This window comes from Pelobates fuscus, chromosome 12 (genome assembly GCF_036172605.1).
Source record: "Pelobates fuscus isolate aPelFus1 chromosome 12, aPelFus1.pri, whole genome shotgun sequence".
Lineage (NCBI taxonomy): Eukaryota > Metazoa > Chordata > Amphibia > Anura > Pelobatidae > Pelobates > Pelobates fuscus.
In genome coordinates, this window is record NC_086328.1 from 21,641,977 (window position 1) to 21,709,845 (window position 67,869).

The following is a 67,869-nucleotide window of genomic DNA, read 5'->3' on the forward strand; positions in this document are numbered from 1 at the left end:
TGGTCTAGTGCAGACAAATGGTGAACTTTAACCCTTTCACCATTACAACTACATCACGCACACTCTTTAAGTAGAGTGCGTTCGTGACAATGAGAATAGTTAAAAAGGTAGTGGGTAGTCTCTGAAGCTTGACTGGGATCGCTGAGGACTTCTTCCGTTAGACCAGGCTGCAGCGAAGACACCCTTCCTCCTGTAGAGCAGTGATTAAAGATCTACAATTGCCTTTAACCTACAAATTGGGCTGAATGTAAGCGGTAGAATGAGTGTTTATTACACAGCTATTTATATGTAACACTGTGTTTAATCATCCTGCACAATTGTCCCTCCCTGACACCACTCTGTCTGGGGCCTTAATTACATTATCCCCAGCTAACTCAATCGGCTCCCTGTTGTGCACTTGCAGTCCCTTTTCTCTGGATCGTACACCCGCAATATATATAGATAGATAGATAGATAGGTGTGTGTTATGGTGGGGAAAAATTGTGATTGAAAACCCCTTCCACCTGAAGTCTGTGGATACTTAATACAATGTTAAACAAAAATCTGCACACCAGTCAAGTCATAAGACTTGCTTTTCCCATAGAAATCCCAAAACTGCAGCGATGTTGCAACCGCAAAGGAATCCATGTTTAAAATGGAATGAGGCAAAAATGTGATTCTTTGTTGAACTAATTTGCAAATGCCCACCCAGAATCCTTTGCGGTTGCAACATCGCTGCAGTTTTGGGATTTCTGTGGGAAAAGCAAGTCTTATGGCTTGACTGGTGTGCAGATTTTTGTTTAACATTGTGTGTGTGTGTGTGTGTGTGTGTGTGTGTGTGTGTGTGTGTGTGTGTGTGTGTGTGTGTGTCAAAAAAATAAAGGGAACACTTAAACAGCACAATGTAACTCCAAGTCACTCACACTGTGAAATCAAACTGTACACTTAGGAAGCAACACTGAGTGACAATCAATTTCACATGCTGTTGTGCAAATGGAATAAACAGGTGGAAATTATAGGCAATTAGCAAGACACCCCCAATAAAGGAGTGGTTCTGCAGACCACTTCTCAGTTCCTATGCTTCCTGGCTGATGTTTTGGTCACTTTTGAATGCTGGTGGTGCTTTCACTCTAGTTGTAGCATGAGATGGTGTCTACAACCCACACAAGTGGCTCCGGTAGTGCATCTCATCCAGGATGGCACATCAATGCAAGCTGTGCCAAGAAGGTTTGCTGTGTCTGTCAGTGTAGTGTCCAGAGCATGGAGGTGCTATCAGGAGACAGGCCAGTACATCAGGAGACGTGGAGGAGGGCAACAACCCAGCAGCAGGACCGCTACCTCCGCCTTTGTGCAAGGAGGAACAGGAGGAGCACTGCCAGAGCCCTGCAAAATGACCTCCAGCAGGCCGTGAATGTGTCTGCTCAGTCAGTCAGAAACAGACTCCATGAGGGTGGTATGAGCGCCCGACGTCCACAGGTGGGGGTTGTGCTTACAGCCCAACACCGTGCAGGACGTTTGACATTTGCCAGAGAACACCAAGATTGGCAAATTCGCCACTGGCGCCCTTCACAGATGAAAGCAGGTGCACACTGAGCGCATGTGACAGACGTGACCGTCTGGAGACGCTGTGGAGAACGTTCTGCTGCCTGCAACATCCTCCAGCATGACCGGTTTGGCCATGGGATCTGTAATGGTGTGGGTGGCATTTCTTTGGCGGGCCGCAAAGCCCTCCATGTGTTCGCCAGAGGTAACCTGACTGCCATTAGGTACCGAGATGAGATCCTCAGACCCCTTGTGAGACCATATGCTGGTGCGGTTGGCCCTGGGTTCCTCCTAATGCAAGACAATGCTAGACCTCATGTGGCTGGAGTGTGTCAGCAGTTCCTGCAAGATAAATGCATTGATGCTATGGACTGGCCCGCCCGTTCCCCAGACCTGAATCCAATTGAGCACATCTGGGACATAATGTCTCGCTCCATCCACCGTCACGTTGCACCACAGACTGTCCAGGAGTTGGCAGATGCTTTAGTCCAGGTCTGGGAGAAGATTCCATCAGGAGACCATCCACCACCTCATCAGGAGCATGCACAGGCGCTGTAGGGAGGTCATACTGGCACGTGGAGGCCACACACTACTGAGCCTCATTTTGACTTGTTTTAAGGACATTACATCAAAGTTGGATCAGCCTGTAGTGTGTTTTTCCACTTTAATTTTGAGTGTGACTCCAAATCCAGACCTCCATGGGTTGAAAAATTTGATTTCCATTTTTTAATTTTTGTGTGATTTTTGTTGTCAGCACATTCAACTATGTAAAGAACAAAGTATTTCAGAATAATATTTAATTCATTCAGATCTAGGATGTGTTATTTTTGTGTTCCCTTTATTTGTTTTGAGCAGTGTGTATATATATATATGTATATATATATATATATATATATATCTCTCTGGAAAGCTGGTCACCAAGCGCCCTCGTTGAGAGTCCGCACCCAAGATATGGTGTGTTAAAGTTTTAGCAGGTTACAGCTATTGATCCAGTAATAAGTTGCATGCTACGGTTTAGTTCCGGTCTCCAAAGAGAGGTTCCCAGACCTCTTAGGAGGGGAGCGCTGTCAGGCCCCAAATATCCTCCTATACCTCCCTGAGCTCCCCTCTAAAAATGATTCTATTTGGAGGTCTGGGGACTGAGCAAAAAACCCACTTAAGATTGACCGGAACTTTGCACAGTCCCTATACGAGGAACCGTTCCAGGGTATATCCTGGTCAGGCTCTCGAGTTGTAAAATGAGTCCAGGCGATTCACCAGAGTTTAAGTCTAGCTGTGAAGCCCAGCAAGCATCGAGGGCTCCCACAATGACAATAGTCCCCTTTAGTAATGTTCCTTTGTCTGTTTGGTGCCAGGTGCGTTGGCTATCTTGTGTGCCCAAACAAATGTGGGGGATTTTTAGCATTTTCCTTTTAATCCCAAATTACTCAAAAATGGTTTGACAAAACTGGAACAGACTAGATAGAATAAGCTGTGGTTGGAGTGTCCCATTTAAGTACAGATTTACTTTGCAAGAATAGACATTTTGTTATGCAAAAAACATTTATTGTTTTTCAGTAGCGCTTTTCAAAGGCCAGTACAAGCAGTCAAACATACGCTACACATCTATCTCTTTCTGCAAGTGAAATGACCTCTAGATATTATGTGATCTACAGCCACAAGTACACTATCCAAATTCCAGTATGGCAACATCTCAATAAGCTAGATAATTCTGATATCCCTCGTCCCCATAAGGGATACTGACACAATGAACACTGACTGCTCACTGTTAGATGTAATCTACTTCTTTTGTTAGTGTGAGAGATTCTGTAAGAATTGTTCTCTTAAGTTATTCTATTTATTTTGATTGATTTCTGATTTATTTTTTTCTGCGTCTTGTAGTTCAAATTCCCATTGTCCTCTGCTATTCGTTCCAGGAACAAAACCATTTCTTAATTCTGTGATCAAAGCCACTTCAGCTGAGTACAATAGAGGTTTACTTGCTCATTGACCTGTTACAGATATCTCATTAGACTGTTGTGCATACTTCAACTCAAAGCTCCTCAACCTGTCAAGTTTTCTGATAATGGGGCATAACTGTTGTGAAATCTGGGACTATCACCTTTTCTGTAATGCTGCCATCATCCACAAGGGGTGCTCCTTCACCTGTACTGATTGCTTTGCACATGCTTACCAGATTCTAAGCACACGCTTACGCTTAGCATTTATTTCAGTATATCTGTTTTATTTAACAAATTACAATCTTCATTCTGTTGAAAATTTATATTTTATTGCTTAGATAAGGAAACAAAGAATAGGAAACATAGCACAAAAGCACATGTGCACCACCTGTGATGTTTGCCCACCAACCTTAAAGGAACACTATTGCATTAGGAGTATTCGTAACTCTATAGTGCTCTACTGTCTAGATCAGAGGGGCCCCTAAATAAAAAAATAAATTAAAAAAATCCCCCTTTTTATAAGGGAGGTTTACTTACTTTTTTTCCCAGTGCCGAGGCTCACTCTATGCAGCCACCCAGTCCACCTCCAGTGACATAGTCCCACAGCGTCACTTTTTAGTCTTCTCCAATCCAGTGTTTCTCACATAGAAACCATGGGGTACAAGAAGAGCATGCACATCAATGATCAAGCACCTCATTCCTCCAATGAAATTCTTCTCATAGGGAAGCGTTGAATCCATTAGAGAATGTTTAGTTTCCACATGCAATGCGTGAGAATGTTCATTTTCACATAAGAGTCTGACTCCTTTTTAGCAGCAGAAGTGCCCCTAGTGGCTGTCAGGAAGACGGCCACTAGATGTGTTTAGCCCTACAATGAACACATTATAGAAATTTATTTCATATGATTTACGTTGCAGGACTAAAATCACATGGGCGCTACACCCAGACCACTTCATTTAGATGGTCTGGTCTGGGTGCCTAAAATGCCCATTTAAAAAAAAAAAGTTATTATATCTAGAAAATGCACATCCCATAAATATTTCCCTTAAACAATAAAATGTCACATGCAAATAAGGATGCTGTGTGTGTTGTATAATGCAAATTATGGGAGAAAAATCACTAGAACAGAGATTATATCCCATGGAGTATTGCCTTCATTGTTGCTGTTCTGATATCCAAATGTATAATGATAATGCCTGTGTGCGCATTAGCAACTTTTATTCTTTAGGATTAGACTGTGAAAATAATTATTGCATCCTATGTACCGACATGTTGATACACTAATTTGTATTGATAAAGATTGCCACAGCACTCTATTGAAAATAATATACTGTGCATTAACAAAATGGAACATTAGTCCACAATAAATGTTTGCTACTTAGCTGTTTATTCACTAAATGCCAAATTGCAAAATTCAAGCTAAACATTTTTCCATGTCCGCTATCTTTGGCCATATTTTGCAGTTCAGTTTACTGTTTATTGAATACGCCATTGTAATCCCCCTTGGAGCAGGCCATAATACAATCCTAATGCAATAATGTATGTGTTATATTGTACAACTGGGTCGCTGTAGGTTGTCTTTCTGTACAATGTCAGGGATATGGGAGCGTCTTTTAAGAAAATACACAGAATTACACAAAATTGATCTAGGTAAGATGTCTGAATGGATCTAAGAGAATGCTAAAGACTAGTAAGGGTATACAAAGTTATTGTCACTTTAACTCTGGACTTTATATCACTATTCTAATTTAAAATGTTTAAAAAAAAAAAAAAAATATTCACAATGGATACCTTTTTAAATTATATTGTTCACTAGTAAACAATGGACACAAATTCACTTTTATAATCACAAGTTTGAAATCTACATAAACCAACATAGGAGCTTTATCGCAAGGCTTACAGTATGTAACATACACAGGCTCTAGGGATCATCTGAACAGGAGCTAAAAACTGTTACACTCTCTCCCTAAACTTTATATTGATAGTTACCATTTTGTTTAAGATTGGCTCTCTACCTTAGTGTGCCTGTGCAGTGAATATACATCGTCTCCTGAGATATTGGTGAATAACTTTGTAAAACACAGGGTGTGTGTGTCGCAGTGTATCCCACCATGGTCTTGTAGAGTAGTCTTCTTAAATCAGATGATGTGGTGGTTGAGAAAATATACTCTAAGGGGATAAGTCTAGATTGTATGTACATAAAACTTTGAAAATAATTCCAGATCTGATAGTGGTCTGCACTTTCACTCCAGGTAATGCAGTGCAGACCATTCTAAGAGCAGAGTTCAGAGCATTGACAAGCTCAACTTTCTATAGATATCCAGTCAGGGGTGTTGTCTATGATGGTTTGAGGGACAGAAGCTGGAACTTCTTGAGACGATTGGCTGCTGCCACCACATAAAAATGTTTCTAGGAAAAAGAACATAAAAAGACCATTATTGGCATCAGATATAGTTGTTATAAGTCACATTGGCTATATTAATTTTATATAGCAAAGGATGCCTACAATCCAAACTTTTGAAATATTCTGTAATGTATCAGGATTCTAAACACTTACAAGTTTGTGGATGTACACAGGGCCGTCTTTAACGCGGGGCAAAAGGGGCAGCTGCCCTGGGCCCAGTTGCTCCTGGGGGGCCCAAGGCAGCTGCCTCTTGAGCCCCGCTGGCCACTGCCCACAAATTCCTTTCCCCCGATCTAATTCTTCACCTTCACTATGCGAGCGAGCGGCATTGCTGCATAGTGAAGGACTTACTTGTTGCTCTGCCTCCCGACCTCCCCTGCCCTTTGCGTGCGCCGCGCACTGTGATGTCACGCGAAGGCGGAGTCATGGCAACGCTAGGGTGAGCGTTGCCGTGACTCCGCCTCCTTCCCAAACTGCAGCGCGGCGCCTTCCGGAAGTGCAGAGCGGCACCATCCTGAACGGCAGAGCGTGGCACCCACTCTAGCCTTGAGCCCAGCTGCCCAACTGATCCTGAGCCTGCTGGAGTCTTCAGAACTGTAAGTATTAAGTTACAGTAATATATATTGTTTTATGGGAGTAAGGGTGGTTAGAGGGGAGGGGGAGGGGTGGTGAGGGGTGTTTAGAGGGGAGGGGGAGGGGTGGTGAGGGGTGTTTAGAGGGGAGGGGGGAGGGGTGGCGAGGGATGTTTAGAGGGGAGGGGGGAGGGGTGGCGAGGGATGTTTAGGGGGGAGGGGTGGTGAGGGATGTTTAGAGGGGAGGGGGGAGGGGTGGCGAGGGATGTTTAGAGGGGAGGGGGGAGGGGTGGTGAGGGATGTTTAGAGGGGAGGGGGGAGGGGTGGTGAGGGATGTTTAGAGGGGAGGGGGGAGGGGTGGTGAGGGATGTTTAAAGGGGAGGGGGAGGGGTGGTGAGGGGTGTTTAGAGGGGAGGGGGAGGGGTGGATGGAGGGGTTAGTTAATAGTACAGTACAATCACATTGTTAAAAATAAAGTAATCTTTTAAATACTAAATATTTGTGTCAAGTTGTGCTTTTTTAATTTTTATAATAATGATACAGCCATTTTATTTAATACTTTTGTGCTGATCCTTTTTTTTCTCTCTATATTCAAGGGACACTATAGTCACCAGAACCACAACAGCTAAACGTAGTAGTTCTGGTGTCTATAGCATGTCTCTGCAGGCTTTTTAATGTAAACACTGCCTTTTCAGAAAAAAAGGCAGTATTTACATTACTGCTGAGGAATACCTCTAGTGGCCACTCATCCGACGGCCACTAGAGGTGCTTCCTAATCCAATGTTGCACAACGTGCAAAACTGGCATTCGCGCTAAACACTCCTCATAGAAATGCATTGATTCAAAGCATCTCTATGAGGCCACGCATGCGCAATAGCCTCCCAATGCTTCTCTATGGGAAAGCAGTGGGTCGGGTATGATATACATGTGCATATATGTGACATGTGACATTCATGTGCATTGTATTAAAAAGGTGATCTGTAATACACTCACAAATTGTACGTTCCTGTGAGTTATATTGCTTTGGAGCTTGTGATACTCACACACTCCACTTTTCTATGCATTTTATTCTGAGGTGATCTGTGATGTACTTGCACATCGCACATTACTGTGAGTTGTATTGCTGTGGAGCCTTGCGATACACTGACACACTTCACATTACTGTGAGTTGTATTAAAGGACCACTATAATGCTAGGAAAACAAACTCATTTTCCCAGCACTATAGCATCTTTAGGTCCCCTCCACCCTAAGGGTGAAAGATATTGTCATTATGCTTGTTCTTCCAACAACATATAACTGTTAAAATAAAAATATACTATAAGACCGAGGTTAAAAGAAGCTACAGGTGGCAAGTAGGTCAAGCTAAGGACTTATTTGTGAACCAGTTCTTTATGTTTACATTATTAAAGTTTACTACTCTACGAGTTGTGTGTGTTTTTTTGGTATGTGTGTGTGTGGAGGGTGTGATTGCATGCTAGGGTGTGGGAAGGCGGGATCCAGGGGGCCCAAGTAAATTCTTGCCCAGGGTCCAATCAATATTAAAGACGGCCCTGGATGTACAAGCCATCTTGCTGTTACATCATGCATTTAACATGGCCTATTACATTCTTAATGTAATAACAATTCATAATGATTTAGGACAACACAAATTAAATACAGAATAAAGCGTACAGGTTGTGCCTCATGAAACAAACCTCTTCGATGAACATATTCTTCTAGAATTCAAAAGCGGGGATCATCCTGTTTTATGTTATTACTACTGGAGCTTGTATGAAGCTCTCTGACATGTGAGTGGACATTTTTGCATCTAGTGTTTGTCACCAGTCTTTTTGCAATATACTACATCATTAGTTATGATGCCTCCACTTTTTTCAATGCAAGATAAGGATCAAGATAATCTGATGAATATCTGCACTTTGTTTTTGCTCTTTCTAGTCTAGAAGAATATTCTTATTGAAGAGGTCTGTTTTATGGCAGAACCTCTATGCTAAATTCTCTATGGCTATCTTATTCTAGGATTAAGATGGGTCCCTTGTTTCAGTGTTTGCTACTTGTGTTTTTCTACTGTAGATTTCTAGTGCTGATTAATTTTGTATATTTATTGTGTGAACATAAATTACATACTTGAAAAGATGCAATTTATTTAAAGGAGTGCTCTGGTGCCACCCAAACCATAAGTGGTCACAGCTCTGTTCGAACTGTTGTACTTGTTACTTGGGATACACTGGGCGCTGCTACCTGCCTCCACTACGAACGCCTGAGAGCTAGAGACTAATTAGCAGAAGCTTCCGTTAGCTCTCCTGAGCTAAGCCGTGCAGGGCGTAGCTTATTGGCTGTGAATGGTCAGCGGACCCCAGGTCAAGAAGTGAATATATTCAAAAACAGGTTGACTACTTACGAGGGGGAGCCAAGGCATTCTTGGAACTATAACCAGTACACCAAGCTGTAGTGGTATGGTACTTGGAGTATTCCTTTAAATAAATAACATTATTTGTGAATATAATCGATTCAGTTATGTAATTTGTGTTGCCATAAATCATTATACAGTGCCTTCCACTAATATTGACAAACTAGGTAAATATGAGCAAAGAAGGCTGTGAAAAAATTCTAATAGTGGAGGGCACTGCATATATTTCTATAATAATTATGAGCAGTATTTCAAAATATCCAGAAATAACTAATCTAGGAAAAGTCCACCAATGTAAAAATATTTGGAAGGGCAAGTTTCAATGAAAAAAGTAATTACTTGATTATAAAGTTCTATAATAAATTTCAAGGGAACATTTTCAAGCAGTACTTCAAATGGCAGACATCAGCTGTAAACATCTCCCTCGGTGGGCAAGTGCATATAAAAAAAATCCATGATGACTTAAATTCTCCACAAGGCAAAACCCAAAAGTAATAACGAACCTACCGACCTTAATCATAGAAGAATCTGTCCTATAGTCCAGCTTTTTTCACCCTTGGCCCCCCAAAACGTATTGGTGCACGTTTGACACTGAATCAATTACTTATAATACCCAAGGTAACACCATTCCCAGGATTTACAAATTGAGGGTGACGCTAGTATCCATACAGCGCCCCTATCTACAAAAAAACTCTTGAGGAATTGAGGAGAAGTTTCAAGATAGATTGTACTGTTACGTATCCCTGAGGTCTGGAGCAGTGTCAGAGGAGGACATGTTGAGGTACAGAGAGATTGCCAGAACCAGGTTGTGGGACGAAGCCCTAGAGAAAGTACAGTATTCGCGAGGGGATCGGCGCCGCAGCAGAAGGCAGCGAATCCTGGCTCGAATGGCAGAGCGGCTGCTCCTCCTGAGAAAACAGACCGAAGAAGCGTGGGTGACTAGACTCGAGATTCTACTATATGCAGAACTGGCACTCGACACAAACTAGGCGATACAGTGGTACGCAGCTCAGTGTGTCCCCGAGATGGCAGAGTATGAGTTCCCAGAGGGCAGAGATTACGCTGGCCCTGGCCTATTTTGGGATAATATTGACGATGAGGACTTTGTGAAAGCTACCGACTCTCGTTTTTGGGACCTGTGTTACGACCGAGAAGACATGCTGGGCCTCCCTAGCGCTGTTGATCTCGAGGCAGACCTACGGTATCTGGTCGCCAAGGAATGTGACCTGGAGTGGGATTACCTGCGACTCATCAATGAGGCCCGGGAAGAGAATCCTCTTCCCCAACAGCAACCAGCGGTACCCGAGGTAGCGGACCTCCTAGACTGGTCCTGCGAGGATCCCCAGCGGCAGTATGTATCCCAGGGAGCTGAAGGTGCCATCCTTCCTCCCCAGCGGCAGTGTGTGTCCTTAGGAGAGGAGACAGTTGGTCCCTCTCCCCAGCGGTCAAGTGAGTCCCAGGGAGCCAAAGGTGGCGTCCTTCCTCTCCAGCGGCAGTATGTATCCCAGGGAGCTGAAGGTGTTGTCCTTCCTCCCCAGCGGCAGTGTGTGTTCTTAGGAGAGGAGACAGGTGGTCCCTCTCCCCAGCAGCAAGTGAGTCCCAGGGAGCCGAAGGTGCCGTCCTTCCTCCCCAGCAGCAGTGTGTCCGGCAGGGAGCAGAGACAGTCGTTCTCGCTCCCCAGCAGCGGGACAATATATTGAAAGGGGAGACAGTCGGTCCCCCTCTCCACCAGCATAGAGTGTGTAAGGGAGAGGAGCTTGTTACCCTCTCTCCCCAGCGGCAGCGTACCCCACCAAGGGGAGACACTACGTTCCCCACCGGCGCAGATGGGACCGTGGTCTCTGCGCCCAAGCTACAGTGAGTACGGACAGTCTGTCCTGCTCCCCAGCGGCAGATTATTCTACCGGGAGGGGAGAGCCTCGTTCCCCCTCCCCAGCGGCAGCCTAGCCCACCAAGGGGAGATGATAAGCCCCACACAGGTGCAGATGGGACCGTGGTCTCTGTGCCCAAACCACAGGGGGTAGGGATGGTCGGTCCTGTCCCCCAGCAGCAGGGCTGTTTATCCAAAGGGGAGACAGCCTGTCTTCCTCTCCAGCAGCAACACCAGGTCCAGAGCGAGGAGCCTACTACCCTTTCTCCTCAGTTGGGCTCCAACCAGGCTACTCCCGTGGTAGCGCTGGCACCAGGGCAGAGTACCGCAGAGTACCGCTGGTCTCTGCCCACTCAGCAACCCACCATTCAAACACAGCCCTGGCCAATCAGCATCTCCTCATAGATATGAATTGAATCAATGAATCTCTATGAGGAAAGTTCAGTGTCTGCATGCAGAGGGAGGAGACACTGAATGTTTGGATGCATTTAAGGTAGCCATGACCCAGGAAGGATCTCTAACAGCCATCTGAGGAGTGGCCAGTGAAGTTATCACTAGGCTGTAATGTAAACACTGCATTTTCTCTGAAAAGACTGTTTACAGCAAAAAGCCTGAAGGAAATGATTCTACTCACCAGAACACATTCAATAAGCTGTAGTTGTTCTTGTGACTATAGTGTCCCTTTAACCATTACTTGACTTGTGGTGCACACAATTGAATATTGCTTTGGATCAATACACAAAGGGAAGAATATGAGCTTATGGCCAACTTGAGATATTTTAATTTTTTTTAGATGACATGTGACCAAGACTTACTTTCCATTTCTTCTGTGCCAGGTACCTCTGGAGCAGGAGTTGGGACTTCAGACGGACTTTATATTTTTTAGCTTTTGAAGGTAAACTCACTAACCACTCATGTTTCAGACACTGGGCAGCACTTAGACGGCAGCTAGGAGAGAACAACCCACAGATTACATTAAAATTGTGACTTCTGCTTACAATATATCAGGTAATAAAACTGTGATTATAGCGTGGGTGATGCTATAAAAGATGTGCCTTTGTCATTGGGGGGAAAGATAAACAGGTATACTTTTGTTGGAGGTGGTCACATATGCTGTGTAGATACAGAGCTATAGTGTAGGAGCAGCGTGTGTCTGTATTTTACTTTATTTATTTAGGAATCAATATGCTTCTTTTAGGTACTTTTACGAATCTAAGAATGTATCCATAGAGTTTGTTAATCAATATGAGCCACCATCAGTTAAATGTCTAGGTGTAGTTCCTTTTATATTGGTATACGTTTTCCCCTGCCACAGTGTACTATAGTCTTATAGTAGTAGTAAATTTATAGTAGTTTTTTTTATTTATCAGACTGTTTGCTGATAGGAGGAAGTGATGTGGGGTGGGGGAAAACATAACGTACCTCTTTTCTTTTAACAAAAGTCTGGATATAAAATCTTTTGACTCGTCTGATACTTGCTCAAACATTTCCGAGTCAAAGTCCCAGTTGCAGTTGACGATATAATTCATAGTTTCTGCATCACTTTCGCCCAAAAATGGGGATAAACCACTGAGTCTAAAAAACAGAAAGTTAAATTTTTTGTAAGTTTTTATTTTATTTTATTTTTTTATTAGAAATAATTCTATAAGATGCACCTTACCCTGAAGTGCACTTCCCTTTAGTGCCCATAGTATAAGATGGCCAATGTATTCATGGTATAAAAAGCCATGTGTGTGTATAACTTACAGCTGGCAAAGCACCATGGGAATCTTAGTTTTACAGCTGGCAAAGCACCATGGGAATCTTAGTTTTACAGCTGGTGATCTACCATTTTTGGCCAACCCTGCTGTAAACCTCTAGACTTCCTATCATGGGACCAATCCTATTATCAGGGATAGACAGTATGGATAGAGATGGTTAAGGCCAATCGGCATGTGAATTATTTTGTGATTACTAACCCTTAAACGACAAATTACAGATTGAGTTATTACATCCATGGCCTCAAGCTTTTTATGCTATAATATCACTTATTTTCACTTACGCTCAGTTTGGAGCTAAGTGAATTAATCTGTACATGTAAATTACTGTTATATTACAGTCGGTCCTGAATTATGCTCCAGAAGCGACTATTTTGTAGGCAGCAAGTCTTTTGTTGAATTGTATTTCTGGGCTTGTCTTTGGTTAAGCATTGACTTACATAGTTTATTGTCCTGTGGCTGAATGAACACCCAGCGATCGTAATCGTGATTTATTCATCATGTGCCAGGGAACAATGCAGCAACATTCTGACTTGGATAGATCATTGTCAAATTCAAGGGCTTAAAGGATAATCTACATACCCCCAACCCAGGTAAAATGAAAACCGTATTTTATTGTAAGCTGCCACTAACTCACAGCATGTAGGTGATCACTCCCACGCTCCACATGTCTGTCGGGAAGGACACAAAGTCATAGTTCACAACTTCAGGGGCCAAAAACTCCGGCGTCCCAAAATTCACCCTTAGCTTCTCCCGCGGCTTGTACCTGAACATCACAAGTTCATGACACATTTTAGCAATTAAAGATGGCCAGTACTCCAAGAAGGAACATGAGTTAATAGCACTCACCTTCTCGCTAAACCAAAGTCAATAATTTTGATTTGATTTCCAGTACGGCTGACGCACAGAATATTTTCTGGCTGAAGTAGAGACAAAAAAAAGACAGGTTTTACCCAGGTAACATAGGATCACACTTTCTACAATCAGGTATATTCATTCATAACCAAACTGACCTTTAGGTCCAAGTGTAGAATATACTGTTGGTGTAGATAGTATACTCCTTCACAAATCTGCTTTGTGAACATTATGGCATCCAGCTCTGTTAGATTGTAGTTTTCATCTGTAATACGGTCAAATAATTCTCCACCATCAAGACTGAAATGCGACAAGAAATGAAAGTAATGAATATTCTTTACACAACTGGATAGAATCTCAGCAATAAAATGTATTGTGTGTGTAGGCGTAAAGTGGTTTTTATACATGTTAAACAGGTGACCAAGGGGTACATTATAACCCAGCATCAGTAACCAGTCAATAATGTTCTCAAACTGTAGGTTGGAATTGCAAGCTTTCAATATGAGAAAAAATACTAAATTCACCGTCCATTCTGCTGCCAATAATGGCACCATAGTCAAAAATTGTTATTGAGATAAGTGGTCCTAAATAGTCCTTTACATGTTAATTTCATGATGTCGAGTTCGATGACACTTAAGCACAGTAAGTTACATTGGTGATGCTAATATATGTGTATATATATATATATATATATATATATAATCAGGTTTGTCATTAACCCATTGTGTTCTTTATGAAAATCACAGTGTGTGACTGTTTCTCCCCTCCTCCCCCTGGATCAAATCTGGCCTGTGAATGCGTGCACTTTTGCAACTAAAGAAAAAGAACTCAAAATGCATCCACATATCAGTCCTGATACACCTACATAACTTGTACTGTAGACTATACCTAATCTGGTATTACCCTACTCTAACCCTGATTTTAAACACAGTCCTAATCCTAACTCAGAGGAACTTTCTCTGCTGACGTCAGTACTGATGTCAGTTGATAGATTTCCCGGCTCACACAGTACAGAGTTCTTTGTGAGCGCTCTGTACTAAGTGATTGCAGCATGAGAGGGTGATCTCCCTCTAATGCTTCAGTTCCTGCTTGCTGTCCCTGTCAGTCACACAGTAATAGATACTCGGCAGCTGGCAAAGCCCAGTGCGGATCATTAGGCAGGGGGACATGCAGAGAGACCCTATCAGGCCTCGTGGTCTCATTCAGTGTGGGGCATGCTGAGAATCACCGCGACCATGCGCAATCTCTCGACAGGGGTGATTTTAAAGGGCTATATGCAGAGCTCACCAGATGACCGAGCGTAGTAGCCCAGGTATCAATTGATACCCGGGTCTCTTCAGTGTGAGCAGAATGGCCAGTGATTTACCTTGCTTACACCAAAACTGCAGGACGTTAATGCCAACCTGACTGCTTTAAAGCCCACTATTTTTTAGGATAGCATGAAATGTCTTAATGTTGTGAATGGGCTAAGATAGTTAAAAATAGCATTTTGTGTATTTTGCACATGTGCTTATGTTATTGATTTTGCGAAGTTATATTTTAGTTACAGTACTTATTAGTCCTCTAACTAGTATAACAAGAACTAAAGGACCACTATAGGCACCCAGACCACTTCCGCTCAATGAAGTGGTCTGGGTGCCAGGTCCATCTAGTGTTAACCCTGCAGCTGAAAACATAGCAGTTACAGAGAAACTGCTATGTTTACAATAGGGTTAATCCAGCCTCTAGTGGCTGTCTCCCTGACAGCCACTAGAGGCCTCTTCCGTGATTTACACGAAGTAAATCGCACTTATTTGACGCTGGACATCCTCACGGAGCCCAGCGTCAAAAAAGATCCCTATAGGAAAGCATTGAGTAATGCTTTCCTATGGGCGGGTTTGAATGCGCATGCGCATTCGGCTCCTCTCGGATGCTGACGTTGGAGGAGGAGAGGTCACCAGTGCCGAGGGAGCCCAGCGCTGGATTAAGGTAAGCAAATAAATGGTTAATTACCCATTTATTCGCCGCGGAACATATTTGCATTCCTAACGCTATATGTTCCTTTAAAGGAAAAGTTGCATCATATTTTATTATTTCAAATAAGAAACATGTAATGTATCCACTGGGTAGTAGAGTACGTATTTTTAGTGTATCTCCTGAATTATCTTTAATTTATGTGAAGTTCATTTTTTACTTTTTTTTTTGCCATTCCATGCTCCTGGTCTTTGTTCATATAAGTGGTGCTTCAAACCAAAGATGATAAAGCTGACCACTTGCATGGATCAAGGATAAGCCAAAAAATGCTCTAAAACCAGATATTTGCTATATTTGAATTACAATAAAACCTGCAGAGGCTAATACGTGTAGTCTTTCATTTTAAAAGATTAAATAAATGACAATAGTTTTCCTTTAATAGGAATCTTCATAAAGATTTTATTTCAGACATAACACAACTTGTAAAGTGCATAGTATCCAAACGCAAGCTAAGATTATCTGCTTGACTACAATATGAATAGATCAGACCACTGACAGGTACACAATGACCGTATTTCAGTTCCAGCATGTCATAGTTGACGGACTGAGGCCGGTGGCCAGGCACTAATCACTGGATGTCCCCAGATCTTAGCTGAGAAAATGTCACTCACATTTTCACCCAATTTAAAGATTCCAAACCTGCACGATGCAGCCAATACAGCAAGTTACATCCATGGGGACAAAATGAATCACAACTTACTATTCCATTATCAAGGTCAAGTCATTCTTGCACTCAAATGCATCATACAGTTGTATCAGATTCACATGATTGAGCTGGTTCATGACATTTATTTCATTTTTTACTTCATCCTGTGGAAATCAAACAGAACAACAGTTTTACAATTCAAGGGGAATTCAAACCTTTATTTATAAAACAAACACAAACAAACGCAGCCCCTTATACGCAAATATTTCTGTTAATTTCACCTGCATCCCAGCTGACACACATTTTTAAGTGCCCATCTCGTCTTCTTTTTTTATTCATGGAGAGAGGCGATAGGTTGCTATAGAGTACAAAGGGTTCTGATTTAAAAAAAAAAAAAAAAAACTCTACAAGTAGCATATTTAAAAATAAAAATGATAGAGGGGAAAATGTTCGTTATCAGCAGGCTCATAAATATACAATTATGGTGGGTAGTCTGCATCATGGGAAATGTTCAGAAATTCTCGTAGTGCCAAGATTAACCAATACAGCTCAAGAGGAGACTTTATAAAGAGATAACATATTGTTAAAAGGAAACAAAACCATTCTTCTCAACACACATGCTCTACTTAGGCATCTCATGCAACGTTTACCCTGTCTTTAGATCCTTTGACCTTGACGATTTTGGCTGCAAGCCGAAGGCCAGTTGTAATTTCTACACACTTGTGAACTTGACCAAAGCGCCCCCTGTTAAGGAACATATTTTCACACAAGTATACATGTAAATTAATGTTCTGCATTTAAAATGTTAAAAATCCAAAGATTCAAATAATAAGGAAGCCACAGGAAAGAAAATACATCTAACATTTTATGAAACTAATTATTAGTGATTTCTGCACTATTCCCAAGTAGAACTCATTCCATAGACATATAAGTATATTGACACAAAACACAAGAGGCATTTGATTGGACACTGCTCCGTACGAACAAGGAAGTTAGTGCTGGGCAAAAAGGGGAGGGATCAGCTTAGCTTCAGACATTTAAGAAGATGTAGGATTTAAATGACTTGGAAAATTAATTTTGAAGAACCAGTATATACATATTTTTGGGGGGTTTTTTAAGTGCCTTAGTCAAGTGTAAAATAGGATTTCCCTTAAAATAAAGCAGTGACAGACAGTATCATTCACTAATTATAAGGAATGATGGGGAATTCAAACTCAATTTTACTCAAAAACAAAACTATGAACAAATGCATGAAAGGCAGACGTGGATGGACTGATGAAAATTATTTCAACTTGAAATACTATGTTACTAAGAGCTGGGCTGAATGGGTAGTTATCTTTGGGCATTTTAGCTCTAATTTACATTTCTGCATTTAACAATTTCCATTGCCCTTGTGCCTACTCCCAGCCAGGCTAGAGAATCACATCTCCTCGTGGTTGTGAGATGTTTTGTGTTTGTGAAAGCACTGGCCTTATCGCTGATTAAAAATAGCCTGGCACATGGGGAGATACAAATCTCCACTTTCTAATAGTTTGAAAAGGATTAGTTCAGCAATTCATCCAGCTGTTCCAAAATGGCAAATCTACAATATGTTACATCCCTTGAGGATATTCACAGCCAAGTGTATATGCAATGATGCACACGGCTTTCATAACCATAACTTCAGGGGATGGATAGACTACAGGTGTGGTACCAATGTAGATTTTGCCAAATGTTATATTGTATGAATCATAACTAACGACAGTTTACATTTATATATAGGATAGGGGACGTCTGTTTAAACATGGTCTTTTAATAATGCCAATGGCTTGTAGGCAAAAGCTTTTGTTTACAAAATGATCCATCCAAGAAACATCATATAACATTCTAACAGTAGCATGAGATTCTTGCTGGACAAATCTAATGATCTGATAGGAAAACAGATTTTACATCCTGTTAAAACCATCTGGATACTGCAGGCATATTATTATTATTATTGCCATTTATATATAGTAGATTGTATGTAAATCAAGGGTTCAACTCTTTCAATAATTAAAGGGATACTATCAAAATCAAAACAGCTTTAGCTTTTTTGGGCTATTTGATTTACAGGCGGGAGGGGGGGGGGATTTCATTAATTATTCATAAAAGTGCAAATTTCTAATAGAAATCTGTACTTTTATAAACTGGCATTATTATGGAGCACTCCTCTGCCATAAAGCACTTCAGCAAGCTGAAGGAACAAAAGCGATTTAACTCCTAAATGGCAGAGATTTGAGCAGTGAGACTGCAGGGGCATTATCCATACATCAAAACTGCTTCATTAAGCTAAAGTTGCAGTATCCCTTTAATTAAAGGCATGTTATTAAAAAAAAAAAATTATAAGGGATTTCTATAGAAGACCCAGATCTAGAGCCAATGTCTAAAAGGGTTGCAATCAGCAGGAACATCCTTTTGATTTCCACTGTGATTGTGTCCGCTGTGGAGCAATCAGCAGAAAAGTTCCATTTGAGTGTTTTAGCTGTAGAGCAGTCACCAGGAGAATTTGGTTGACGTTCATGATGACTATTTGAACTGTAGAGCAATCAGTATGAGCATTCTATTTATTTACAGGGTGACTATATCTCCGCTATGGAGCAATCTGCAGAAACATTCCATTGGTTCCCACGGTGACTCCACGTCTCATTATAAATATGATTATTATTATTTTATTATTTATATAGCGCCATCAGATTCCGTAGCGCTGAACGATAGATCTGCTTATATAGCTCCTTCGGTCCATGTTGGAGTACCAGGCATTGTTCAGTAGCAAGCATAATACTATCATTGCTCATTATGTGTAACCCCTACACTTACATGATATGAAGCCTGGATTCTTCGGTCAGGAAAATGAATAGTGTGTGTGGGAAAGTGCTGTGCTTGATTCTCTTTGGTTGACATTTAAAATGCATCCTACTCAGAACATTTTGTAGGTGTTATTTAATATTGTCTTTTAAACAGATCCCTTAGTAAGAAGAAAAAAAATCTTTTAGATATTTTTTCTCAGACGAATGAACAATGTCACCTAGGTTTAAGTAATTATTCTGCACTGAGTAAAAGAACACTGCTTTTTATTCTGGAATGGGTGGTTTACATGTCTGTCTCCTAGGGGATGCAACAGGTGCCTGGTAGCATATTGCATATCTTTGTGACATTCTCACACTTGGCTAATTCACATGAGAGCAATCAGGAGACTGGATGGAGGGGGGGGGGTGTACATCCTTCTGTATGTTTAGTAAAGTCAGCAAATGCAAAATGTAAGGCATCTAGCCAGTGATTTTCTTGAAAGTTAGCAGTTTTGAATAATTAAGGACACAGCTTTAGAAATGAAATGTCCTTAAGGGGTTAACACTGTTTCTTTGACCACCGTCTTGGTCAGGTGTATGAAATTCGGTGTAAGAACTGGGTATGTAGTTAAGTACCAGATTTGGGTATAGGGTATACGTACACCTTTTAGGCTGTCTAAGCACCATAGGAAACGCAGTCCCAAAAAGCTGCAGTGCTGTGGTTACTCATGTCTGTTTTAGAGGAAGTAAGGGTTGCATTGGTCTTATTTGATGTCTATGCTGTTACATCAGCATCTCTGTTATGGAATCAGCACAGTTGCACTACTTAATGATGGCGTATTCTAGCTTACATCCATGCTGCTGACTATTGGTCACCTGATGGCTAGCATAAGTAGGATCTGCAAGCCGTAACTTACCCTCCTAAGACTTCATGCTGGCACACTGTGTAACAAGATGTCAGGATGGCTTGTTTGAGGCTAACTATACGGTGGTTGAAAGGTGCTGGAGGTGGAGGACCATCATCTAAACAAAAATAGCCGTTCAGTTAGACAATGCTCATAGTAAGCAAGAAAAATATATTCTTTGGTTACAAATTTTCAATGATCGGGACAATTCATTTTTGATTTGTTCACCTTTTTTTGTGTGACTCATTACTAATTCACAGCTGATTGCATTTTGATTTCATTCCCACTGAACGTGCAGTCTTACAACACTTTGACAACAAATCTCATAGCCTTCAATGACACCAGTTCCACACCTGTTTTTAAACCAGCTCGCTTCTAGTCTTACTCAAGTTCCAAATGAGAATCCAGTCTTCCTATTAGCTAACACAATGTCCATACCAGAGTTTAGATTTCCTATTGGCTAACACCATTTCCACAACAGAATCCAAATTCTATATTGGCTAACACCAGTTCCATACCATAATCCAAATTTAATATTGCCTAACAATCCAGATTATCTTCTGGCTAACACCAGTCTCACAGCAGATTTAGCTAAGACTACTTTTTCACTATGTCTCTCACATATTTGCCAGTTTCGAACCAGATGTACCTGTACCATGTTTCTCCCCATGCTATAGCATACTCACCAATGACATGTAAAGATGGGGCTTCTACTGACAGAGTCGGTAATGTGCATCCTTCTGCTTGGGTTGTGCCTGGTTCTTTGTCCACCAATTCTGCTTTCTTTATTTTCATTACTTCGTTCACATCTTGGGTTGGACTTTGATCTTCAATGTGGACATGTTTCATGTTGTCTTTTTCTCTCCAGCCAGTATCACTAGTTGTCTGTTGTGTAGATGGCATCTTTTCAGAACTCTCTTTGCTCTTGCCGCGTTTTGTTTTTTTGATGGTCGATGCCTGGACCTTACTTGTTGTTAATGTCTGGGATGGTAATTTTTCCTCAGTTATGATATTGTCTGTTTTCTGAAGGATTGATTTGGCTTTACTGTTGTCGTGTGGCTTTCCTAATGTTGAGCAGTCTTCAGTATTGCTACCCGGACTCGGCTGAGTCATTTCAGAGATGGGAATCTGTGTACAAGTACTGTCGCTGCAAAGAATGTAAAAATGTATACATTAAATTCAGAGTGTCTTGTAGCACTTTAGAACACAGTTGAAAATATTTGACTACACATTTTCAAGGAATTTTCCCATAGCTGATCAATAATTATCACACGTGAATCATACATAATATATAAAATGTGCATATTTACCAAACTCTGAATTTCAACCAAATTAACTCTGAACTAATAGATCGTAAATTCGTAAAATAAATTGTTGCTTTTGCAGGCAATAGTTGCCCACTGGCATTGCAAAGACCCAGCAGTTAGATGCTTAAAATAATATTAATAAATGAATAAAATGTAAATGTAAGAATACAATTGCATTGATAAACTAAATAAATGTTTAATTATTGAAGTATATTGAAGGTTTCTTGTGAAACTCTACTCGTTTTAAGATGTAAGTTTGTCTAAGGAACGGCCATTCTAACTCCTAACTCCTCTTCATGTAAGTCAAAACTATAATGCTGAATTTACTTGAATGTATTGTCCACCCACTGTACAGTTGGTTTATGAATAACCTGTCAGCCTAATTCCTTCGTAATTTGAGAGCATTTTTCTATATGTTTGTAAATAGTTGTGTGTGGTTTAAACACTTGATTCACCACATTTGTACCAGCCTAGTGAATGGGCTATTTTTACATCAATGGCATCACTTCTACAGCCAGACAGAAATCCTGCTATAGTAAGCTCTAACGCGTAATTGCTGTGAATACAAGGATGTTTTTAGTACCTTACTAGCTGCACTGGCCCAGCTGACTGGGGTTCTGGAGATGTCAGGGACCTGGGATCATGGCTGAATGCAGGGCTCCAACTTTCTTCAGATACTGCACCTTGTATACATTGTTCCTCTTGCCTTGTGCTTTGATCTGTGGCTTGGTTGGAAACTGCCTGTCCATGCTGGTCTCTTGGAGCAGAACATGTACCTTTTTCTGCAGACCTTTCTGTTACCACATTCAACACATCCGTTTCCGAGCCAAGTTTGGACGCTTCTCGTGCTGACCCTCGATCTCTGGACTCCACTTTGGTTTGAAGCCTCCCACACTGGTCTGTCTTCTGACTCCTTTCTTTGTCTTTTAAAGCATTGGGCTTTGTGGCATCTGTAAAATAGAATACACAGTACAATAATACCAGGAAGAAACAAAGGAAAAAATCCAATTTATGGAAAAGTCTTTATGATTCCGTAATCCATCAGGGTTATTTGCTAAAGTGAGAATTGTCAGGATATTTAAAGGAACACTGTAAGCGCCCAGACGACATCATCTTATTGAAATGGTTTGGATGAATGCCCTGTCCATTTAAGAGAAACTGCATTGTTGCCATTGAAGGATTAAGACTGCCTCTTGTGGCTGTCTACCAGACAACCACTAGAGGCGCTTCCTGGCATTTCACGTTTGTTTAACTCCAACAAACGACACTGAACGCCCTCACGGTTTGCAGAACTCCCCAAAATTCTCATTGTTGTGAATAACTGCATATATTTATACGATAAATTTTATATATTTGGAGTTGCAGGAAATACATGTAATTAAAATGATCCTTAGGGTATATTGGCTCAGGCTACAGTAAAATGCTTGTATAATAGTTATTAAAGGGATAACGTGTATCCATCAGTAACAGGCACGGTACAAGTTTTTAGATGGAGTTTAATTATAAAATACGTTTTAAGCTTAATGATGTAGCAGTTACTGTGTTTATTTCAGTTATCATTAACATAACCTACGGAACTTTATAGACCCTTCTTATGTAAATAAATGCACACGTGGGCAAGACATTGCCTTTTCAACAAACCACTGATTTGTGACTGACCTCCAGCAGGCACTTTATGGACAAGCACATGCTTGGTTTTTGCCTCTCTCTCGCCAGTACTGTCTTTCGCCTTTTGGGATAAAAAAATAAAAATACAAGAATATAGATATTACATAAAAAAAAAACAATTCATTCAGATAAATCTTACAGAAAATATAACATACAGCTATTAATGTCCCTGCCGACAGTGCACATTCATTTATGCAAGCAATAGTCATTGCAGTGTTCCAAGGAGTGAAAACACATGGTTGCAACCAGGTGCACTGATTTCCTTTAGTGACAAGACTATTTATACAACTATTTTGGTATTTATTGGTACCCACTTAAAGGACCACTATAGTGCCAGGAAAACTAGTCCGTAGGTCCCCCACACCCTCAGGGTCCCCCTCCCGCTGGGCTGAAGGGGTTAAACTCCTTCAGCCACTTACCTTAATCTGGCGCCGGGCTCCCTCGGTGCTGGTGACCTCTCCTCCCCCTCCAACTTCAGCGCCCAAGTGGAGCAGCATGCGTGGCCAGAGCCGCGCGCACATTACTCAATGCTTTCCTATGGACGTTCTGCATGCTCAATGCGAAAATCGCATTGAGCGTTGAGGAAGCGCCTCTAGCGGCTGTCGGGAAGAAGGCCACTAGAGGCTGGATTAAGCCTCAGTGTAAACATAGCAGTTTCTATGAAACTGCTGTGTTTACAGCCGCAGGGTTAAAACCTGGGGGACCTGGCACCCAGACCACTTAATTAAGCTGAAGTGGTCTGGGTGACTATATTGGTCCTTTAAACATTTTACTGCCAGTTATAAGCCCTCATTGACCGCTAAAATGGACATCGATTTAAAAAAAAAAAAAAAAAACACAAACCTATATGTTCAAAATAAAAAGCAAAACACAAACCTGTAGTGAATTGAAACCACCTGAATGACAAAATTAAGACTAAATGAGCAAAGATGTGACTAAAGCGGAGTTGGAGAATTTTCCCTACCCGACACTTTTTAGCTACGATAGAGCGCCTCTATCTCTCCACGGGAAGTAGTGAAAGTGAGAAGTGGTGCACTGTAGTAGTTATGGTGCTAGTAAATTTCCTGCGATTCAGGGCTGAACAATTAAAGAGGTCACACATGTGTAGTGCACTATGTTAGCCTTGGGGGAAAAACTCCCTAACTTTTTTATTTTATTTTTTTATTGTCTGTCAGGCTGAGGGTCTATCCGCAACCAATAAATTGGATTTTAATCTCAAGTGTGCAAAGTTTAGCCGATGATAGCTGGTTTTATCTTGTGTTAAGGTGTTCTAGTTACAATTCTAGAGTTTCACTGTCAGCATGTTTTTATGCCCAGAGAGCGAGTCGAATCCCCAGGTGGTGCTTATAAATCCATATTGGCAAGCGTTCTACTCTTAATTGGGAAATATTGAGCAAGCAGACTTCACACTTTGAAGTCCATCAGCATTTTAATTTACGGTCACTCACAAGTGCCATACAAACTCATCAATAACATGCACAGTGAGGGCGTAGATTCCCCTAAAGTACTGGGATACATTTCACGAGAAAGAAATCGATAAATATCAAAGCCAACCTGGAAACACGTCCTGTAAAATCTCAAATATCTTTGTCATGTGTTACATATAGATTAACTTTATTGAAGAAAACAAAGCCTCAGACTTCAAAGTAGACAAACATTTAGCAGAAGTTGGTTCATTTAACTTGCTGATGATTTTTACCGATTTGTCATTGTATTAAACATACGCCAATCTTTCTTCTAGAAACTGCCCTTTTCTATGTTATTGTTAGCCTTTACCACTTCCGATAAAAATACGTTCTTGGTATCCACTACCCTTTGTAGATCCCTTTGTTAATATTAATGGTTTCCACCACTTGAAAGCAATTCCATGTATATTTATATATCACAGTTAGTCTTTATTATTTCTATTAGAATGCTATTTCATGTATCTATTACCCTTTCAAGATCACTGTTAGTCTTTAATAATTTCATTGGGAGACTGTTCCATGTATCTACTACCTTTTTATGCAGATGTGCTAGGATTTACCGTTCCTTGGATGTTTTAAATCTAATTTCAAAGCGGTTTCCCCCACCCCAATTTGATTTATTTCTCTGGTTCCCATAATGAACATCCCACCGCAAAATTGCCAGTCATTTCTGCCCATGCAGGAGCACTTCAACAGCCTCTGTGCATGTGCTTGGTTTACTGGCACTGTTGTGTTTCAGCTCAGCGTAAACACATGCATGCATTATCATGCCAATCATGGCATTTAATGTATCCCTGACACAAGCCCTTTCTGGCTATCCACTCTCTCTTGCTGCTTCAATCAGCTTCCTTTCCAGGTATCTACTACCTTTTCTTCACCACCATAAGTCTTTACTACTCCAGCTGGAAGATTATTTCGGGTATCTACAACCCTTTTACTGCTCCACGAAGAAATATATCATAGGTATCTATTACCCTTTCTATATCACTATTAGACTTTACTACTCCAACTGGAAATCTGTTCCGGGTGTCTATGCTTTTACTACTCTAACTGGACAGCTATTATAGGTGTCTACAACCTTTTCTATATTAGTAACTTCTCTGAAAGTCTATTCCAGGTATCTACTGCAAGTCCCATCTATCAGGGTTTAACTTTGCTTGTTTGTCTGGAAGCTTATTGCAGATATCCAATACATGTGAAAGGAAAACTTTAACTAAAAAAAAAACAAAAAAGTTAAAATGTCTCAGGCATTTCCCCAAAGATAGTTCTTAATATAAGGCCTGGCATGAGCACCTCTGATGGCTCGTTGACAGGAATCCACTTTTTATCTTTACCTGGATTAACAATCACAGTAAGACCCAGAAAAAAGTGTGGGACACAAAATTCTACTCATGTCTGGCTATTTATGTAGCTAGCACTCCTAGAGGTCCCATAAATGATGGCTATACAATCATCATTAGGTCTATGAGTAAATGCCATGGCAGACATAAAACGCGTTGACGGGTTATCCTCTTTGATCAGTACTGTGTTATTGTCAGTACGGTGTTATTGTCGGGTTAACCCCAAGACGCAGAGAGTAGGACAACAGAACCCTAAAAAAGGAAAAGCAGAATAGGTACGCATTTCTAGCGTGGTCAGGTTTAAAGATGCATTGTAGACACTATAACCATTTCTTCTAATTGAATTGGCTATAGTATCTGTAGTCCCTTGGCACTGTCCCTCCATTCAATGTTAAACGATTTCAAACTGTTTAACACTGAAAGCCAGTCACAGCTGTTCATTGCTGCTTAGGTTAATGCTTCCTCATTAGCCCAAGGAGCCCAGAGGGGATAGGTTGCTGGGGACATTTGTTTAGCGTTAAAACATTAATAACAGTTTAACACTGAATGGAAGGACGGTGCCTGGGGACTCCAGAGACTATAACCACTTCAATGAGCTAAAGCAGTTAGTGTCCCTTTAACGTGAAGCCCAGGAGGGCGAAAACATACCTGCACGCATGCGAGGCAAGTTGGAAAAAGATTGAGGTCTAGATGTAAAAGAAAACGGACAAAGCAGTTTTACAGTCGATTAGGCAAGCCAACGTCGAAGGGTTAAAATTACAAGACCATTGCACTCAAACCACGTCATTCAGATGAGGTGGTCTGGGTTACTATATTGTCCCTGTAATCTTAGATTGAAGTGTACTTTTTAGTCTGCAAATGATAAATAAGTGACTGCATCTAAAGCCACATTTGGCATTATAATAAAAGAGAACTAAAATTAAGAATGTAATTGGTGGCCAGACTAATAGCTTCTGGTATTTCCAGGTTCACAATCAAACCAAAAGTCTTTCATGGCATTTCATAATTCGAGTGCTTAATCTTCCCAAATTTTAGTAAATACTGTTGTTATCGCTCTTCTCTGCGAGAGTACTCTAATGCATGCTCTGGTGCGGGTTTTAATGCATATGCCAAGGAGTTGGTCAGAGGAGTGTGTATTCAAGCTACAACAAATCTAAAATTCAAACTAATAAAATAAAACAAACCAGATCAGAATTGCCCAACTGTTGCCCTATAGCTGTAAGACTACATTACCCAGAATTCTCTGACAGCAATTATTATGGGGCTTGTAATCCAACAAGAGTTGCAGTCAGGGCTGGATCAGAGCCTGGTGCTGACAATTCTGATGGGCCTAATTACAGAATCTTATCGGCAGAAAATTCTAAAACAGCCATATCTCCCAAGTGTCCTGTATCTAATGGAGGTGGTGCCGGAGGGAAATCCATAGCCCCCCACAGCTGTCTGCCTCCTGAGGACTGTTCCCTAGCATTCACTTGTTCACTCCGCTCCTTACCTTCTTACTAGAAGGCAGAAGCTCCCGGTATGCAGTCTGGGACTAAGAAAAGGTGGATGATATGAGTGTAGAATTAAGGGGACATGCCACAATGTTAGTGTGCAAAGTCAGCTTACATTCACTACTTTCATTATCAGCCAGTCCATACAGGTTTTGTTACCCTATATCCCTCGTAAATTCCCATACTTAATTCCAACTGCACAAAGCAAGCATGTGAAGAGGAGCAAAACAAAAAATACATATTTTTTGTTTTTGTTTAGTTTTATCCATGGGCCTATGCCATAAGTATGTGCCTGTAGCTTTAGCTCCATCAGCCCCTATGCCATGCTTGCAGTATCAAGATTGAACATCTCTTCTCTGGCACAATATGTCTGACACTCTGTAATAGTCATCACACTTGCTAGGTTCTGCTCTTCAGCTATAAACGGAGCTTAATCTTTTTTGTAGCTCCCTCCTAAACAAATATCCTCCAAAAACAAGTAAAAACATATCACCTTTCCATTGCTGACAGTCATTAAAAGAGCTTTGATCCTCACTGACCCCGGTAGCAACCCTGCACCCTATACCTATCCCACCATCTGCGACCATGTTAATGCTGAACATAAAAATCCAATGACACAATTAGGAGGTTGACCAGAATTATTAGACATCCTTAAGAGACAAGTCCGTTAGGTTAACTCAACTACCGCACAGACCTGCATGTAATCTCGCCTTGTATCATCGCTATCTTATGTTTTCAAATATATAGGCTTGTGCACAAGCCCAGTTGCAAACCTTTGTTAATAAACAATGTCCTTCAAAAATAAAGAATAAAAAAAAAAAAGAGCTTAGATCTTCCATTGTGAGGTGTTCCCTATACTATCATTTTGTTTTATACTACATTGTAAGTAACACAGATGAAAATATTACAATTAATTTGCACTAGATGAAGACCATGACATTTCAGTCTCAATGTGTTTTCTGTCAAGCTTTTATTTGAGTTTTGATAACTGTCTATTTAAAATCACCCTGGTGTGGCAGAGAGCCGTCCTGAAAATTACAGTAATGTTGGAATTTTTTAATTGTTTTTTTTCTTTCTTTTTTCACACGGCTTATAGCCCATGTGGATTGGTATATTTAGGTGTTCACAAGCACCTGCTGTGTATGATACATTTTAACGGTTGGATGGTGGAACAGTTTTTTTATGTCTGGAAAATATCTTCAACAAAAAACACAGAATTTTTGCAACAGTGATCCTCACAGTATGAATAAGAAAGCCAAAGTCGACTTAATGATAACAAACCTCTACAAGAGTCTCCTTTCTCCAAGGTACTGCACCCTTCAAAATGAAATCCAAGATTTTAGAATTTCTTAATGTATTTCCCACAAATTCCACCACTTTGTCCATTGTGGAGACCATTTTCTCAAGGCTGTCCAGCTTCTCCCTATGGACCAAGGAATCGTTGTGTATCCTTTTCAGCAGCCATATCAAATCCGAGCAGTGGCTGTCCTCTCTTATCTGCTGTCTGTCTTCCTTGGTGTCCATCTCTGTTTCAAGTCCTAGCGGGTAACTCGTTTGATGAAACAACGATAATTTATCCATTCCTCTTTCCAGAACATCCATCCCATGATAGACCGTTTCTAATCTTCCCAGTACATCTTCTTGGAAGTTTAACAGCTTATCCACTTTTTCATTGAGAAGGTTTAGCTTTTTGTCCATACTGTTGACCCCTGCTGGAGATTTGTTCACAATGTTTACAGGCCCTTTAGAAGATTCCAATTTGCTTTCATAGATTTTGGCCAAACAGGATGCTATGGAGTCTTGTTTACTCATGTTCTTCGACCTGTAAATGCAGTTTGTCCAAACTTAATTCATGTAATCCCTGTCCTAATTCTGTGTCTATAAGGAGATTTTATAGTCGAGGACAATCATCCACTGGTAACCGTAGAGGACTGGATGAGAGTCACATTACTTGTATGCAAACAGATTTAACTTGTGCTATCAGTCGTTTCATTGTGAGGCCTCTGAACAACTGACTAAACTTGGCATTGAACTTTTTTTGGGGGTCCTTTGACGTCACAGAGACATTTTAAATTCTTTCCTGAGTGGCTGATGATTGACAAGCATGTTAGGAATTGACAAAGCCCCCTATTAACAAAGCCTGTAGATTGAATCAAAACTATATGGCACACTTTAGTGAAACAATAGCAACAATATAATAATGATGCAGAGTGTACAGTGGAATAAAGAAGTTTTAAAACAATAGAATAACATTCTAATTGGAGACTAGTAAACGAACAATAGCATAAGCTTCACACGAAAGCTTGTCAACTTGGCTGGCACTTGTGGTTAAAAATAGACGACAATGCCAAGGATACAAAACACACAGATCTACTTCAGGACATCTTATGGAAACCAAAAATCCCGCCTACCTTTTGTGTCTGTTCCAATCACTCAGTTAAATAATCAAATGAAAGTTTTTTTAACAAATTGGCTTTACAGGGCAGCTATCGGGTGAAACTTTAAAAAAAAAATCTTCCAAAGTGCTGTGTACGTTGCGATCTTTTTTTTAAGTGTCTTTTCTATAGAACTTAGATAACAGTAGATTTACAATTCTGCATTATAAATGTGTTCTAGATTATTACCATTTCTACAAGTTTGCATCTATGGTATTTTTCAAATGAATAAATGCAATATTTTGTTGTAGTCTAAACACTGCTCAAGGAACAATATTTCTCAAACGTATCAACACGTATATTCATTACATTAACCCAGTCTGTCTGTCCATCTCTTCCGCTCAGTTTGTCTGTCTATCTATAAATATGTCATATAGCTCATGTGATTGCTAAAAAAATAAAAAAAACAAAAACGCGATGTACATTCAGTGGATTTGTTGAAAATTATATAAATATCATAAATTGCACTTTAAAAAAAATAAAATGTTTTGGTATTCACTGTTTATATATCCTCACAGTTAAAATCTGGAGAATTTTGCTTAACTTGAATTTTGAAGTCTGGTTGGAAGTTTCTGGGTATAAAAAAAAAAAAAAAATACTGCACGCACCACAACCACTGCAGCTTGTGCTAGGAGTGTCCTGTTGAATGTGTCGGCTAACCCAGTTTAACTCCTTGCAATGGAGGGGCGCCAGGGCACTCCTCGCAGCATAACGATTGTGGTTATGGTCCTTTAACCCCTTAAGGATGGAGGACGGTTCAGGACCGTCATCGGCATTTTTCCATTGCCGACCGATGACGGTCCTGAACCATCTTAACTTTAAGATGTACTTACCCGATCGCCGTCGTTTCCCCGGCGGCGATCGGCGATGCTCCCGTTGTGGGGAGACTGCCTGCAGCCCAGACAGTCTCCCCATGGCGGATTAGGACCCCTGGGGCCATGTGATCGCTCAACAGGGCGACCACATGGTCACAATAGGTGTCCATGTGTCTGCCTGCAGGGGGACTGTCTGTGCTGACAGGCAGTCTCCCTGCAACTGTAAAATCAAAGAAAAAATTAAGTTAAAGTTAATAAAAAAATAATAATTATATATGTGTGTGTATATATATATATATATATATATATATATATATATATATATATATATATATAATGTCATACTAAGTGTATTTTTATATTAATATGTACATATATTAATATAAAAATACACTTGTAATTAAATTACACACGTGTATATATATATAATATATATATATATAATAACTATATATATATATTATTATAAAATACAAATAATAAGTAATTTAAATTAAATTAAAAATGCAAAAGGGGGCGGGGCCTGACAGCCAAGATGGCCAGACGTGTTTCAGCTCAGCTCCTGCAAAACAGGGCTGAATATCACTTATTCCAACCCTATACTGCTCCAAAAATGACCCGGGCCAAGCAACAGCCTAACGCTGAGCAGAACGGGAACATAAACATGTATGCAGCCAGCCGTTTTAACCCAGTTTTCAACCGTCTGGTCGTGAGGCCTAACAAAACTGACGACCCACGGGCCGGGGGAGGTGGCCGATCTCCTGACCCGAGGCGCTCAGCGACTACCGACGATCTAGCTGCCCCGTCACCCCCCCTCTGGACCGGTGGGGGTTATCCCGGTCCCCACTGGGGAAGGACACCCCCGGCGACCATGGGATCTCCCATACCCGGGGACCGCATGGCGAACACAAGATGGCCGCCGAGCCACAGCCTCTACGAACCACAGTAGAAGCAGACAACCAGGCCTGGCGGGAAGACTTCGAAGCCAGGTTCAAGCGCATATGCCAAGCGTTCTGGCACCGCATCGAAAGCCGAAACTCACATGAGTCGCAGACCAAGAGAGCGGACACGCCGGACCGTGAAACCGAAAAGTGCACTGAGCAGAGGGCACAACCGGCGGCCCAGCCAATAAGCCGTACTGGCACGAGGAAATCTCATCCACACGTAAAGCGCCCACAGAATCGCGACCCAGCCAAACGGAAACCGAAGGTCTCGGGACAAGCGGTAAGGGACCCACTTCAGACCTGGGTTGAGGAGGAGGGGAAGCTTCGGCACAACTCACCTACCACGGGCCACATGCAGGGAGCTTGGATTAACGCACAGCCCCCCCGGAGGCAGAACACCGCTTTCCTTACTCTGGAAAGGGATGGCTTGAAGTGGCACATGTGCGGCATAGGCTGACTCTGATCTCTCCCGATTGCCGCTCCTGAACCGAACCCTAAACGAAAGTAACTGACTACAACCCCAACTTCCCTCTCAACACCTCCCCAGCCCTGCCATACAGAAGTCTTGACTGTTCAGAGCAGAGGGACATGATGAACATAACTGGGTTTCCAGCTATTACCTGTTTTTGTATTTGTTAACTTGTTTATCGCTCTAATAATGGGGTACCTGGGAGGCCACTGGTCCAATAACACCACCTGATAACCCACAGTTTATGTTAAATTTTATTTGTAACTTGACAAAATCTTGCCCATTTACCACAAAGGGTAGGGACCGGGCCTGGGGATATAGCCATACAGCTTATTGTGGGCAGGGATGCAGGCTACCTATGTTGTTCCCGTCTCTTCTACATGTTTTAAACCATACCCAGTGGAATGTTTTACAAAGCTAGATTAAGTAGTCTCACAGGCTCAGCATGTTTAAGTTTAATCTATAGGCAATTTACATGTTTTTGAATACCTCACTGTTAATATATTGGCTTACTGCGAATAAGCATGTTTTCTTTAAAAAAACAAAAAAGTGCAGCAAATCTTGACCTTATCTGCTTTAACATTGTCACTTTACCTCTTGTCATAAAGTCACTAAGAAAGCTTGTACTTAACACTGCACGTCTAAAATAAAGAATTTTAAAAAAAAATGCAAAAATAATAATAAAAATTAAAAAAATTATATCTATACGAAATTTTATTCTAACTGTATTTTGATATTAATATATATATATATTTATATCAAAATACACTTAGAATGACATTGTATATATATATCTATGTGTATATATAAATAAATAAAAAGAATACAAACTATTCATATGTCATATACAAAATTACATAAATAATTATATAAATATACACGTAGACTTCAAATATATAAATATGCATATATATTTAAATTCTACGTGCGTATTTATGTAATATTTTTACATAATTAAGTTATTTTATTGATTGAAATTTAAGGGACCTGCCTGCCAACCCAGGCCGAAAGTCCAGAGAATTTAATTTGCTATCACTGTATTTTACCCTGTAACGTTCTACGACACCCTAAAACCTGTACATGGTGGGTAATGTTTTACTTGGGAGACTTCGCTGAACACAAATCAGAGGGTAATAGGCGCTCGCTATAGTAAGTGGTGGGCAGGCAGCAGTGTACAAAACAAGGATTCCCAAAACCTTGTAAGTGAGAGTAGAAATCGGAAAAGGGGGAGTGTATACCGCGCCTAGAGGTATTGGTATAAACAATTATAAAAAATTATACATACATATAGTCGATGGAGATTTTGACAATAGATGGTAACCTCAAAATAAAAAGCAAAACATAATAGTGCAATACAGTAAATAAACAAGAAAGGTCAGATAAAGCTATACACAGTCCACTCACATGGGGATGAGCTATAACAGAGCTCAGCTGTGATGCGCCTGGACGGTATAATCCCCGTCTCGGGATATAAGGTGGTATAACTTCAGGGATATTCCAAGGTGCAGTGGTGCGTAGATCATAAAATCCAAAAGATAAAAATATGGCAGCATATGGTGAAGTAAGTACTGGTGAAGTAGTAACAAGTATAAAAGGTATTGTACTTACAATTTCTAGAGCATGTAACCTGCTCTAGTTTGGACAGCCTAGGTGGTATAATCCCCACCAAGGATATGCAGGATCCAGGGAGTAGAAGGTGATAATAATAAAGATATATATAAAAGTATAATAAAATAAGTACTTTAATATATAAAACAAACAAGTGTAATAACAAGTATAAAAGTCCACTTTACGCGTTTCGCCTCACAGGGCTTCTTCAGAAGTGTGGAGCATCTCCTTCATGGATCCGTTTTTATATGGCTGTCAATTTAGGAAAAGTTAGTTGGTGGTGTAGTGGTTTCTAGTTCCGGATTATCTGTCCTGGAACGCTCGTTTCTATTTCCGGGTTGTGTCTATGGAACGCAGGTGTCGCCAGAGTGATGACGCGGCACTCGCGTCGAACCGGAAATGACGTGGTAGGTGCGTCATTCCGGAATATTGGCCAGAATGATCGTGACGCTCAAGTGGAACGCACGCAACGTCCGAAAACAGCGTGCGTTGCGTTCCAGAGCGTCTATATGCAAATAGCTGCAATAGAAAAAATAAATATGGGCACAGTAATCTGAGTATTTAACCGCCATATTCGTTATGGGCATTTACATTTCAACGATTGTTACATTATCAAAACAATATAAAAGCAATATAAAAGTGGGGTACTTTCAGCCTCAGGGGTAATTTGATATACATATACAAATCAATATATGATGTAGCTAAAGTATGAAGAGCTACAATTGATTATAATAAATACAATAAAAACGTAAAGTTATAAATATTCTGCATAAGGCACAGAAAAATATATATATAATGTATAAATAAATAAAAATATATTATCATACAGTGAATTTCATACATAACATAACTCAAAGTACTCCTGTATTATATTATTACAGGCAGGGGTATATATATAAAACCAAAAACATGCAGAACAAGTGGGTATATAGAGGGGTGTTGATAAGTGTAAAAAAAGATCGAATGAAATGAAGAAAATTTAAAAAAAAAAAAAAAAAATGAAAAATATAAAATAAAATAAAAAGATAATATAAAAACACATGGTATAGATAAAAAACAGAATAAAATAAGCAGCTCTGTGGGCAGATTAAAAAACCAAAAAGAGCTAATAAGAAAGAGCTAATAAAAATATATATATATATAAAAAAAAAAAATATATATATATAATCATAAAAAATTATAGAGATCAAAATCTGCATTCAGCCCTTTAGGATGTAGGGTGTCGAGCTGGTATACCCACTTCATTTCTATCTGGCCGATCTTTTTGACAATATCCCCTCCCCTCCAATGTTTGTTGACTACAGCTATACCAGTAAAAGAAAGGTGCTTGGGGTCATTGTTATGTAAGCAGAAATGTGTGGGTACAGAGTGGGTTTTTAAACCTTTTTCGACATTTCTACAATGCTCTGCTATTCTTATTTTTAAGGGTCTAATAGTTCTGCCCACATACTGGAGGCCGCACGGGCACTCCAGTAGGTAAATGACATTTTTACTGTTGCATGTAATGACGTCCTTTATATTATATTTCTTGCCTGTATGATTAGATTTAAATTCTGTCACCATTCTTTTTGTTTTTTTAGTTTTCTTGCACGCTATGCAACAATTGCATTTATAAAAACCTTTGTTGTCCATAAAATTATTGGTTTTATTTGGACTATTCTTTGTAAAATTCTTAGTTAAATGCATCTTTAAATTTGGAGCACCTCTAAATACTATTTTCGGTTTATCTGGGATTATTTTTCCCAGAATTTCATCTTCTTTTAATAAGTGCCAGTGCTTGGTTAAAATTTTTTTCAGTTGTTTGTTTTTATTATTGTAATCTAAAACAATTGGTAGGGTAAAATCTGGATTTCCCTGGTTTGGCAGGGGTTTTACACAAATATTAGTGATTCAAAACAGTAAAACATATCACAGCGATGATATTGTCAGTGAAAGTGACTTTTTTTGCATTTTTCACACACAAACAGCACTTTTACTGATGATATAATTGTTGTGATAGATTTTCCAGTTTTGAAACACTAATATTTGTGTTCAGCAAAGTCTTCTGAGTATAACAGTACCCCCCATGTACAGGTTTTATAGCGGTTTTGAAAGTTACAGGGTCAAATATATGGGTCAAATATTTTTACATTGAAAATGGCCAGGTTGGTTACGTTGCCTTTGAGAGCGTATGGTAGCCCAGGAATGAGAATTACCCCCATGATGGCATACCATTTGCAAAAGAAGACAACCCAAGGTATTGCAAATGGGGTATGTCCAGTCTTTTTTAGTAACCACTTAGTCACAAACACTGGCCAAAATTAACGTTCAATTTAGTGTTTTACTTTTTTCACACACAAACAAATATAAACGCTAACTTTGGCCAGTGTTTGCGACTAAGTGGCTACTAAAAATGTCTGGACATACCACATATTGAATACCCTGGGTTGTCTACTTTAAAAAAAATATGTACATGTGGGGTGTTATTCAGCGATTTATGACAGATAATAGTGAAGTAAATGAGAGAGTGGAAAATTACAGCTAAACACAAACACCACAAAAGTGTAAAAAGATGCCTGGTCGCAAATGTACAACATCGCAAAAACAGTCCGGTCCTTAAGGGGTTAAATAATATTGGATTTAATGATTTAATCACTTAAGCCCAGTGTTCCTCTGCATTCCACCTTAATGTAACATTTATCACATTAAATGCTATTCACGTTGTGTGTTGAACACTGATACAATGCTAGCTTGATCTCACTCTATTGTGGCTCGGAATGTTATGTCAGATTCAACTGCCAATGGAGAGCGGTGAGCTCATATTCAAATAGAACAGTATGTTTGTTTACCCAATACAGTTCTTCAAGGACATGATTAATAGCCATCATGCATTATGCAATAGTGACACTAATTCTGGAAAGGTTGCAAGTGGAGAATAAATGAAAAAGATAAACAATTCCATCTGTCTTTAAATGACAGCTTTTTCATTTTTTCCACTTATTTGTGAGGGTTACTCAAGGTTTATAAGGAATAAGGTTTATTTCACTTTCTGCTTGAGCCTTTTCAAAGGTAAATTGTAACATAACAATATTTTTATTTTTTCAATTTTAAAAAATCACTAAATAATATTTGTATTTATTTTATTTTTTTATATGATTCGGAGATGTTTGACAGACAAAATTATACTCCAGAGCAATGTTCTGCCCTGAGGTTGGGACTCATCATAATTGGATTGTTAAGTGGTCAGTCCAAATTTAACTGGAATTTACTGCACCCCTAATGGGTTTGTACTGTGTTGTGCTAAGTGTAGTCAGACAATTAAAGGGACATTCCAGTCCTCTAAAGCCCGTCCAATTGCTGAACTGCTTTAGGGGATAAATACAGGTCCCTGCAGGATTATGTTATAGAAAAATAAATCAGCACTTTTATAAATCACTTTGGTAACACTTCCCAGCTGTTTCTCTCGTTGAACTATAGTCAAAACAAGAGTGAGTTCTAACTGGTTTCTCTGTGAGATACGTGGTTGGTTTGTCCCAATTCTGAGAAGCATTTGACTGGACACAGGTCATCAGTAAAGGTGGCTTCACGTGAAGAGGATCGAAGCTGAGGGGAAGAGACTCCCAGAGCTGGCATAAAGGGAATTGTAGATGATTTTAACCCTCTGAGTGCCAAGATGGAGGATGAAGGGGGCAGTAATATAAGTAGATTAAAGGGACACTCCAGGCACCCAGACCACTTCTGCCCATTGGAGTGGTCTGGGTGCCAACTCCCACTACCCTTAACCCTGCAAGTGTAATTATTGCAGATTTCATAAACTGCAATAATTACCTTGCAGGGTTAAGTCCTCCTCTAGTGGCTGTCTAAAGGTTGAGGGGCACTAGAGGGTCCTGCAGTGCCAGGAAAACAGTTGTTTTCCTGGCACTGGAGAATCCCTTTAAGAAACACCGAAATAAAAAAAATATATATATTTGTTTATTTAAATTTTTTTACTATTGTTATTTTTTTTTTTTTTTATTGGAGTGTTCCTTTAAAAGGGAAGCATCCCTATTCTGGAAATTGTACTACTGAATAATGTGTTGCACATAACCTACAACTTGTTTTAACCTTTTTTTTTTTTCGGCAGTGCTCCATTTTAATTTAAATGTCTATTAAAGATTTAGTGACGGATACAGCAATCCATTTCAGTCCTGGCACAGCTAGGCCACGCAGTGCATTGGAGGAGAGGAGACGAGACAGACTCCTAAACCATCCTTCCATGCACTGTATTCTCTGATGTTAAGCTATGTTATGTCGGATGCACAGCAATGGCGTTCTGTTAAGCCATTAAAAAAAAAAAAAAGCAGGGCAACATGAGTTAACACAGAAATCTAAATGTTTTAGCACCTGGCATCTCATAGCCAGTCAGCTCCTCAGACATGTTAATTAATAAGCATTTAACAAACTCTGTTGGGATTACATTTAATGTATTTGCTAGTCATATCTTTATTCCAAATTCCTGATTTTCTTTTTTCTTTTTTTTTTTATTCTCAAACTACCAAAGTCTCCAAGGCAAGAAAACAACCCTGTTGTCAAAGCACTAAAAACCAATTAAATATCATGGTTTGATACCGTGCACAAAAAAGCGTATGGTTCCACCCCCATATCTTGGCTGCTGTATCGAGTCGCTGTTTGCCAATATGTCGCGTTAACAAGCTGCCCTTGCAACTGTGAAAAGAAAAGTAACCCCATCGATACAGTTTGGAAACAGACCTAAGTATACCGAATAACAATTTCTAAGCAAGTTAGTGAGGCTACTTTATTATTTAACTGATCCCTGCTAATTTTAGGTGAGCTGAAGAAAATAAAATAATGGAAAGTAAAAGAAAAAGTCGATACAATGTGGATAGGGCATGCTTCACAAATTGCGATGTCCTCATATACACTGAAGTAGAATGTCATTTAATTTATAACACAATCAAAACATATGTCATGGGAACTATTAATAAATTAGCTTTGTGTTGGCAAAACGGGGGGAAAAAAGCTATACTTCAAACAGTATTGGTCTGCCACATCTTGCCATTTTCAATCAGATGTCAGATGCGACGGCTGTGCTTGTGGCATGCACAGTAAATGTTTAGACACGTCACTGTGATCCATGAAGGGAGCCTCCGGGATCCTATGCTTCTCATAGAGGAGTATTAGGGACAAGGTGCACAGTAAGTTCAGCACATTAAATCCAGTGCTTCCTGTGAGCTGCATTTGATGACGTTGGATATCCTCGTGGACATAAAACATGATATGACTGAATAAAACATGGCTGTTGCAGAGGAAGAGCCTATAGTGGCTGTCACTGTTGGCGTTTTTAACCGTGCAATGTTTTACATCACAGGGTTTAAACTAAAGGGCTCACTGCACCCACACCACGTCATGTCATTGTGACTTCACTGGTTCTTTAAAATAAAGCATTATACTCACCTTTATTCCACTGTAGTGCTTGTCTTGCTATGATCTCTGTTGCCTCTGCTCATCCTCTGGTTGAGATTATCAGTACTGATAAATGCAGCCAATCCAGTGCTTCCCAATAGGGTGCTGGAGATTTAGAGAGCATGTGCAGCAATCAGCACTCGGCACCAATTGACTCCATTCGTCTCTATGGGGATCATTTTGTGTCTCCATGCAGAGTGTGGAAACTCCACACGTCTGTTCTGTGAAGACTGCAGGACCACAACCAGGAAGCAAACAGCGACTAGAGGTGGTGCTAGGCAGCAATATAAACACTGCCTTCATTCTGCTGTGACTCCAGTACCACTATATCAAGCTCAGGGCTGCTAACAAAAATGTAGGGGACCCATTTAAATTTAGCGGACCCATACATAGCATACACAAGGTCTGCCTACAGGGCCCATCATCTTGCAGGCAATTAGAGCAGCACCCAGTACTGCCACTATCCCTCCTGCTGGCATGTACTGTGTGTAGATATTGGGGATTCGGTGTTTGTGTGAATTTGTTGTGGAGGATAGATGCTGTGTTCCATGAGGGGTGAGAGGCGAGCAAATTATTTTTTTAGGGTTTTTCCAACCTCCCTCTTTCTTACCTCTGGTCATGGAGGAGGGACATGGGTCATACGATATTCCCTGGTTAATCAGTGATATAAACACTCTCAGCCTTTACCTCCACTGTTTGCAGGCTATTCTCACAACCCCCATCACTGTGTGGTATTAGAGCATTACCGTGGTAACCTGTGGTACGTCGTGACTCATGAGAGAGAGGACCCAGTGGATGTGAAGACTGATAGTCTCCCACCCCACTTGCCATGAAAGCACTCCACGGCTCCCGGATGCGCACTTTCAGCCTGATGGTGGCCTAGATTAACCCCTTAAGGACCAAACTTCTGGAATAAAAGGGAATCATGACATGTCACACATGTCATGTGTCCTTAAGGGGTTAAGCTGTGGTTGTTCTGGTGCCTATGGTGTCCCTTTACGTTAAAAGCATAATCATACTTTTTAAGTAATCGTACCATTACTGCCCTTATTTGTTCTTCGATTACAAACAACAAAGGCCTTTTCTCCCCTCTTCAAAAGCAAAATTTTACAATAAAATATATCTATCCAGCCTGCAGACACCCAATCCATAACCAACAAGCGTGTATACACAGTCTGCACAAGCACATCCTTTTACACTGCCTTGGAAGAGTGTCCCAGAGTAGCTTAATAAATGGTTTACATTCATAGTATTATGATATGGCCAAAGTAATAGATGGTTAATCCTACTATTAATACCCAAGAAGAATTAAGAGCAAGAGATTAGCATCTCTGCTAGGCAGAGCGTAGGAGGACATTCTGTCCCTTAAATTGGGACAGAAATATAATGACCTCAAGTGATTTACACCATACCATTCATACATACCATGAGTCATGGAAAGGGAGAGCGGGGGCAGACTGTAAAGATACTGTAAGGACAGTAATAGCATGCTCCATAGGCGCCATACAATGTACTATATATTTTTAGACTGAATCCCACTCTTGGGTTACATTACAATGAAGTTAAGTTTAGATGAAACAGATTTTTGTTTTTGCTTGTTTTTGTTTATTATCTGAGCGCCTATGTTGTCAGTGGGCAAGCTTTATGGGTGTAACAGTTACGTGGGGAAGTACTCTGATTTGTTGGCTATTTAAGGCACTCAATCGTCTGGATAAACCCTTCTGCTAACTGAGAAATTCTTTATTTCTCCAGTTAGAGAGTTCAAAATTATTTTTGTTGTGTTTTTTTTTTGGGGGGGGGGGGAGGGGGGGCTTTTTACCATCCTGGTTTTTAAGCATTTTCTGCATCAGGTTTATTCGTTTTTTGTTTTTTTCCTGCAATGCTTCCATGATACTCACCAGGAATCCCTAGTCAAACACCGGGAATGTCAGACTGTTTTTGGAAAACCGAAGAAAGAGCCTGGGCACACTGATTAGTTTCCCAAAAAAGGCAGTATTTAGGGAAAAAAAGTACAACAGTGTTTCTGCTTTATTATTCAATTTTATAAAGGCTCAATATATGAGCTAAACCACTTTGTGTACTTTGTTTCCTGAATTGAGACTGCGTTTTTGGGCATTATTTGGTAACTGATCAAATGTAGCTATAACATCCTGACGCAATAGAACTTAAGTAATTCTGAAAAAGTACATTATTTACAGAACGCGTTGACCTGTCCACTATTTGTGTGTGTTAGTCAACAATATATTTTTGACAATGAGACACAAGGTCTTCATACATTTGTTTATATAAAGGAGAAACCACTTGGTGTACCCAGGCTTTCTCTTCTGTTTAGCATTTTTGGGATTCGCCCCCCTTACTGGAGCACCCTTGTGGGGAATCTGATTGGCAACTTGTGCACTCTCATCTGTATTTTCTGCAGTGTTTGAAAAACCGAGAGTCTCTATAGTCTTTCATTCAGGCTCCAGTAGAAGCCATGTGGCAGCCTCAATGTTTCGGGTCAGTGTGGCTCCTATCTTTCTGTTACATTCTGCTTACTAGCCTTAACCCTATTCTGTGTGTTAGGGTCTCCCGATCCTGATAGGGAATGAAGCAGGGAAGACCACAGTGACTGTGGTCCCTGCCTACTACATGCAGGGATAAAGTTTTTCTATTTTTTTTTACATAAATAATTTTTTTTTAAAAAGAAAAAACTTTTTTCAAAATGTTATGAAAGCATTATTATATTAAAGGGAAACTATAGACACAAAATCAACTAGCTTAAGGGAGTTGTTTTGGTGAATAGATCATGCCTCTGCAGTCTTACTGCTCAGTACGGTGCTATTTAGGAGTTAAATCAATCACTTTGTTTATGCAGCCCTAGTCACACCTCCCTACATGTGACTTACGCAGCTTTCCTAAACACTTCCTGTAAAGAGAGTGCTAGTGTTTATACCTCCTTTATTGCACAGTCTGTTTATTTAGAATTCATCTCCTGCACTGTTAATTGCCTAGAACCTACAGGAGTGTGTGATTAAAGTTCAATTTACAGAGCAGTAGATAAAAACTTCTAAAGTAAGTTAGTAGCTGATTGAACGTGAAACCATTTTTTCATGCAGGCTGTGTAAGTCACAGACAGGCTAGGACTGCATGAACAGAAACAAAAGTGATTTAACTTCTAAATTGCAGAGAAGTGAGTCTGCAGGGACATTATCTATACACCAACATTTCTTCAATCAGCTAAAGTTGTTTTGATGCCTACTACAGTGTACTTTTAAAAATAGTTTTGAGATGACAGTTGCCCTTTAAATTATTGCTATCATATATCTATACTCTCACTGTATAATCACCTAACATTTACATTATTTACTTTGGAACGTTCTTTTAAACTTACTTGGCTTCTTCAATATTATTTTCTTATAAATAGCAAACAAATCGAGAAAATAATCAAACAAAAGGCCTTCCATTTCCAGTTTGTGACAAGCAGAAACCTTACTGCTTCTTGGAATATTCCCTCACCCATCCATTTTCAGCAAGCATAGCGTAGGGCTTGGTTGTTACAACATTTGACTATTTGACTTTTGTTTTGAAGGTGGCTGACCTCATACACTGCCCAATCATCCTGTCATCCTGCCTGGTGCCATGTGCAAAGTAGGTGATGTGCTTAATGTTAAGTTGTGCCTCCATTATGAAAATATTACCGTTGTGGGCCCTTTAAATATCGGGGCTTCTGCAAGCTTTTTGCTGTGCACATAATAAAGCTCAAATATCATCCCAAATGTCACCTTTTTATTCATACAGATCATTAAAACAAGCAACGTTCTTTCGAATAATAAAGAAATACATATGAATGAGGTATAAATAAGAAAATCTTCGAGTGGCCAGGTCTTTGCATTATACTGTACACTGCTGTTTAACCCGTGTTTAGACCATATTAGGAATATTAAACCTAAATTAAAGCCTTATAAGAAAGAGGTAGGCCTTAGCCTTCTTTTGTTTCCTTTCTGTGTGCTGTTCTAGATGTATAGAGCATAGTTTGAAGGTGACTCCAGTGTTTACATTGAAATACGCTAATGATCAGTGTTACTTTGAAGTTCAAAACATAGGAGAAAGGATCAGAATACATTCTAATTACCATCATCGCTACAAAACCATTGAGTCTTTGGTTTCACGTTCGATAGAACTAAGTGTCCTCTTTATCTACTTGCTTTTAAGAACCAGTGTAATGACAAGCCTTAAAGAATGGTGTTTTGAAGCAAATTCTTTTCTTTCTCCATGTACAATGTGTCAGAAGTTCGCAATTAAGTACTGACAGAGATATGTCCGTGTTCGTATTGCTTCAGGAAACCGCTCACCCAAAAAATCTGAAGACCATAATGAGATGCAATCCTAACAGAGTGACACTTTGAAGTTGTGATAATGAACCTAATGAGGTATGGCTTTTAATATAACCTTTTGAGTTCCAGGTTACTTCCTGATGAATGTAGTTTTGTCACCCATGCAAGACACATAGTGACGCTTCAACGGGGGGGGGGGGGGTAAAAGGGGGTACAAGTATTGGTTTAAAAGCAAAGTTTGGTATTTAACACTGTTATAGTGGCTATGTGATTCTTTACTGTGAAATGCGTTGGTTGGACCAAAAAAGGTATGAGAGTTGGGTAGCGGTTTGTCAAAATATGCTGCTTTCTGATGCAGCTGGGGAACTGCAAATCACTGTATGTATAAGTAGCACTACGAATGATTATTGGATTAGCTATTAGGGATCACATGTCACCTTACAATGAATATTATGTTAATACAGATTTCTATATTCACAGAATAGGACTCAACTAAGCAGTGTTAAAACAAATACACTTAGCTGCTTATGTTATACATTGTTACCTCAGTTTACAAACGCCTCGTTTAACATAATTTTCGGTTTACAAATGAAAATCCATTGAAAATAATGCCTCTGTTTACAATTTTTTTTTTTCGCAATTCAAAGCAAGTTTCCCCTAGGATGCAATGCACCTGGGAGGTTTATAGCACGGACCCCTGCATGCTGGTGTCTGTGGGTAGCACGTGGCATCGAGTGTGGAGGTGTTGGAGCGGCTTTTGCATCGAGTTTTGGAGCCATTCTGGGAATTGTTTGCAGTTGTTTTGGGACTTTTTGGTGCATTTCTCAAGCTGTGGAAAGGTAGGGAGCTGAGCTTCGTCGTTTGCTTGCCTTTTACTGTGTTCTGCATTGTGGGTTGGTTTCCATGCCAGCTCATTTTGACTTTTTTCTGACATCCAGAACAGATTCACTGGTTTTCAATGCATTCCTATGGGAAACCGCGTTTTGTTTTACAAATTTTTCACAATAAAAAACGTCCCGTAGAACGCATTGTATTCGTAAACCGAGGTACCACTGTACCTGTGTTTGCAAATATGCTAATAAATATAAGAACTAGGAACCCAAATGAAAATGTTAATATTTTTGGGTTTTAGAACTGTAAGACATTTTTTTTTTTTTTTTTTTTTTAACTAAACACCATATTGTAGTGAATTGAAAACAGACTTGCAACATATCGGTGAAACATAGCCCTGTCGTGACTACAGATAATTTGGACTTTTTTGTCCAAATCAGCATTTTACTTAAAATATGCAATTTTGATTTTAGTTCTTTACTGATTTCTGTTTAGTTAATAAAACCCCTTTAAACTGAACTTCCACTGTAGGTGTAGAATTGTATATTTTAGAATGTATGCTTTGATGGTATGTGAGTGCCATATTTTGACAGGTATACAGAGATTTTTACATTCTTGTGTTTGTCCTTACTGTGTGCCGAAGGCAAGAAAAGATGATGATGACTATAAAGGCCGCTTGTGTTTTGCAGTCAAAGGTTAGATGATATTTTATTGCACGGAGTGCAAACTACACCGGTTCGAAAGGGGACACCGCCTTTCTTTACATTGCACTACTGAATAAAACGTTGAAAATGATCTATAACTTTTTCATGTGATCTGGTTTTCTTTCATACCAGTATTAGCAACTGACATCAAAGTCCAAACAGGCCAAAGTAATTTGAGGGGATATCTTCTAAATTAGTAAAACAATCATTCAAGAGAGTGTTCTTTTAAAGGAACAGTGTAGGCACTATAACCACTTAATCTGATTGAATTGGTTATAGTGCCTGGAGCCCCACGGCACTGTCCCTCCATTCATTGTTAAATGTATTTCTGAACAGTTTATCACTAAATAAGTGTCTCTAGCCACCCACAGCCTGGTCCCGAGTGGAGGTATGGCTAATTTAGAGATTACTCTTCTCCTTCTAGTCATACCAATTCATACCAGCAGTGGGAGCTGTAATAGGTTGAGAGTGTTCAGCTGACACTTCAGCCATTGCTGCTCAGAGTAATGCTGCCTCGTTAACCCAAGCAGCACAAAGGGGACTCTGATTCAGAATTGAAGGGACACTATAAGCAATAAAACTACTACAGCTTAATGAAGCAGTTTTGGTGTACATATTATGCCCCTGAAGTCTCACTGCTCAATTATGTACTATTTAGGAGTTAAATCACTTTGTTTAAGCAGACCTTCCCTGCCTTTGACATACACAGTGTCCCTACAAATTTCCTGTAAATAGCTTCCTTTATTGCACATTCAGTTTCATGTAGAATTTCTTATCTCCTGGTATGTTCATGGCATCCTGTGTGTGATTAACATTTAATAAACAGAGCAGGAGATGCAAACTTCTAAAGTAAACACACTGTGCTGTCACATCTGATTAAAAATGAGACCATGTTTTCATGGACGCTGTGTGAGTCAAAACAAAAGTGATTTTATTAAGAAAGTCTACATTAACCCCTTAAGGACACACGACATGTGTGACATGTCATGATTCCCTTTTATTACAGAAGTTTGGTCCTTAAGGGGTTAAACAGAATGTGCAATAAAGGGAGCTATTTACAGGAAATTTGTAGAAACAGGGATATGTCACAGGCAGGGGAGGTTGGCTAGGGATGCATAAATAAAGTGATTTAACTCCTAAATGGCAGAGAATTGAGCAGTAAGACTGCAGGGGCATGATCTATACACCAAAACGCCTACATTAATCACATAAACCACTTTAGATTAAAGTATGCCCTTACAGCATTAAAAATGGTTTAATGCTGAATGGAAGGACGGCATCAGGGGACTGCAGGCACTATAACCACTTCAATAAGATGTAGCCATTACAATACTTACAGTGTCCATTTATGAAAGCAACCCTTAATTAGGCATACCTAGCAAGTTATCTAGTCACATACATGTAATTTGCCCTAAATACATAACTAACCATGCATACACATACATAACTTGCCACCAACCTAATTAGCAACATTCTAGACACAATATTAATACACAATATATACAAAATTTAACATAGAACAGGTAGGAAATATATAATCAACCTTAACACGTGCATTCTGTCTTGAGGTATGTAGAGAGGGATCTCTTAAAGGACTTTAGGCTTGGGGAAGATTTTAAAGTGTGCGGAGATCGTTCCACAATTGCGGCGCTGGTACTGGATCAGAAGTTATAGGAGGTGGGAACAGCCGAGGAGAGCATTTTGCTCACGTATGGTGGGAGTTTCCCAGAAAAGATCTTAAACACAAGGCTGGAAAGATGAAGGGTGCGTCTGGATTCCAGGGACAGCCAGTTTAGTTCTTTAGCATGTCACAATGGTGGGTCCTGTAATTACATTGTATCACAAATTGGCTGAATGAGTTATACAATGTATTGAGTTTATTAATGTGGGATTGCGGGGCAGATGCTTATATTACATCCCCTTAATCAATTATTGGCATCAGCATTTGCTGTACAATCTTTTCCTTTACTGTAGGGCTTAGGCAGGATTTGTTTCTGTACAGGGCACCTGGTTTTGGATAAAGTGTAGATGCAAGTTTTTCTATGTGGAGGCCAAAAGATAGATTGGGGTTTAACAACATACACAGGTATATGAAAGAGTAAACTGCGGTCAGTGTGCTATTTGAATTTGTTTTGATGGATAGGTGGGAATTGTGTCATTTGTGTAAATTAGGTACTGTTCCAAAGATCATTGTGACAGTTTTGTCAGTGTTTAGGAAGAGTTTGTTTTTTGCGATCCACTTTTCTACCTCTGTAAGCTGGTCTTGGAGCACAGCCTCAAGCTGCGGTAGATCGGATTTGCTTGCATAGATTACGGTGTCGTCTGCGTACATGTGTAAATTTGAGGATTTGCAGACATTAGGCAGATCATTTAGAAATAATGTAAATAGTAGGGGGCCGAGATTGGAACCTCGGGAAACACCACATGTGACTGGGAGAGGGAGGGAGTCGCTGTCAGAAATGGACACATATTGCGAGCGATCCGATACATACGATCAAAACTAGGTTAGCGAACAATCACCATTACATGTGTTTTTGAGTTTGTGCAGTAGAATGTCATGGTCTACTGTGTCAAAGGCCTTTGCAAAATCAAGGAAAATAGCTCCAGTTAGGTATCCTTGTTCCATGCCAGTTTGGATGTCATTGCAAACTTTTAAGAGGGCAGTTGTAGTGGAGTGATTCTGGCGAAAGCCCGATTTATCAGGGGTCAAGAGTTTGATTGTTGGTAATACTCACATTGTTGCGTACGGACACATTTTTCTAAGAATTTTGACAATACTGGGAGCAATGATATTGGGCGATAGATAGAAACCAAAGTAGTGTCACCACTTTTATGGATAGGCACTACTCTCACAGTCTTCCAAAGTTTGGGTATGTATCCAGATACCAAGGATTCGTTAATTAGGGTTGTGACGGGTTTAGCAATTGCCGGCGCACTGAGCTTCAACAGCATTGCTGGGATCTGATCAGGTCCAGACTGTTTTTTCATTTTTAGATTATTAAGGTGTTTTTTTTTAATGACACTAATAGGTACAGGTCTAACAATGAACTTGTCTATATTGGGCCTTTGCAAATTTAGTGAGGCCTGATCCACATTTGTAGTTTCAGGATTCGTGTTATTTATTAGCTTGGCTATCTTAAACTGATAAAACACATTGTATCAGGTTGTACCAGGGGTTCTCAACCTTGTCCTCAAGGACCCCCTACCAGTCCAAGGTTTAGGGATTACCTGGGTGTGTCTAAGGTGTTTAGAAAAAGAAAAAAAACACCTTAGAGTCTAAGGTGTTTTTTTCCCTTTTTCTAAACACCTTAGACACACCCAGGTAATCCCCAAATCCTGGACTGCTAGGGGGTCCTGAGGACTGGGTTGAGAACCCCTGGTTATACCATGATGAAGTCTCTAAGAACTAAATACACAGGCCGTAAAAATGATTTTGTAGACGTAGATGGTTTTTATACACAGCAAAGCACAACAGATCTCCCAATCATATTTACTAATGTGTGAATTGTTTGGACTTCAAAGTTAATTTTACATTTTAGGGAAAAGTCGTCAAACTGCAAACACAGCTGACAGTCCGATTGTTTTCTTTTTGACTATTTTGATTTGAAATGCAGTTTGTTTTCCCAGAGTGTCACAATTCAGTAAATAACCCAGTATATATATATATTTATAATCAGACAACAAAATAGCTAAATTCACCCGAAATGTAAGAAAACCTTTGCAATACTGCGTAAACTGTGTAAACAAATTATTATATTCCAATTATTACACTTAAAGGTTGATTTGGATCTTTCATAATTCCATTCCTACAGGGAAACCACTAAACCATAGAATGTAATAGCAGATGAAAATTGTTCAACCTGTTTCGTAATTCATTGTACAACTTCCAACTAATTCTAGTAGTTTGTACAAACTCTTTCATAGAAACCCATGGGAGAGCTTTTACAGGTGAATTAGGGCACGTGAGACATGCACACTCTGTACAAGATCCTGTCCAGGCTGTAGTAGTCATTGTATCGTGCAGTGGTGTCTCACAGTGAGTGGGCAGGCATATAGCTACAATATTGTTTGCCAATAGCAGATATCACATAGGATTTACAAGGCAGCTCATTACACTATAGCAGGCTTCCCCAAACTCCGGCCCTCTAGATGTTGCTGAACTACAACTCCCATGATTCTCAGCCTATTTCATTCATAGAATCATGGGAGTTGTAGTTCAGCAACATCTGGAGGGCTGGAGTTTGAGGAAACCTGCACTTTAGTATGAAGCACATGTATTTAGAGTATTTGTACGTTCCCTTTAATTGTGTCAATTTCGATGGGATCTTCATCATGATTGATTACACTCATCAGGTTATGAATTGTATTCATGACTTGGCATTCTTATTCATGCAAACACAATTTAGAGATTCCTGGGAAAAGTAACACATCTACCTTCATTTCCCAATCTGTATGAAAGGGACTATACTAAAATATCTGGTTAAACGTTCTATGTTCCCACGGATCATATGCACATCATGTTGATAGATTGTGCTAGATCAAGGAAGCTTTTAAGCCAACAAATGAGATTTATCTAAGTTGCCTTTGAGCAATGATACACACATGTAATTTATCATTATTGGCATTATACAGAATTCCGCAGCATTTTAGAATTTTATAAAAGGGGGAAATTTAACAATAAATGAAACCATTACAAAATGTTACAGGAACAATAGGTTGATGAGGACCCTTCTCAAATAAGACAAACAAATTGTAATGGCAGTGCACTTGTTATAAATACAAAAATTTAAATTATTGGACAGTTTACGGTGGCTCAGCCATCCTGACCTAATTTCAGAATATTTGTGAAATACTGATTTTGACTGCATTGGAGTTTTATTGAACATCCAACACAATCAAAGATCTCATACGAAAAAGTAAGGACCGCCTTTGTCTTCTATGTAAGCTTGAAGTTGACAATTTGACAAAAGACAGAGCTTTCTTTATCAAGTTTTGTCAATTCTCACAGCGTAGCTATCTGTGGAAAACAGGCATTTTCTCATGCGTTGTGAGATATATATAACACTACGTGGCACAATAGGTTATAGGGCTGGCATACATTATTTTCCAAGGCTGCTTTATATTCCCAGTCCGGCCCTGGTCATTACACAATAGGCAAAAATACATTTTTTTAAATGACAGAGCAGTTTTAATGACCTGGGTGGATATTATAAACCTGCACCTTGTACAGCGTGTAACCAAGTATGAATTTGATAATTCAAAATCAATTTCAAATTCTATGCCATAAAAGCCAATTTAAAACTTAAACTTCCATAAACGGTAACAAATATGGCGGCCTCCAAACCCAAGCAATCTGAAGTGCTTTACGTGTTTGGAGTGTCCCTTTAAACCTCAGGTCTGACTCAAGGCTTTTGCCAAAGTTTGAAATTCAATCAACACTGAATTGTAAATCAAACTGGAAAATGTGGCCAAAAAGTGCTGATATTCGTAGCATGTTGCAATTCCGCTACAAGCACAGCTTGCTTTCAATTCACTCTAATTCAGTGTGAATAAATGCCATAAGTTCTTTCATAGCAGTGTACATTGTCCGCATTCCAATGTGAATTTAAATGTAGAACATTCTTCCTTCTAGCCTGCATTGGCCTAAGATTTCGAACTCCCTTTGAATTCCTGACAATTAACACTTTGCTGTTGGTTCCGTTTCTTCCTCCTCTTTCTTGATGAGAGCCTCTCTATCCTGCCTAGTTATATTAATCTTCACCTGATACTATACTTAGAAAATTATTCACTAAATGTCAAACTGTAGAAAATTGAAAACTAAACTGCTAAATTTAGGCAATAATAGCAGTTTCACTGCTTTTGTCACAGTTTGGATATTTAAAGCTAAATTAAAAAAAAATGTTTGAATGTGCTAGAAATCTATGTCTTGTGATTAAACCTCAGTTCATGACCTATTTCAGTACACCTAGTTCAACGTATTTAGAAGTTAAACCACCCTCTGCTATCAGTATCTACTAACGAGTTGTCAGGCCTGCCATGTTTTTATGGCAGTTATACCTATTGATCAACAGAAAAGAAAGGTTCTCCTGTAAAATGTAGAATTACAATTCTGTAGGATGTAAAAAAAAAATCATAATTCCACGAGGACATTGGCAGCATATGAAATTCTACATACTAGGGCAGCACTCTTCATACGCTGATCTTTAATGACAACAAATTAAATATGTTCACAAAAACATGGTAGAACTTCCCACTAAATCTATTGCAATTCTGAAAGGTAGACGGAGGCATCCGAACAGCAGCATACCTTGTATACAACATTATGCAAGCTAAGAAGCAGATATATGATCTGACACATTACCCCAAATCTCTTAATGTAATCGGAGACACTGAATCCTCCCGTCGCTAGCCGGATAGATCGATGAAGCGTAGATTCTTGATATAAAGTCCCCATTTTCTGTGTGTGCCATCCGTCACAACTAGCCGAAAATCCACTGCGAAACCGAGACTTCCAGGCTTGGAGACAGCGTTTGCGAGATAACCCAGGAATGTCTTTATCGGACTTTCCAGTTGGCGTCCGTGACATGTCATTGCTTATCTCCTGCAAAGCGGAATCTTGCTTCCTGCAACATGTTCGTCATGAGAATAGGCAGAGCTTGCTAAATTGTTACCCCCCCCTTTTTTTTTTTTTTTTTATAATAATAAACAAAGGTGTGTGTGGGGTTAAATACAAACCCTCCTGGGAGTCACAACACCATTTAATCAGTCGTTTATTTTTACAGTGGATGATCACCAGTACTTGGTAACAGATTTGTTTTATTCTCTAATATAATTGACAGTATAGGAGAGTACCAGAATTTATATTTCCCTAGTATAGGGGCATTCTGGAAAAGTCCCGCAACACAGGCAAGTACTGGAACATTTATTCTTCTAGTATACAAGAGTTCCAAATCTTCTTCATTCCCCTCCTTTGAGTTTTCCAGAACCATTATTCTTAGAGTATGGAAACATTCTGGAATATATAATCCCTTTCTACAGAAATGTTTCTTGAAGTTTCATTCATCTACAATAAGAGAGAGTTCCAGAACCTTAATTCGTCAAGAATAACAGAGTTCAAATCCCCCTGTATCTGACCCCTCTGGATCATATCTCTTAGTACTGGAAACGACCGGACTCTTTATGCTTCTTGTACTGCGGAGCTCTGGACCAGTTTTTCACCTGGTATAGTAGTCTTCCTGGAACATAGCCTTAGTATAGGGACATTCTAGAACCTTTACTCTTTCAGCATAGGAGTGCTTTGGGACTTTTTTTTTATTACTTCAAGATACAAGGATTCTGTGGACTGTAAAAGAGGCAATGCTGAAACCAAAGCCTAAAACACAAATTATCAGGGTTATTCACTAAGGTGAGAATTCAAGGTGCAAATAGCCAAACTGAACAAATGATCTGCCATCTAGACTTCCAGTTCAGCTACTCTGGCCTTAAATTTCAAATTCACCTGAATTCCCTCTAAATTCTCACCTATTTTTTTATTTTATTTTTTTAAATACTGATTTTTTTTTACATCAGCAATTTTAATCATTTTACATCGCTCTAATCTAAAAAGTTGGGGAATACATACATAATCCATGGATAATAGACGAAACATCGATTCCTAACAAAACAGTACATAAAACTTAATATAATAAAAATCTTACAACAGACAAAGTTAAACAATAAGGATGCTGTCTCTTGAAAAAAAAAAAAGGCTAATTTCTTTGTGCCGAAACGTTGGGGTTGTACTTTTTCACGTGTCCAACTCAACAAGTTTTATGCAAGTTCAGCTGTTTATTGTCAGGACTGACTACCGTTATTAGCCTTTGTCATTTATGTGTTGTTTTTGTGTACTATAACATTATTGTTTTTGAGTATGGCTTATGTTAACTTTTGTTTGTCCGTTTAGGGATTGCTTCTTTAAGATAGCACCCATTAGTTTTTTCATGATTGATTCTCTGTGAACGCTGATGCTGTTGTGGCTAAACAAAGAGTTTGGAACACTGAGGATTTGTGAACTTTTCTAAAAGAGTAGTGGATACCTGGACTAGTGTAGGTAGTAAAGTTTATCCCTTAAATATAAAGGTAGTAGATCCTTGGAATAGCTTTCCAGACAAGTTAAGCAAAACCAACAGTGACATAGAAAGAGTACTAGAGGCCTGGATTTGTTACTCAGTTGAAGTTGTAAAGCTTTGCAGTAAAGGCTAAGAGTTGTATAAAAATGAATGTGGACAGATACTGATACCGGAGAAACTGACGGAAGCCAAGCACAGAGAGATGGACACAGGTTTCTTCAGGAAGGAAGAGATTCTTTATTGGATCACCGATCGGGACTCAGAGGGACTAATGTCACCAAAATACAGCAAGTTCTGAGCCCCGGACAATAGTGCAGGCTCCTTATATAGGCACATAACTCCTCCCATATTAAGCTCCACCCGCACATTCTCTTGACCAATCAATACAAATAAGAATTAACTTCCTGCTTGACCGCATGGCCTGTCCAGCACAATGGAGGAGGGGAATACTATATCCTGTATTCTTGCACATGCTCCGTACACTACTGATCGTATCTTGCCTCGTGCAACCAACTGATCGATACGTCAGCATATGCACGTTCACATGCCACGTGGTAATCTCGGCCTACTAAATTTATTTTTACCGAGATTCCACCACATTCCCCCCTTTGATGCCTCTTGATATTTCACAATTACTTGAGGCATCACTTAACCTTAGTTTGCATACACCGCAAGTTACCTTGAACCAGACCAGACTTATCTTATGATGTGAATCTTCAACACTCAAACACTCATCTTCCTGCATTGGTTCTCCCTGATCTAGAGCCTTATATTTATAAATTGCCATTATCTGTGCAGCAGCCTTCCTTTCTGCTATATTTTCTATCAGGCTTTGCACAGACCTAACTACTAAGGGTATAAGACACGGCAGGAGTAGACACAACATTAAAATCAGTAGGACTCCACCTACCAATGCCTTAAGCCCTCCAAACCACTCATACCAGCTACCAAACCAACTGCTTGGATTATACCCTTTCCATACCTGAGTAGGCACATGCGCTAGTTTAACCATATGGCTAGTAAGCTCAGCTATTGCTTGCCCTTCGTCATCTATTTGAAGACAGCAATTGCTCAGGTTAAACTTCCCACATACACCTCCCTCTACTGCCAAAAGATAATCCAAGGCTAATCTATTTTGGTATACTGCTATCCTCATCCTGGTATTATGCTTCGCTAGAAGATTGAGCGCTTGTGATGTCTCGTTAGTAATGATCTCAACCACCGCCTGTAATCTTATAATACGGTTGAGCATATAAATTGGGGTTCTATAACCAAAGGTACCGTCCTCTGCCCACGTGGCTGGCCCATAGTAATCTATAATACGCTGGGGAGGCCATTCATTATCTTCCCAGGCGCCTATCTCTATGGGTCCCCTTTTCTTCCTATGATTCACATCATACACTTTAACACCTAAAGTCTCACCTGTTTCAATAGGTAACAAGAAGAAGGATGGTTTGAGCATACCCAACACACATGCCCCTTCCCAGTCCTGTGGCAACTCCGAATAGGCTTTCTTACCACAGATCCAGTACAAATTTGCTGGGGCTCTCCAGGTAGATGTGATGGATAGGTCAAACCACACATCCTTTAAATTGGCGTATCTAGCAAACGGGTTAGATGGTTCTGAGACATTTGAAGCCGACCACCAAGTTGTATTCTTCGTATCATCATCATAAGCTTTTTGCCCTAGACAAGTTAATTCTCCTACAGAAGTATTATACATCATTCCTTTCCTTGCTATGCAAACATAACCTACGATGGAGGTCTTTAATCTCCACTCAGATTTACCTCTAACACTCATATGATAATCGGCTTGTGTAGATATTAATTGGTCAACTGCCTCAGAACCGGACATTACCTCCTTTGCTTCCCAAGGCCATTGGTCTCCCATGTTAGTACCTCCACACACATAGCAGTTGGTAACATTAAGACTACCGGCAATACTTTCGGCTAAATCAATAAACAGGTTTTTAGCATTATGGGGGATCTTATTATCTATGCTCATCTCTTCATAAAAGGAATGGTATACTTGATGAGTCTGGGAGGATACCATATCAGTCTCTATCCCTATAAACAATACTGTCCCAGGATCTAAACCCGTCCCATATATTTGAAACCCAAATAAATTACCATATTTATCTAAGAACTTGTCGGGGTTATTTATAAGTATATGGACTGGATTGCATTCCATAGACTTACAATATGGGCTGGTAGGCAACTTAGTCACAATCATGTCCTTGTCTACTGTCTGTCCCCAAGTTGCCCACCCCACACAAGACCAATATGGGCAAAAGTTATAATCTCTATTTGGGCATCTAGGACTCACATATTTATTTTTACTACTGGGACAAATATATTTATCGTTAGACCCATACGTCCTCTCCCATCTAAGATCCCCACATACATTCCACGGCTTTCTACCACTTGATATCGCCTTACACGCATCAAATAGCAGAACACCCGAAGAATGTACGGATTCTAATACCGTGTTATTAATTAGGGTCCCCTGAGGATCTCCATTCCTGAGAGTCAACCAAATTGTACGAGGTTGATACTCCGGACTGAAGCACTTAGGTTCTCCTACTCCTAAATGGCACACACTATATTCTTGTCACGGTAATATACCCCAACACGCAGGAATAGTTCACAGTCAAGAGACAAGAAACAGTGTTCGTCTTACCGGACCTTAGAATGGCCGGACTAGGACGAGAGAAAGACAGAGTCAGAACAAGCCGAGGTCAAGGGAACTGAGAGACAGCGTAACGTAGAACAAGCCGAGGACTGGTACACAGAGGACAAAACAGCGGATAAGCAAGCAAGGATAAGGAGAGAGCGGAGTCAGGAACAAAGCCAAGGTCAAGCACCAAAAAACCAACTGAACGATACAAGCACTAAAGGGAACTGGACAGAAACCACGATAGGGCAAGGAGCAAGGGGAAACAGGTGAGTATAAAAACCCTAAGGTTCACTTTGATTGGCTCCTGTCATATCCACGCCCCCAAAACGTGAGTGAATGGGGAATGTGGCCTGACAGGGGCCAATGGGAGACTGATTCTAATTTAGTCTCCCACTGTCCCTTTAAGAGCGCGCCCGAGACGCGCGGTGCGCTCTTAGTGTCGGGCGGGACATGTGACCGCTTCTCGCGGTCACTGCCCGCCTGACTGATCCCATCGTTGGCTGAGCCGCGCGCGGCTCGTGCAGGAACAGGACCGCGCGCGGCGAGAAGGGAGGACCCCGGCCGGCCCCTGGAGAGGGTAAGTACCGCTACAGTACCCCCCCCTGAAGACACGCCCACCGGGCGGGGAGGAGCAGGCCTGGCAGGAAAACGAGCGTGGAAAGAACGCACAAGGCGAGGAGCGTGAACAGCGTCAGCGGAAATCCAACTGCGTTCCTCAGGCCCATAGCCCTTCCAATGTACCAGATATTGGAGGCGACCCCGAAGCAAGCGAGAGTCAATTACAGCCGCCACTTCAAACTCCTCATGGCCCTCCACCGAAACCGGAGGAGGAGGGGGGACATGCCGAGTAAAACGGTTGCACAGGAGGGGTTTTAACAAGGAGGTATGAAACACGTTAGGAATGCGTAGATTTTTAGGAAGATCCAATGCATACGAGACAGGATTAACCACATGCAAGATACGAAAAGGACCAATAAAACGAGGGGCCAACTTCATAGAAGGCACACGAAGACGAATATTGCGAGTAGAAAGCCAAACCCGGTCTCCCACCGCATAGGATGGAGCCGCCCTGCGATGCTTGTCAGCGTGAACCTTCTGGCGAGCAGCTGAGGCCACCAAAGAACACTGAACCTGCTCCCAAGTATTACGTAGACTAGCCAAATGTTCGTCCAGAGCTGGCATGCCCTGTAAGGAGAATGCAGCTGGAAGAACCACGGGATGCCCGCCATAAACAACGTAAAAAGGGCTGTTACCGGAGGATTCATGAGCAGCATTATTACGAGCAAACTCAGCCCAAGGAAGCAGGTCAGCCCAATTGTTCTGATGGTGGGACACGAAACAGCGAAGATACTGCTCCAGAGATTGGTTGGCACGTTCAGCAGCTCCATTAGACTGGGGGTGGTAGGCTGAAGAAAACGAGAGGGAGATACCCATCTCTGCACAAAACGCTCTCCAGAATCTGGAAATAAACTGGCTACCCCTATCGGACACGATCGAAGTGGGAATACCATGCAACCGAAACACCTCCCCGGCAAAGATAGAGGCAAGTTCCTTGGATGATGGCAATTTGACAAGAGACACAAAATGAGCCATCTTAGAAAAACGATCCACAATCATCAGGATGACAGTTTTACCATTAGAGGGAGGTAATTCAACAATAAAATCCATGGATATATTGGACCATGGCCTCTCGGGTATGGGCAACGGATGCAACAACCCACAAGGAACTCTGTGGGAGGACTTCATACTGGCACAAGTGCTACAGGCATTAACGTAATCGGTGACGTCCTTGCGCAAGGAAGCCCACCAGAAATATCTAGAAACTGCTGAGACTGTCTTAGAAATACCAGGGTGTCCAGCAGTTCTAGTGTCATGATATAATGACAAGATGTCTCGTCTCTCTGGTATATCAACGAATAGCTTATCAGCAGGCCTCTCCTCAGGAGCCAAGTTTTGTTTAGCCTGAATAGTCTGTAAGAGAGAAGAAGAAATAGAAAGAACAGTAGTCGCTATTATTCTGTCAGGCGGAATGACAGGGGTAACATCGACCTCGAGTTTGTCAGTAGTCTCGAATTGTCTGGACAGAGCGTCAGCTTTAGTATTACGATCACCCGGTCTGTAAGTGATTATGTAATTAAAACGAGACAAAAACAGAGACCACCTGGCCTGCCTAGAAGACAATCTTTTTGCTTCACTAAGGTATGAGAGGTTTTTGTGATCCGTTAAAATGAGGATAGGATCCCTGGTACCCTCTAGCAGATGTCTCCATTCCTTGAGCGCCAAAATGATAGCAAGGAGTTCCCGATTGCCTACATCATAATTCCTCTCTGCTTTGGACATCTGTCTGGAAAAGAAGCCACAAGGGTGTAACGGCTTTTCAGGTGAATCTCTTTGAGACAAGATAGCACCTACCCCTATTTCAGAAGCATCAACCTCAAGAATAAAGGGCAGTGAAGGGACAGGATGCTGTAAAACAGGAGCAGAGGCAAATGTAGCTTTCAAGAATTCAAAGGCCTCGAGTGCTTCTGGTTTCCAGACATGAGTATTACCATCCTTCTTGGTCATTCTGGTTATAGGCGCTACAATGGCAGAAAACCCTTTAATAAAACGCCTATAATAATTAGAGAACCCCAGAAAACGCTGAATGGCTTTCAAACCCTGGGGCAGAGGCCATTCCATAATGGCAGACAGTTTCTTGGGATCCATACGAAAACCCTTGGCAGAGATTATATAACCCAAGAATTGGACTTCAGATTGATCAAATGAACATTTTTCGAGTTTGCAATAGAGACCGTTAACCAGAAGAGTTCTCAACACTAATTTAACATGCATGTGATGAGTCTATAAATCATTAGAATAAATTAATATGTCGTCCAAGTATACTATAACGAATGTATGTATAAATTGACGTAGGACATCATTAATAAATTCTTGAAAAACTGCTGGGGCGTTACAAAGACCAAAGGGCATCACAGTGTACTCGTAGTGGCCACTCCTGGTATTGAAAGCAGTCTTCCACTCGTGATCCTTTTTGATACGTATGAGGTTGTAAGCACCCCTAAGGTCCAATTTAGTAAAAACTGTGGCCTGTTTAAGCCTATCAAAAAGTTCTGTGATCAAAGGTATGGGGTACGCATTTTTGACGGTGATTTTATTAAGGCCCCTATAGTCAATACAAGGCCTTAATTCGCCATCTTTCTTAGACACAAAGAAGAACCCAGCCCCTGCCGGGGAAGAGGATCTTCTTATAAATCCCTTCTCTAGAGATTCCTTGATATATTCCTCCATAACCAGATTCTCCTGAGGAGATAAAGGATATATTCTCCCTTTGGGAGGCATCGTACCAGGTAATAAATTAATTGCACAATCGTAAGGCCTGTGAGGTGGCAATCTTTCAGCCTCCCTTTTATCAAAAACAGATTTAAGAGACAGGTACTGAGAGGGTATGACCGTAGGCACGGGAGGAATATGAGTAGAATTCAAAGGGGTGACTTTAACAACACAAGACTCTTGGCAAGAATCACTCCAAGAAACTATTTGTCCTGACTCCCAATCAATGGTGGGATTATGAGTACGTAACCAAGGATACCCTAACACGAGGTGAGAGGAAGGAGAAGTAATGATCTGAAACCGAATGGTCTCAGAGTGTAACACCCCTGTAGACATATGTAGGGGAACAGTCTCATGTGTGATAATAGGAGAGCATAATGGTCTACCATCTATGGCCTCAACGGCCAAGGGTGTCTCCTTCTCTCTGGTGGGTATGTTATTCTCCTTGACAAAACTGGAATCAATAAAGTTTTCGGCCGCTCCGGAATCAACCAGGGCTAGTATATTCCCTGCTATGCAGTTACTATCAAGGTGCAGGGAAACAGGAAGAAGTAACTTATTAAGAGGCAAATGTGAGGACTGTGATGTCACACCCAAGGCCAGTCCTCTATACGGTCTTAGGTGCGATAGTTTCCCGGACGCACGGGACATTCTTGTCTCATATGACCCCTCCTACCACAATAAAGACAAATTCCCTCCTTTCTCCTATAAAGCTTTTCAGCGTCGGTAAGTTTAGCAACCCCTAACTGCATAGGTTCCTCCTCAGAACCTTTAGATCCCTCGGGAGTCTCAGCTCTGGGGGAGTTAAAGGGAACAAAATGTCTATTTCTAGACCTGGTATATAACCTGTCACGGATCCTGTTATCTATATCGATAAGATAGTCAATCAGGTCCTCCAGGGGTACAGGGAGGTCCTTAGCTGCTACCTCATCTAAGATAGTATCAGACAGACCTTCCATAAAGGCAGTAGTAAGGCCATTATTAGTCCAATCTACCTGTGAGGCAAGGGTCCGGAACTGAATAGCATAATCGGCTACAGATTTAGATCCTTGCTTTATTCTCATTAATGCCCTGGCGGCATTTTTTGACCTTTTAGTCGTGTCAAATGTTCTACGGAACGCTGTGAGGAAGCTATTAAAGTCGTGTACCATAGGCCCATTAGCCTCCCAAATAGGATTTGCCCATTCTAGTGCCTTATCCGTAAGCTGGTGCATAAGAAAACCCACCTTAGATCTGTCAGTGGGAAATGAACGTGGGTACATTTCGAAGTGGAATTCCACTTGATTAAGGAATCCCCTACATGTCTTAGCGTCCCCTCCATACCTAGGTGGCGGGGTTAGATGTGCAGAAGCATTAGACATATTAGCTGTGTCCGGTATAGGGTTTACAGGAGGCGTAGGTACAGGTACCAGAACAGATCTGGATAACAGTGTCTGGATGTCTTGAGCCATTTGATCCATACGGTGATCCTGTTCTGCGAATCTAGCCTCATGAGTGGCCATCTGTTGACCTAAACCTGCGGGGTCCATGGCCCTATCGTAATGTCACGGTAATATACCCCAACACGCAGGAATAGTTCACAGTCAAGAGACAAGAAACAGTGTTCGTCTTACCGGACCTTAGAATGGCCGGACTAGGACGAGAGAAAGACAGAGTCAGAACAAGCCGAGGTCAAGGGAACTGAGAGACAGCGTAACGTAGAACAAGCCGAGGACTGGTACACAGAGGACAAAACAGCGGATAAGCAAGCAAGGATAAGGAGAGAGCGGAGTCAGGAACAAAGCCAAGGTCAAGCACCAAAAAACCAACTGAACGATACAAGCACTAAAGGGAACTGGACAGAAACCACGATAGGGCAAGGAGCAAGGGGAAACAGGTGAGTATAAAAACCCTAAGGTTCACTTTGATTGGCTCCTGTCATATCCACGCCCCCAAAACGTGAGTGAATGGGGAATGTGGCCTGACAGGGGCCAATGGGAGACTGATTCTAATTTAGTCTCCCACTGTCCCTTTAAGAGCGCGCCCGAGACGCGCGGCGCGCTCTTAGTGTCGGGCGGGACATGTGACCGCTTCTCGCGGTCACTGCCCGCCTGACTGATCCCATCGTTGGCTGAGCCGCGCGCGGCTCGTGCAGGAGCAGGACCGCGCGCGGCGAGAAGGGAGGACCCCGGCCGGCCCCTGGAGAGGGTAAGTACCGCTACAATTCTATATTTAGGTATCTACATCTTGATACATCTCCTTTACACTCGTATTGTGAATGCCAAATTAGGGTTTGGGAAATATGGTTACCTGTTCTTGTAGTCTTAATGCATACCTCACAGCTAGGAGTGTCGGTACCTCTACCTTCCTGAATATAAAAATACACATAAATAAACATTATCATAAACACATCTTTCGTCGTCATCCTCAGTCTTCGTCCGTGCGAAGGCACCTCAGCTTCCAGGATGTAAGGGCTGCAGGGAATGGAGTTCTGCTCGTCTTCACAGGGGTCCCTTCGAGACTTTTCCTGGCTTATACACTATACGTCGGTGAGCGGACAGGCTTTATTATGGCCTTCTCACTCACTTACCAAATCTCTGAAACAATAAAATTTGTAATCCACAAAGTTCCTCGTCACTCCGACTGAGTCGTGCGTTTTAACCGGATCTTGCAGGGATTCTCTGGATCTGCTGTAACTTGCCAAGAATCGACTGCTGCTGGTTTAACCCTGGAGTAATGTATCCACGGAGTCACTTCGGCTACTTTTATCGCTGTAGGGGTAGACAAAAGAACAACATAAGGACCTCTCCACTTGGGCCCTAACGGTACATTATTCCACTCTTTAATCCACACTTGGTCTCCTGGGTGGTAACTATGAACTGGGGGATAAATATTCACAGGTAATCTATCTTGTACCCATTTCTGTACCTCCTCCATAGTCTTACCCAACTCTACAACCTGCTGCCGGGTAATTCCTTCTCCCAACTGACTCAAATCCCCCCATAAGTTACCAAGTACAGGAGGTGGTCGCCCATACATGATTTCAAAAGGAGAGAGGCCCATCCTTCTGGTAGGTGTACTGCGGATTCGCAATAGAGCTATGGGTAAGAGAACGTTCCACTTAAGTTGGGTTTCCTGACACATTTTAGCCAACTGATTCTTAATAGTTCTATTCATTCTCTCTACCTTACCAGAACTCTGGGGTCTATATGCCGTATGAAGCCTCCACTTTATACCAAGCATATGAGTCAGTTGTTGTAGGCACTGATGAACAAAAGCTGGACCATTGTCCGATCCTATAGAGCAGGGTAGTCCATATCGGGGTATTATTTCTCGTAACAGGAATCTCACAACTTCTCCTGCATTCTCCGTACGAGTAGGACATGCTTCTACCCAGCCTGAATAGGTACACACAACTACCAGCAGGTAGCGATGTCCACCAGATTTAGGCATCACTGTATAGTCAATTTGTAAATCGGACATGGGGAGTCCCCCCATAAACTGGACTCCTGGTGGCTTTACTGGTCCTTGCCTTGCATTATTTTTAGCACACGTTACACATCTTCGTACAATGGCCTGAGTCAAGTTGGACAATCTTGGTATGTAGAAATGTTTTCTGAGAGATTCTTCTGTGCTGTCTCTCCCAGAATGTGTCCCGTTGTGATAGTTTTGGACAATTTCTACCGCTAGTGATGCTGGAATGACTATTCTTCCATCTTCTAACTGATACCATTTGTTCTCCAAATACTTTCCAGGTTCAGTCTTTAACCACTCCTCTTCTTGAGCTGTATAAACTGGAGTCCATTGAGACAGTGGAGTTGGTATAAGAGCAGCTATATGCCCCACATACTCCTGTCTTCCCGATTCAGCGGCACGCTTAGCTGCACTATCTGCCATCCGATTTCCTTTGGTTACATCACCATCTCCTCTCAGATGCGCTCGACAATGTATAATACCGACTTCTCTCGGCTCCCACACTGCTTCCAATAGTTGTAGGATTTCAGCTGCATACTTGATTTCTTTGCCTTCTGAATTCAATAGTCCTCTTTCTTTATACAAAGCTCCGTGGGCATGAGTGGTTAAAAACGCATACTTGGAGTCCGTGTAGATGTTCACTCTTAAACCTTCAGCCAATTGTAACGCTCGTGTCAGTGCTATCAATTCTGCCTTTTGTGCTGATGTTCCTTTTGCCAGTGGCCGAGCTTCTATCACCTTGTCTATTGTTGTTACTGCATATCCTGCATAGCGGATCCCTTCTTTCACATAACTACTGCCGTCGGTGTAATATTGAACATCGGGGTTCTGGATGGGAAAATCACGAAGATCGGGTCTACTTGAAAATACTTCATCCATTACTTCCAAACAATCATGTTGACTTTCAGTAGGTTGTGGCAAAAGGGTAGCTGGATTTAAGGTGTTTACAGTCTCTAAATGCACTCTTGGGTTTTCACACAACATTGCTTGATACTTGGTCATACGGCTGTTACTAAACCAATGATTTCCTTTGTAATCCAACAGCGTCTGTACTGCATGTGGGACTCGTACATAAAGTTCTTGACCCAGAGTGAGTTTATCGGCTTCAGCTACTAGCAGGGCGGCTGCAGCTACAGCTCTTAGACAAGGTGGAAGTCCGCTGGCCACTGCATCCAGTTGCTTAGACATGTAGGCAACAGGTCTTTGCCATGATCCCAAGTACTGTGTCAATACTCCCACAGCCATTCTTCTTTGCTCATGTACATACAGGTAGAATGGTCGTGTGTGATCAGGTAGACCTAATGCTGGGGCACTCATCAAAGCCTTCTTCACATCTTCAAATGCCGTTTGCTGTTCTTGAGTCCATAAGAAGGGGTCGTGCTCTGTACCTTTGAAAGCTGCATACAGAGGTTTTGCCAGTATCGCGTAGCTGGGAATCCATATCCTACAGAAGCCTGCTGCCCCCAAGAATTCTCGCACTTGTCTTCTATTCTTGGGTATCGGTATTTGGCACACAGCTTCTTTTCTCTCTGGCCCCATAATTCTTTGACCTTCAGAGATATGGAATCCCAGATATTTGACAGTTGGCAAACACAACTGAGCCTTCTTTCTAGACACCTTGTATCCTGCCTTCCAGAGAATGTGTAGTAGATCGTGCGTTGCTTGCTGACATATTTCCTTTGTAACTGCTGCTATCAACAAGTCATCTACATATTGTAACAATACACACTCTCCTGGGATGGACTCGAAATCCAATAAATCTTGACTTAGAGCTGAACCAAATAGGGTAGGTGAATTTTTAAACCCTTGGGGCAGTCTTGTCCAGGTCATTTGGCGTTTTGAGCCCGTTACAGCGTTTTCCCATTGGAAAGCGAAGATACATTGACTTTCTGCGGCAATTCGGAGGCAAAAGAAGGCATCTTTGAGGTCTAAGACTGTAAAATAAGTAGCCCCGCCCGGAATTAAAGCAAGCAGGTTATATGGATTGGGCACAACTGGATATATACTAACAACCGCATCATTGACTGCTCTCAAGTCCTGCACAGGTCGATACTCATCTGTACCGGGCTTTTGAACAGGCAGCAATGGGGTGTTCCAGGGGGAAGTACAGAATTTTAGGATACCATACCGTATGAACTTATCCAGATAAGATTGGATGTTCTTCTTAGCCTTCTGCGGGATGTGATATTGTCTTAGGCTCACTGGATAAACCCCAAGTTTTAGTTCGATTTTAATAGGTGGAATATTGCGGGCCAGTCCTGGTGGGTTGTTCTCTGCCCAAACTCCTGGTATGTTGAATAAGGATTCATCACTCCTAGGGTTTTGGCTAGTCAACGCTGTATAGTCGCCACTCTTCTTCCTTTGGTACGGATAATGTCATAATACCTGAAGGTCCATTAAACTTTAAGGATGTTGTTCCATTTGGTAGGAACGTAATCTGCGCTTGTAACTTAGATAGCATATCACGTCCCAGCAATTGGACTGGACATTCAGGCATATAAAGGAATTGATGTTTTACTACGTGGCCTCCCAATGTACAGAGTCGACTTTTAAGAACCGGTTTTGCAGCACTTCTTCCAGTTGCTCCTATTACAGTAATAGTTCTTCCAGATGGAGGAGCAACTAGATCAGTCACCACCGAATGTTCAGCACCAGTGTCGATCATGAACGCACTCCTTTTTCCCCCTATTGATACATCGACCATAGGCTCCGCTCGACCAAGGGGGATGGAGCCCGGTCGGTATCAATAGTCCTCCATGACCGTGTCAGCCAATCCTACAAAGTCCCTTCCTTCTCTATCGCGGGACCTTTGCGCTGCTGGATAGTACCTATCTTCCCTTAAACTTCCTCTGTTCCCATTACTCCCTCTATTACCATTGCTCCCTCCGGGGCCTCCTCTACCTCTCGCTCTGCCTCTAAAGTTTCCATAACCTGTCCTAGGTCTGTCTCTCTCATACTGTTCTCTTCGCGGACACTCATTTCTCCAATGCCCTTCTTCCCTACAGTATGCGCACTGATTTCTACTCAGAGGTTCCTCATTCCACTTACTATCGCCTCTATCTGGGCCCCGTCTATCTACGCCTGCGATCGCTACCGCTAGCATATCTGCCTTTCTACGCATCTTGCGCTCTTCCTCTTTCTTTGTCTCTGTTTCCCTGTTCATATATACTTTATTCGCTACCTCCATTAGTTGGGTAATAGACATACCTGCGAACCCTTCTAACTTTTGTAGCTTGCGCTTAATATCTCCGTAAGCTTGGCTGACAAAGGCGGAGTTCACCATTCGGGAATTATCTGCGTCTTCCGGATTAAAGGGGGTATACAAGCGGTATGCCTCCAATAATCGGTCATAAAAGACACTTGGCGCTTCATCACTTTTCTGAATCACCTCAACTGTCTTCGACATGTTAATAGCTTTCTTCCCTCCGGCTTTCATGCCAGCAATTATAGCGTCTCTATAGGCTCTGAGTTGAACCATATCTGCGCCATTTACATTCCAATCGGGATCGGTATTAGGGTAATGTGTTGCGGCCCATGCTGCTGGATTGGCTTGATTCAAAGCACGGGCTCTATCCTCTAGCGCTTTAATGGCCGCTTGATTAATCCTTGTCCTTTCCTCATTATTGAACAATGTCATTAATAACTGCTGGCAATCAGCCCATGTCGGGTTATGTGTCTGAACTATCGAGGTGAACAGATCGGTCATAGCTTGTGGTTTCTCAGTGTACGAGGAATTGTGGGTCTTCCAATTCAAGAGATCGGTAGTCGTGAACGGGACATATACGAAGACTGGGTCAGCATGTGCCAATTGACCTGCGGCATCGATATAGGCTGACCCAGGATTCAGACGAAGAGGCATCTGATAATGTTTTAATTGTTGGGTACCGGTCAGTTGTCGGGTTAGTATGGGGCTACGTGGAGGGGCGTCAGTTAGAGGTTCCAGTCGGGGGGAAATAGGGCATGAGGATGTGGGAGCTTGATTTTGGGAAAAGTTCGTAAATAGAATACTCCCAGCCGAGCTAGAAGAAGCTTGACCGGAAGTTTGAAGTGGCGCCAAATCAGGATATTTAGATCTAACGGGGGTTGGTTCTGGTTCCGGAAGGGGAGGTTTAATACGAGGGGGGGTGGATTCTGTACTAGAGGAGGAAGCGGAAGTGGATGAGGGCAATGAGGGGAGGGGTATAGAACTTCCTGCATTCGCGTTACCTCTTCCTGTAGGGAAGTAAGGGGCGGCAAAGGGATCTCGGACTCAGGGGGCGTGTCCAAAATGGGCCTAACCACCGTCCTAGTGGACAAACAAGTCCTGGCCACCATGAGGCGACATTGCTCCTCGTGGCATATCTGAATCCATTTTGGCGAGTCGTTTACGGCCTGTCTCCAACAATCAATATATGGAAACTGTCCGTAAAGTTCAGGCCTACCTGACACAGCCACGTGTACACGCTGTATCAGGGTTGGATCCAAACTACCACGTGGCGGCCATGCCGCAACCAAAGTAGGCCACTCCCTAGTGCACAAAGTAACCAAACGTACAGGAGACATTTTTTTTTTTTTTTAGTACTTTATTTTTGTGTAAAAGTCTTGTCACAATAACAGCATACAATAGTTGGTGTACATTAGGTATAAGACATGTTCAATTACAATATTCCATACGTATTGTCGGTAGTTCTGTGTCTGCTCCTAGTATCAAGCATGTTATATAACAATGACATTTCACATTTTATGATATACTCAAAACTTGGATATCTAACTATCGGTGTTCCTGGATCGATAAACTATCTACGCTATTGTGATCCTTTTAACCAAATTAAATCCTGAATTTCGGTAGTGGTTTGTGTCACCTTTCCCTCTTGGTGCTATCCTGGTCCAGCCAGGTTGTGTGATACCTATGTTGCTTAGGGATTTGGCACTAAACCCTTTTACAGGAGACATTTTAACCCCAAAATCACATGTTTTGAATCCCTTTTTAAAATTCTTTACCATACAACCTAAGGGATCCGGAATCGTTGACTCCGACTAGGGCTATTTACACCAGAACCCCGCCTGACTAACCAAATCAAACGGTCTTACTAAAGAGCGTTCGATTGAGCGGTGCGCCTTCGCTCCTTCCCTCCGACAGAGGGGGCAGATTCCATACACAATTCAAACCCCTTATGGGCCTACCGCACAATCGTGGGTCTGCCGTCTAAAACAGCAGTTGTCTCACCTCCTCGTTCCTGAACCTGAGTTCACACTCATCGATGGGGACACCCCAGCACTTCTTACGTAGAGGCCGATGATCTCCTGGACAACAGACCAGTGGCGCCGAGACGAAGGGAGGTCCACGCAGAAGTTCAGGGGTGCAGCCGTAGAGAACGTGGGCAAAGATAGACCGTCTCACGCCTCTGCCTCTCAGCTACCGTTGAACGATGAGTTTCCCGGCCAATGCACCAAATGATACCGGAGAAACTGACGGAAGCCAAGCACAGAGAGATGGACACAGGTTTCTTCAGGAAGGAAGAGATTCTTTATTGGATCACCGATCGGGACTCAGAGGGACTAATGTCACCAAAATACAGCAAGTTCTGAGCCCCGGACAATAGTGCAGGCTCCTTATATAGGCACATAACTCCTCCCATATTAAGCTCCACCCGCACATTCTCTTGACCAATCAATACAAATAAGAATTAACTTCCTGCTTGACCGCATGGCCTGTCCAGCACAATGGAGGAGGGGAATACTATATCCTGTATTCTTGCACATGCTCCGTACACTACTGATCGTATCTTGCC

The 67,869-nt window shown here is 41.1% G+C and overlaps 1 protein-coding gene across 2 annotated transcripts; it reads right to left on the reverse strand.

Moving 5' to 3' along the window:
• Window positions 1-5,603: 5,603 nt before the first annotated feature.
• Window positions 5,604-51,040, reverse strand: MYLK3 (myosin light chain kinase 3). 2 transcript variants are annotated; one of them, XM_063437239.1, is made up of 13 exons: window positions 50,892-51,040; window positions 22,662-22,731; window positions 21,586-21,952; window positions 20,382-20,842; window positions 19,708-19,813; window positions 16,637-16,730; window positions 16,041-16,150; window positions 13,486-13,627; window positions 13,322-13,392; window positions 13,110-13,238; window positions 12,138-12,290; window positions 11,531-11,663; window positions 5,604-5,870 (listed from the first exon to the last, which is right to left on the reverse strand). In XM_063437239.1, the coding sequence occupies exons 1-13, from the start codon at window positions 50,982-50,984 to the stop codon at window positions 5,799-5,801; spliced, it is 2,001 nt and encodes a 666-aa protein (XP_063293309.1). In that variant the 5' UTR covers window positions 50,985-51,040; the 3' UTR covers window positions 5,604-5,798. The 2 variants fall into 2 exon arrangements, with proteins under 2 accessions (XP_063293309.1, XP_063293308.1); XM_063437238.1 differs by lacking the exon at window positions 50,892-51,040 and adding an exon at window positions 28,251-28,926.
• Between the last annotated feature and the right edge of the window lie 16,829 nt (window positions 51,041-67,869).

What these genes read in the sequence shown, in the direction of transcription:
- MYLK3 (XM_063437238.1), bottom strand. Translation starts at nt 28,781, where the DNA reads ATGAGTAAACAAGACTCCATAGCATCCTGTTTGGCCAAAATCTATGAA. An exon ending in GGGCCAGTGCAGCTAGTAAG is followed by an intron (nt 20,843 to 21,585) that starts GTACTAAAAACA and finishes CATTCTTTGCAG; the next exon opens with CGACAGTACTTGTACACAGA. An exon ending in CAGCATGAAGTCTTAGGAGG is followed by an intron (nt 16,731 to 19,707) that starts GTAAGTTACGGC and finishes GTTCCTTAACAG; the next exon opens with GGGGCGCTTTGGTCAAGTTC.